The 72,089-nt window shown below is 42.6% G+C and overlaps 1 protein-coding gene across 2 annotated transcripts; it reads left to right on the forward strand.

The window, feature by feature from the left end:
* Window positions 1–11,489: 11,489 nt before the first annotated feature.
* On the forward strand, window positions 11,490–25,261 carry FGF8 (fibroblast growth factor 8). 2 transcript variants are annotated; one of them, XM_075352302.1, is made up of 5 exons: window positions 11,490–12,281; window positions 12,371–12,407; window positions 14,905–15,085; window positions 21,085–21,191; window positions 24,134–25,261. In XM_075352302.1, the coding sequence occupies exons 1-5, from the start codon at window positions 12,250–12,252 to the stop codon at window positions 24,410–24,412; spliced, it is 636 nt and encodes a 211-aa protein (XP_075208417.1). In that variant the 5' UTR covers window positions 11,490–12,249; the 3' UTR covers window positions 24,413–25,261. The 2 variants fall into 2 exon arrangements, with proteins under 2 accessions (XP_075208417.1, XP_075208418.1); XM_075352303.1 differs by having other exon boundaries at window positions 14,938–15,085.
* Window positions 25,262–72,089: the final 46,828 nt, after the last annotated feature.

Raw genomic sequence — 72,089 nt, forward strand, 5'->3', positions numbered from 1 at the left:
AACCGTTTGTACTCAACAAGATTAACTCATTATGTGACAAATACTTTGTGTCTACTTTGTGTGGAAACCTTCAGAAAACAGTTCTAGCAAGAGAAAGTAAGTGGGTGTTTCTTTTGGAAACTAGGATCCCTTTTGGCTGTAATAATAGAATGGACCTTGCCGTCCAATATTAATATCTGTCCGATGTATAGAATGGTAATAACTAAGATAATATTCTTTTTTAAGAATAATTTGTATTATGTCATCTTTGATGCTGCAGTACTTTTTAGTCATACTTATGAGTATATGTATGTGTAATTTATTCATTTGTTTTTATTGATTTCAGTAAGTGTTATATGTATACTAATTTGTTCAGGCTACATTTCTTTGTATGTCAGATTTGCAAAACTGGTGCTAGTTTAACTTGGGCTCTTTTAATCAAATTCATCTGTTTCAGCTCACTAGTGGTTTTCTGGGCTGGGCTAACTAACTATATAGAAGCCCTTTTCACAGTAGTATTCCAGTTTTGGCTTGGGACTGTGAAGAAGGCGGCTGTGTCCGCCGAAACGCGTAGTTCATACTGCGTATACCTTGCATATAACTATCTGTCAAGAGCTCTGGAATTTTTATTCTTATATAATAAAGTCGTAACGAGAAAAGAAAATTTACACTCTTTTATTGCCCTTTGGAGTCGTCTTACCTTGCTGGATCTGCTCTCATTTTGTTCTATATGTGGCGGAGGTCTCCCACTCCGGGGGTGGGGAGGACTGAGACACCGGGGCTTGAGCTCAGACAGGTGAGCTGGGCTACAACCTTTTATTCTGAGATATATATATATATATATATATATATATATATATATATATATATATATACACAGTATATACACTATATAGTTACATAGTTACTTAGGTTGAAAAAAGGACCTAGGTCCATCTAGTTCAACCTTCCTCCACACATATATATATATATATATATATATATATATATATATATATATCTATATATATATATATTGCAATAATTATATCATGTCAAAACAATTTCCCTATACATTACTAGATTGCCTACATGTAAAAAATAATTCCCTAACAGTGTTCCCCAACTCCAGTCCTCAAGAACCACTAACAGTGCATGTTTTTAGGGTTTTCTTAGCATTTCACAGTTGTTGGAATCATCACCTGGCCAGGTAATTAAATTATCACATGGGCAATACTAAGAAGACCCTAAAATCATGCACTGTTGGGGGCTCTTGAGGACTGGAGTTGGAGAACACTGTTCTGAATAGTTACAAAGGGATCTGTCATTAGATTTTTTTTTTTATTTTTTTTTATAGAAGCTGCAGACATAAATTGTACAGATTTTTTTTTTGAGACCTGATGAGACCTTTGTACTTACTATGAAAATATATGTCAAAATGGCTGTACGGAACTAAAATAAAAGTGAGTATTTTATGAGTGCAGCTATATCTGGACTACTAAAAATGATCATGTTAACATTAGGCAAGAAAACTTTCATGCTGAATTACAACAAGCATGGATTTTCATGGTAAGTACATCAGACTCAACTGGTCTGCAAAATCTATTTACTAATGTATAGAGCTTGTATTGTTAAATCCAGTGACAGAGCCATCTTAAACATTTTGATTAAGATGAAATATGTTCTTAAAAAGTGTTTTAGGTTGGCAAGTGCCTTTAATTTTCCTAATGTCCTTGAAATAGTCCTGGTGAAGAATTCTTGGAAAGACAGTAGCATCAGCAGGCAGCTTGTGCACGGAGGGGCTGGTGAGGAGGGGGCTTGCTGTTACTGTAACAATAGGAGAGTTGTGTGGAGGTCATAGGCTTGCGGTGGGGTGGAGGAGGCTTTGGGCTGTCAGTCAAACATCAGGATGACAGGGGCTGGTTTTCTATCAGTTGAAGATAGCACTGATTGCTAATTCGAGGAAACAAAATGGCAATTGTAATTATGGGCTTGGATAAGATAAAAAGGCAGAAAAGGCAGATGGAGAAAAGGAAGATGCCATAGAGGAAAACAAGGCCAGAGAAGCCGAGATCTTAGATTAAAAGCTTGATAATCTACAGTATATTAACAGCTGCCAATCAAGGGGGCTGCAGGTAAGACGAGTCCTGGGAATGTCTCAGTCCAGCCCGGCATTCTGGGCTCCGCTCTGCACGCCTAGTTGACCTAATACAATTATGGCTTATTTAAAGCAAACTGTTGTAATAAGTTTAATAGCATGTCATTATTACTATACTTACACAGGTCAGTTCCTCTTACCCCTGCGTAAGAGCATAGTAGGTGTGAAGTGCCGGCTACTCTCTCCGAGAAGTGGAAAGACTGAATGTCTCAGCCTGACCTGAATCGCCAAGTCCTTTAGTTATAAGCAAATTCATAAAAGAAACTCACCAAACCGATGTCTCATCAAACCGATGTCTCTCCAAACCGATGTCTCACCGAACTGATGTCTCACCGAATCGATGTCTCACCGAACTGATGTCTCACCGAATCGATGTCTCACCAAACCGATGTCTCACCAAACCGATGTCTCACCAAACCGATGTCTCACCAAACCGATGTCTCACCAAACCGATGTCTCACCAAACCGATGTCTCAGTTGCCTCTTATTTAGTCCTTGGAGATCCTGATAGCCCATTTGAGACAAGAGGGCAACAAATAGCAATGAAGAAATGTAGAAAATCCAGTAACTACGTAAGGGTTAGTTATCTTTTATTCAAATTGTCTCATCTCTCTTGTTAGAGATGTCGTACCGTGTGACACCTCCAAACGACTGTGAACAAGCAAAAATACTCACCTTATCGTTGCTCGTTGACACGTCATTCATTTTCAAAATGTCGGTCCTTCTTCTGTGCTCCGGTTGTTCATTGTTCCCGTGGCAGCACACATCGCTACGTGTGACACCCCGGGAACGATGAACACAGCTTACCTGCGTCCCGCCGGCAATGTGGAAGGAAGGAGGTGGGCGGGATGTTACGTCCCGCTCATCTCCGCTCCTCCGCTACTATTGGCCGGCGCCTGTGTGACGTCGCTGTGACGCCGAACATCCCTCCCCCTTCATGAAGAGCATGTTCGCCGTCCATAGCAAGGTCATCCGGGAGGTAAGTGCGTGTGACGGGGGGGTTAACGACTTTGTGCGCCACGGGCATCTAATTGCCCGTGACGTACGAACGACAGGGGCGGGTACGATCGTTCGTGTGATCGCACGATAGAGCGTATCGTGTGACGCCGGCATAAGCGTGCATGCCCACAATCAGTGTTTGCAGCGTTTTGGATGTAGCGTGTTTTCTCTGTGCCCAATATGCTGCATTGTACAGTAGAAGCATAGTGGATGGGATTTTCCTGAGCAAATACTGACCTGCGGTATGTCTTTCCACTTTGCCACTGTTTTACAAAAGATCAAAGTTTATCAACATAAAACCTTTATTTTGCCCAAAACGTGATGATTATAATTAGAGGACAGAAATAACTATAACACAGAGACAGATTATAACAATTTTCTGAAGGTAACAACAGTCACCAATCGGTACGAAGACCTTTGCTTTGAATGACTTCATCACATCTGCGGCCACAGCACATCACTAGTCTCTCACACTGCTCGGGTGTGATTTTGCTCCACTCTTCTTCCAGTCTCTTCCACAGTTCTTTGACTGTTGTGGGTTTCTTGGCCATAACTTTGCAACCAAGGATTTTTCAGAGGTTTTCTATTTGGTTTAGATCAGGACTCTGGGAGACTATTTCATTGTTTCAATGTTTTCTGTTTCAAGGAACTGCTTTACCCGTTTTGCTGTGTGACGGGAGCGTTGTCCTGCATAAAAATTTCTTTATGATTGAGTGATGAACGCAAGTGAGGAACCACGTGTTGTTGAAGAAGGTTCTGATCCACACTTGCATTCACTCTGTCATGAGACGTCCAACTCCTGCTGCAGAAAACATTCCATAAACCATGACACTTCCTCAACCACCTTTTACTGACTTCTTAACACACTTTGGGTTCAGTCTTTCCCCAATTTGTTGATGAACATATTGTTTCCCATCACACCAAAATAAATTAAATTTGCTTTCATCACTAAAATGAACTGTAGACCACTTTTCCTCTGTCCACACAACATGCTCCTCACCAAAGGTGAGTCTAGCCTTTTGCTTCTTTCTGCTAATGAGAGGTTTGGTCACTGCAGAGAGGTCTTTCAGTCCAAATGCTCTTACACATTGTGACACTGTATAGCGAGACAGATCCTTACCCTGTTCAGTGCTGAACTTGCAAGCAATTCCATCTGCAGTGTTGAAACGATTACCCATGGAGCTTCTCCGCATTAGGGCTCATGCGCACGTAACTGCAGAATATTCTGCAGTGATTTGACAGCACATGTGCGCGTCAAATCGCTGCAGAAGGACTGCATAATGAATGCAGTTATTTTGTTAAAAAAAGCCGATTTCATGTGCTCTGGCTGCAGCCCCCACCATAGACAGAGTGTGAGCTGCATCCAGAATGCAGAAATAATTGACATGCTGTTTTTAGGTACGCACGGATTTGGGTCAAAATTTTACCACCCAAATTGCTGCGTTCAAAAAAGCATTGAGCGCACGTCTCATGCACAATCTTCATAGATTGTGCAGGGGACGCAGGACGCATGAATTTACGCTGCGGTGCAATACACAGTGTAAATGCATGCTATTACGTGACGTGCGCATGAGCCCTTATCCTGTCCTCTCTTGCATTTGTCTTTCGAGGATGACCAGCCTTCTTGGGGGTCTTGAAAGAGTTTGTGATGTTGTAAAGATGCAATATTCTCGAAATCAGAGACTTGGAATAATCAACTTCTTTTGCTATGGCTGATAGGATCATCCCTTTGGCCTTGATCTGAACAACCTGCTGCTGGAGGGTTTCAGTCACTTTGAAATGGCACACCATTTTTGCAAACTGGAAAGTTAGGCTGCCAATTACATAAGATTTGTCAAATAATTAAGGAAATTAGCAATAACGTGCAGGTATCTGAAAGTGTTCTCTAATTTTGATCAGTGTTCTTTTTCATTGATCTCAATACATTTTTATTTGTGATTTGGAATATATTCAATTTATGAAATAAGCTTAAAATACTGCGTGTTTACTCATGTTGGGATATAATCACATAGGACTACAGAAGGACCTTAATTTAGGAAATTGTGTGTTGTTCTCCAATTTTGATCTCCAGTGTATTTCCTGACATCTATCTAGAAAAAGTGACATGGCTAAAAGATGTAAATTGTGGAATCATGTATGTTCCAAGAGAAAGGCACATTTTTGGTTGCTTAAACTCTTGGAGTAAACTGGGCATTAAAAAGTTGCAAATCCTTTGTACACGCCATATTCGAGCAAAAATGTGTAATTTGATTTGAAAGGTGGGTGAGATTGCAGCCGGGTTTACACGCAATGACATCGCTAACGAGATGTCGTTGGGGTCACGGAATTCGTGACGCACATCCGGCCTCGTTAGCGACGTCATTGCGTGTGAAACGTACGAACGACCGCCAACGATTAAAAGTACTCCCCTTATTATTGATCGTTGACACGTCATTCTAATCCCAAATGTCATTGCTGTTGCAGGACGCAGGTTGCTCGTCGTTCCTGCGGCAGCACACATCACTATGTGTGACTCTGCAAGAACAAGAAACAGCACCGTACCTGCGTCCAGTCAGCAACGAGGTGGGCGTGTCTTTCCTTCGGCTGCTCTCCACCCCTCCGCTTCTATTGGCCGCCTGCCGTGTGACGTCGCTGTGACCCCGCACAAAACGCCCCCTTAGAAAGGAGGCGATTCGCCGACCACAGCGACATCGCAGGGAAGGTAAGTCCGTGTGACGGGGCCTAGAGATATTGTACGCCACGAGCAGCGGTTTGCCCGTGACGCACAAACGACAGGGGCGGGTGCTTTCACCAGCGACATCAGTAGCAAGATCACAGCGTGTAAAGTGGCCTTTACATGGAGAGGACATCTGGAGCTATTTAGCCAAATTTAGTAAGAAAGACAGAAAGTGGTGCAAACTCTGGTGGAACGTTTGTGGAAAGCGGCACCTGCTCATAGAGAGGCTGATCCTTGTTGGGAGTGCGTTAATTAATTTGAACTTTTTAGCTTAAAAATTTACATTTTAGTGTACATCAAATCTCTGCTAAAATTTCCAAAATGTTCCTGGTTTAGACCCCATCATCATATGTCCCTGTTTCCAGGACGTGGGGCATCTTTTCTTTCACACATACCAGAGGTGCCCATAACAACATATGGTGATGCTCACATGTCCATGTTTCCAGGACGTGGGGCATCTGTTTTTTTCATGGATACGACATGAACACATTATAACCTCTGGCGATCTTCACATGTCCAAGTTTTCACACAGTGTGTCCTTGTGAACCACACGGAGACATACCCATTTTTTCCAGGCAGCATGGGTCGTGGGGCCAATATAAGTCTATGGTCTGTGTGAAAACATACAGCACACGAAGGGCATAAGTGTGCCATCCGTGTGCCGTCCGTGTGCTGTACATGTTTAACATTGAAAGTATAGGAGAAGCATTGTAATTTCATTCTCGATATTTATACTGGAAAAACATGGATGATACACAAATAACACATGTGTGACCCACATGTCCCACTGATGGCACAAGGATGACACACAGATGACATACAGATGATACATGGATGACACAGTGATAATACATGGATGATACACAGATGACACACTGATGTCTCATCAGTGTGTCATCTGTGTATCATCAGTGTGTCATCCATGTGTCATCTGTGTCATCCATGTATCATGGATTTTGCATGGATAATACATGGATGACACACGGAAGATACACGGATCACACACAAATGGTAAATGGGTGACATGGGTGACACAAATAGCACACTGATAGCACATGGATGACACACTGGTGATACACAGATCATACACTGATGATACACAGATGATACATGGAAAACACACTGATGTGTCATCAGTGTGTCATGCGTGTATCATCAGTGTGTCATCTGTGTCATTCACGTGTCATGTGTGTCATTTGTGTATCATGGTTGACACATGCATGACACATTGATGATACATGGATGGCACTTTGATGGCACATGGATGACACACTGATGACTCACAGATGATACATGGATGACACATGGGTGACTCATGGATGGCATATGGGTGAAACACAGTTGGCACACTGATGGCATATGGATGACACAGAGATGACACACTGATGACACACGGATGATACACAGATGATATATGGATAATACACACTTATGATACATGGATGGCACTTTGATGGCACACAGATGATGCACGGATGGCACATGGATGACACACAGATGGCACACTGATGGCACATGGATGACACAGAGATGACACATGGATGATACGCAGATGATATCTGGATAATACACACAGATGACACACTGATAACACACTGATGATACGTGGATGGCACTTTGATGGGACACAGATGATACAGAGATGGCACATGGATGACACACAGATGACACACAGAATATACATGGATGACACACATCTGCGGTGCGAGTTTCAGTTTCGCAACATGTGAATTTCAGATGTGCAAATTTTCTCCATAGATGCAGAAAACATTTTGGTAAAAATCTCACGTGTTTTTAGTGCGTCTCCGCTGCAGAAAACGCATGTAATCTGGACATAGGTATATAAATAGTCAAAGTTTTGTCAAAGCCAAATATCAGGAAGTGACAAAAACAAACCAGCCTTGTTTAAAACATGACATAGTAACAAGACACAAAAAATGCAGCATCAAAAACACGATAAAAATACACGTAAAAAACGCAAGTAAAAAGACTGCAACATAAAAAACTTACCGATCGCTCATGGTGTGAACAGAGCCTTATGTTTGTCTCACATGCTCACTTCGTTTTTGGGGGTGACTGGCTTAAAAAGAAAATTGAGACCAGTTTTCTACCTGATTTGTGGATAAAAGTGGCCTAGTCTATTGAATGGCTGCATGAAAAAAATGGTTGGTATTGGGATCCTGCCATGTGTGATCTGAGAGCTGTCTGGTTTCTATGCTGTTTAGTGGGCAGGAGAAGCCCTGCAACCAGCAATGGCCAACAACAAAGGGATGCATGAGAATTAGCTGCACTTTATACCATCTTGCCCTGACAATAATGGAGCTGTGATATTCCACACCTGACAGTGTGACTCCAGTGGGCTGTGGGCCGGGCTCACCGGGCCTGCATACAATTAGGGCACATTTCTGATGATGGCTCCGTGTGATTGCGGCTTCTAATGTTTGTCCAGCTCCATTTGAATATGTATAAGAAAGAAACTGCATTTACTGCTCAGTGGTGTCTGGTTTCTAAATTCCCAGCAGGGCGGAGGCCCCAAACACTTCAGCGACAGTCGTGTGGATGGACCTGAGCAGAGCGGCCCAGGTATGTGTATTGGGGAGGGAGGTGGGCTGCTGTCTGGCCCCGCCGTGTCCCCACCGATCTGCATCTCTATGTGCTGGAATGGACAGCCTGAACAAATACTGCAAAATGGCTTTGATTTGCTAAACAAATCACCTTGTCCCTCCAATGCCTGAGAGCAGCTCCTAAGTGTTTACCTAGTGCTAGGTACAATCACCAAACCTCCAAGACCTCTCCTACAGAGATAGAGGGGCTCAGGGGGGTATAGAGAGCTAGATAGATAGAGGGATAGATAGATAGATAGATAGATAGATAGATAGATAGATAGATGGATAGATAGATAGATAATGGATAGATAGACAAATAGATAAATAGATAATGGTTAGATAGATGGATAGATAGATAGATAATAGATACATAGATGGATAGATAAATAGATAATGGATAGATAGATGGATAGATAGATAGATAGATAGATAGTAGATGGATGGATAGATAGATAATAGATACATAGATGGATAGATAAATAGATAATGGATACATAGACAGATAGATAAATAGATAATGGATAGATAGATAGATAGATAGATAGATATATGGATAGATAAATAATGGATAGATAGATAAATAGATAATGGATAGATAGATAATGGATAGATAGATAGATAATAGATAGATGGATAGATAAATAGATAATGGATAGATAGATAATGGATAGATAGATAGATAGATAGATAGATACTGATAGATAGATATAGATAGATAGATAAATAGATAGATAATGGATAGATACTGATAGATAGATAGATAGAAGGATGGATACTGATAGATAGATAGATAGATACTGATAGAAGAATAGAGAGATTTAGATAGCTATGAGACAGATAGATAATTAGATAATAGATACACAGATAGATAATATATGGATAGATAATTAGATAGAAAGGGAGAGATAGGTAGGTGTGATATCTATATATTTATATACATAGGCTTGACAAAGGTTCTTGTGAACCGAAACGTTGCCAGCTACACTATGGACCAATAAAGGTCTCTTTTATATATATATATATATATATATATATATATATATGTATATATATATATGATCAGGTCATACAATAGTAATCTTCCTGATGTGAATCCTTAGATTATTGCTGATGATTTACCCTTAGACCCCCGTACCTGGTTGATTGCCTTTTCGTCCCTGAGCAGAATTACCACAGGGGTGCAGGGTTTTGTGGATCGTGCATCTGATTTTTGCAGTAGGTGATCACATGGGTGCAGGGCATTGAGGGATATATGTGATGATTACAGGGGGTGACCTCAGGGGTGCAGACTTTGGAGGGGATCGTATATCTGATTTTTGCAGGAGGTGATCACAGTGGTGCAGGCTTTGGGGGTTGTAGATCCCATTTTGCAGGAGGTGATGTTAGGGGTGCAGGGCTTTGAGGGTCGTACATCTGATTTTTGTAGGAGGTGATGTCAGGGGTGCAGGGCTTTGGGGATGTTATATCTGATGTTTGCAGGAGGTGATCACCGGGGTGCAGGTTTTGGGGGTCGTATATCTGATTTTTGCAGGAGGTGATCTGAGGGGTTCAGGACTTTGGGGGAGTCGGTCCTATATCTGATTTTTTGCAGAAGGTGATGTCAGGGGTACAGGGCTTTGGGGGTTGTATATTTGATTTTTGGAGGAGGTGATCTCAGGGGTGTAGGGCTTTGGGGAGTCGTGTATTTGATTTTGGTTTGTAGGAGGTGATGTCAGGGGTGTAGGGCTTTGGGGGTCGTATATCTGATTTTTTGCAGGTGGTGATGTCAGGGGTGCAGAGCTTTGGGGGTCGTATATCTGATTTTTTGCAGGTGGTGATGTCAGGTGTGCAGGACTTTGGGGGTCGCATATCTGATTTTTGCAGGAGATTATCTCAGGGGTGCAGGACTTTGGGGTCGTATATCTGATTTTTGCAGGAGATTATCTCAGGGGTGCAGGACTTTAGGGTCGTATATCTGATTTTTGCAGGAGGTGATGTCAGGGGTGCAGGGCTTTTAGAGGGATCGTAGATCTGATTTCTGCAGGAGGTGATCTCAGGGGTACAGGACTTTGGGGTCGTAGATCTGATTTTTGCAGGAGATTATCTCAGGGGTGCAAGACTTTGGGGGTCGTATATCTGATTTTTGCAGGAGGTGATCTCAGGGGTGCAGTGCTTTTAGGGGGGGTCGTATATCAGGAGGTGTTGTCCTACCTGACCTGTCGGCGATCCCTGAGACCTTCCAGTGAGAAGACCACCTCATCCAGTGGATGCTCCTCGCAGTTTTCAGTCCTCGGAGTGCACCCAGCAGCCCCTACCTGTCCTCCTGTCACCCTGCTGAGGGCACATAACAATATACTCTGCTCCTTCCCTGCTACATTAAAAATACATTATCTCTAATGATGGCCCCAGATAAACCCTCAGATAAGTGATGAGGTGCGCTCTTGGATCAAACACAAACCTAATCCAATTAATTGTAATCTTGTTGAGGATTCCCTGTATAAACAATCACACATCTTGTGCCACTTGCAGTTCCAGCAGCTGCAGAATCGCACACAACTTTATGTAGTTACAATGTAACAGTGGGTTGCTGGTACTTGTTGTACTCCAGTATGACAGTCCCATCAGTATCTAGGATTTGCTGGCACTCGTAGTACGTTGCCAGCATTTGATGTTGCAGCGCAATGATCTTGTGATGCTGGCACTTGTAGTCCTTCAACATCTAAGATCTAGATACTTTTAGTTCTTCTGCATGTATCACGTTTGTAGCTGTGCAGACATGTTATAAATGATGGTGGCTGCAGGTGTTGTGGTTCTTGTAGTTCCCACCTCGTTGTATACGTGACTATGTGATATATTACATAATAATCACTTGTGAAATGTTGCAATCCCCAATGCACTTGCTCCTCCAGAAGCTGAATTTGGTCATTGGTGGATTTTAATGACTTCTATAATTGATGTGTATGGCTGAGGGCATCCTGTAACGTTATAGATTTCCGAGGGGCTGGTTCTCCTGGTCCATCCTCCCACATTTAACCCAGGATAGATGAGAAGGGAGTTTGACATTGGAGAGCTCAGGACAAGAGGAGGGACAAGAGCAGAATCCTGCGATCCTTGCACTTAGTGCTCAATGAGACAGCAGCCAACACACACACACACTGACACACGGTCCATCAGGAGCTTCCCAAACCACAACCTCCACAGCCAGGTCCTTCTACCAAGGTCTGATCTGTGCTCCACTCATCAAACACTTCAATCATCTCACACACAAGAGCTGCCTTCAACGTCAGGAGGAAAAAAAAAACATGATCCTCCCAAGAAGCTCCCTTTTCCTCAGTTATTTAGAGTTTGGCTTTAGTTTGCTGAGACCTTCACACTGAGTGGCTGAACCTGACAGCCCAGATCTCCAACATCTACAACTTAGGACGTCCCATCTGCAAGAGGCCACCCTTGAGAAGACTTGGACATTTGTCATCTCATCCAGTAATTCTTGGAACCAAACTTGAGAGTTTCTTCTTAGCAGTAACTTTTTTTTCTTGTTATTGGGGAAGGTTTCTTCTGGGCTTTTTGCAGGATCTTGGACTATTGCTGGTGGCTTTGGAGCTGTTTTCTGGGCTGGGTTCTTCTCCATGTCCCTGGTGAATCTGCAGTGCCTGCCTCGGCTGTGATCCTTTGCTTTTCCCCGAAATCCTGGACAGGGAGATGGGAGGAGGAATCTGCTGGAGCTCCTAGGACTTTGCAGCAGCTCTGCACCTTCTTCTCCTACCACCAGCTGCCTGCACTGAGGACCTCCCAATCCCAAGGAATATCCTCCTATATACAGCCAGGAGCTCACCATGCTCTACATCACATCCATGCTTGGATACTTGTGAGTATACACTGGATTTCTCCTACATTATCTTCCATCTCTCCATAGATTGCATTATCACTTTACTCCATCTCTCTCTATCTCCCCAGGCTGATGCACTTGTTTGTCATCTGTTTACAAGCTCAGGTAAGAATCATCTTCTAATCCTATTATTTATACTATATTGTTATGTAAATAAGTAGCAATCATGTATCAATTATATGAATGCATCACATAAATTGATACATTCAATGTTAGAGACAAAACAATTTGTTTTTACTACCTGCCAATAAATAAATCAAAATTCAGCAATATCCATTAACTGATTGTTGTACGTATACCCTCTTTCCCTTGTAAAGCGCCATGGAATAAATGGCGCTATATTAATAAATAATAATAATAACTAAATAAGTCGCCTCATCAGTCCTTATCTTAATTTTATACTAAATTGTTATGTAAATAAGTAGCATTTATTTACTCATAAATGGATACATATAATGTTAGGGGCAAAGCAATTTCTTTTTACTACCTGCCAGACAACATAGAATAATAATAAATCAAAATGCAGCAATATACATTAACTTAATAAGTCGCCTCATTAGCCCTTAATCTTATTTTCATGTAATAAGTAGCATTTCTTTACAATTTAGTAACAATCGTAGTACTATAAATGGATACATACAATATTAGGGGCACAGTAATTTTTTTTTAATACCTGCCTGATAGCAAAAAATCAAAATGCAGCAGTATATTAACTAAATAAGTCACCTCATCAGCCCTTAATCATATTTTTATAAAAAAAATTGTAAATAAATAGCATTTCTTTACAATTTAGTAACAATCCTACTACTAGAAGGGATACACACAATGTTAAGGGCAAATCAATTTTTTTTACTCCCTGCCTAATAGCATAGAATAATAATAAATCAAAATGCAGCAATATAGATTAGCCAAATAAGTCGCCTCATCAGCCCTTAATCCTATTTTTAGAATAGATTGTTATGTAAATAAGTAGCATTTCTTTACAATTTAGTAACAATCATACTACTAGAAGGGATACATACAATGTTAAGGGCAAATCAATTTTTTTTACTCCCTGCCTGATAGCATAGAATAGTAATAAATCAAAACGCAGCAATATACATTAGCCAAATAAGTCGCCTCATCAGCCCTTAATCCTATATCTACAAAAGATTGTTATGTAAATAAGGAGCATTTCTTTACAATATAGTAAGAATCATAGTACTGGAAGGGATACATACAATGTTAGGGTCAAATCAATTTTTTTTTACTTCCTGCCCGATAACACAGAATAATAATAAATCAAAATGAAGCAATATACATTACTTATATAAGTCGCCTCATCAGCCCTTAATCCTGTTTTTATAATAGATTGTTATGTAAATAAGTAGCATTTCTTTACAATTTAGTAACAATAATAGTACTAGAAGGGATACATACAATGTTAGAGGCAAGACAATTTTTTTTTTACTCCCTGTCTGATAGCATAGAATAATAATAAATCAAAAATGTAGCAATATGCATTAGCCAAATAAGTCGCCTCATCAGCCCTTAATCCTATTTATTAATAATTGGCTGGCAGCGTGTCTCAAGGTCAAAAATTACAAATGAAGTGTCCCAGATACTTTCCTGTAGATTTTAAATACATGTGTTCCTAGGAAAGGCCTGACACCTCTATTAATAGAATTCGGTTTGCAGTTTTTGCAAGAATAAAGGTGGCATCACATGGGGCTTAGGAGCCGTATGCCATTATACACCGTGTCCCCATGCTGCTGGCAGACAATTCTTGACATATTGTCTGTATTAAGTGCACTTAGGAGATAGGAAAATCCAGAAAAAAAGGATTCTCTCCACTTTGTGAGGTATGGAAGTCAAAATCTTTGATTTGATATGGGGATTTCACTAAGAGCTCCCTTGTCACCCATAGAAGTAAAGCCGAATCTCCCTCACATTTGTTCAGTATATGTCTTTATAAATGTCAGAGACAAGAGCAATCCCCTTTCCTTTTTTTTTCCATAGCCAAAGGGAGTATAAATCTCCAGCAGGATGGTTTGCTTAACAATCTGCCAAATTTGTCACAGTAGTCAATGTGGTTTCTTCGCATTATTAAGATAAACACCATGGCTGTCCACTTTTATGAAGATGCTACTGATACCTATATATATATAATGCGTGTATCTATAGGACAGTTATCAGTTCACGTATTAAGAATTTATTGAAATATATGCTTATAGATAGAACTATATATGTGCTACACTATCTACCTTTATTTTATATATATATATATATATATATATATATATATATATATATATATAAATATATATATATATATATATATTTTTTTTTTTCCTCATGTAGCATCATTTGGAATAGTCTTATAAGGTTAGACAAGATAAATGACAAAGTCACTTCTGCAATATATTTATGGTATCTGCTATTTACGTAGTTTTTTTTTAATTTACTATAGTTATATAGAAATGATTACACAGATCGATATATACCTTAAATCTGTTAATGCCCAGCACGTAGAATCCTACAATATAATATCAAGTGCATTCGGGCTTCCTCTAGTTGTCCTAAAATATACAATATAATAGCTTGTTTTATGTATTTCCTAAAGGTAACTGTTCAGTCCCCACCTAATTTTACACAGCATGTGAGGGAGCAGAGCCTGGTGACAGATCAGCTGAGCAGAAGGCTCATCAGGACCTACCAGTTATACAGCCGCACCAGTGGGAAGCATGTGCAAGTACTGGACAACAAGAAAATCAACGCAATGGCCGAGGATGGGGATCCACATGGTAAGAACACTTCTTTTTTTTTGGGGGGGGGGGAATTATAATAATAGGATAATCTTTGATGAAAATCGTCGTGAAAGAGTTACTATTAGTGATGGGCGAATACTAACTCTGTGTTCGGATTATTCGTAACGAATCCCAAAGTACTATTCCGGTATGCATCATGAATGAAGAACCTAATGCAAGTCAATGGGGAAATGGATCATTTTTCTTGCTGTGACGGATACTGGAATAGTACTCGGTATTCGCTAAGCATTATCTAAGCTATTCGCTCATCACTAGTCACTATACATCACCTATATATGACCCATTCATTGGAACTTTGACAGCAACATAGATAGTTTAAGAAATGTTCCTTGAGGCACCGTACGGCTATTTACGGATTTCCCAAACTCTAGAGCAGTGTTTCTCAACTCCAGTCCTCAAGATCCACCAACAGATCATGTTTTGAGGTTTTGCTCAGTATTAGACAGGGAATAATTCAATCACCTGTGCAACATTAAGGAAATCCTGAAAACCTGATTGAGGAAAACTTGAAAACATGATCTGTTGGTGGGTCTTGAGGACTGGAGTTGAGAAACACTGCTCTAGAGAATTAAATGCCACATTCAGTGTTGTTGTCACACTCAGTGTTGTTGTTTCTGTCATATATCTATTATTTTTATAGCCCCATTATAGTACAATAATCATGAACAATACAAGGCACAGACTGGTACAGGAGGAGAGAGGTCCCTACCTGCGAGGGCTCACAGTCTATGACTTTATCCTATGATGATGTCAGTACTAATAATGCGATGAAACTATACAACAACCTCGAATCTACCAGAGATTTTTCCGTTATTGTGAGTCAGCGTCCCATAAAGCCTGCTGGATCTAAATTTGGTTTCTGACTTCAAAGAGATCAAATAACTTCCTTAGGGTCATCCATGTTGGCCATGTAAGTAGAAAATGGGAAAAGCCCAGCTCACCTGTTCCTTGAGTGCTCCGGATAAATAAGTTCCAGTAGTATAGAAAAAATCCAAAGAAATCCAGCACTTCTAAAAAAGGATATCTTTTATTCCAATAAAAATATGTAAAAATACCATAGACTGGTTTACGCGTTTTGAGGCTACATGCGTCTTAGTCATAACTTGGTTAGCCTTTTTTTGAAGTGCTGGTTTTCCAGCAGTATAGAAAAAATCCAAAGATATCCAGCACTTCAAAAAAATGATAGGCTTTATTCCAAAAAAATACCATATTGCGGTTTACACATTTCGAGGCTACATTCCTCTTAGTCATAACCTCGTTATCCTTTTTTGAAGTGCTGGATTTCCAGCAGTATAGAAAAAAATTCAAAGAAATCCAGCACTTCAAAAAAACAATAGACTTTATTCCAATAAAAATATTTAAAAATACCATATTGTGGTTTACACATTTCGAGGCTACATTCCGCTTAGTCATAACCTGGTTATCCTTGTTTGAAGGGATGGATTTCCAGCAGTATAGAAAAAAATCCAAAGAAAACCAGCACTTCAAAAAAGGATAGGCTTTATTCCAATAACAATATTGAAAAACACCATATTGTGGTTTACGCGTTTCGAGGCTACATGCGTCTTAGTCATAACCTGGTTATCCTTGTTTGAAAAGCTGGACTTCCAGCAGTATAGAAAAATCCAAAGAAAACCAGCACTTCAATAAAGGATAGCCTTTATTACAATAAAAATATTGAAAAATACCATATTGCAGTTTTCGCGTTTCGAGGCTACATGCGTCTTAGTCATAACCTGGTTATCCTTGTTTGAAGTGCTGGACTTCCAGCAGTATAGAAAAAATCCAAAGAAAACCAGCACTTCAATAAAGGATAGCCTTTATTACAATAAAAATATTGAAAAATACCATATTGCGGTTTACACGTTTCGAGGACGCGTTTCGAGGCTACATGCCTCTTAGTCATCCTTTTTTTGAAGTGCTGGATTTCTTTGGATTTCTTTTCTATGTTGGGGCCATGTAGGGTTACTCCAGCTCTCCGTATAGAGCATATTGTATTGACAATCCATGCTATAATAATATAGTAAAGAGGGTAATAGTATAAAATGCATAAATGGAAGTGTAAAACCCCAAAAAAATAATAGTATAATATATATAGATATATATGTGCATGTGTATCTATAAATATATATATATATATATATATATATATATAGATATACATATAGATATATATATATAGATATATATATATATATATATATATATATATATTTTTTTTTTTTTTTTATGGCTTTATACCATATGTCCAAACCCGAACTATAGGGTCAGGTGTACAGGCCTGTTCTTTCAGGTGGAAAGAGTCAGGGGAAGGCAGCTGCTAGTTTTAGCCATCCAATTTTATCAATGTGAGTCATAAATATAATGGACAATTAGATTCCAACCTTTGAAGTAGGCTTCGCTTTTTCCTATGTTTTTGCTATCCGTAAATCTACGGATTGTAGGGTTTGCACTTTTTGAAGTATAAAAATCTGTTACATTTATAAGGCTGAACAGAATAAAGGAATTTGGAGATTCCGTACAGAACATAAGCTTGGCTTAAAAAGCATAAAAAGCAAAAAGATGATTTTTTTATTTTTTTTTATCTATAGACAAATTATTACCAAGGGGAACAAAATAGTTCTACAAGGAAAACTCAACGCTAGACGAAGTGGACATAGACAGTCTGGAAGAAAAGTGGGGGTGGGGGGTTAGTCAGACATTTCCCACAGCAAAATTGATTCATAAAATAAAATGTAATTTAGACAAAAAGCAGAACATTTCAATTCAGGGAAGATATTTCAAGATGGGGGTCGGGGGGCGGAAAACAAGGAAACAAAAAAATAAAAATCTCTATGATAAATATATACACAAACACTAAGAGGAGGTTATGAAGTATGATATAAAACAGAAAAAGAACAAGCATTTTCTCAGATGTAAAGGTTTAAGAAAGTTGTAGTCTGTAAACGTTAAAGAGAGGTTCAAGATTGTTCTATATGAATCTCCAGAGAGACCTCTAATGTCTGGAAGAGCCATTAAAACTCTTCTTACTTTCACCTTTTTTAACATTTCCTGAATACTTTCTCCTCTTCTCGGTGCAGTTTTGGGATCAAATGTGTCTCGCTGCATTTTTTCTGCATCTACGTAGCTACTTTCCTTCAAAGTTTCAGCTTGAAACATAATTTTTCTGGGATAAAGCTGTCACTAGTGCAAAAGGGATAAAAATGAATACTCTAAGCTTTCCAAAAATACATCGCGAACAATCTCAAGACCCTCGAAGAAGAAAGAAAGAAAACAAAATTGTTCAATTATTTACAAATCATCCCCTCCCCCTCCAAAAACCCCCAAAAAAATTCTATTGGTTGAAATTCTACATTCTAGATGTTGTTGTGAGTCAATAATATTCTTGTGATAGTTTCTGCTTTGCATTGAATGTGGCTCAAATCCGGTAGGCCACATCTTTAAGGGGCACTCTTACCCATTATATGCCTGGACTGCCTGGACTAAACCCATATATACTTGTATGGGTTTAGTCCAGGCAGTGCAGTTTCCTTTCCTGGAGCAGGGGTATGAAATTAGACCCCAATTAAAAAGAGTAAATTCTATTGGCGGTGGAATACATGGGTCTAAAAAAATGTATATAATAAAAGATAAAAATACAATAACAATATTATAGCTATATCTTCATTATAATACTAATATATAATGTTTTTGCTCATTTTTGTCTGCTATTATATACAGACAAAAAGACTGACTGCATTCCGTAAATGCAGTCTGAACAGGTGCAAAACTGAACATGACATATAATAACAAAAAAAGACAGTTGCACTCAGAAATGCTAAAGCATGCAAACAATGAATGCAAGAATATAGACATGTATTACTGCTTAAGGAAATCTAGGAAAAAGTGAGATATTTAAGATACAAAAATGGCCATTTCAATATCTGCCCAGTAGCCACGTCAAGGCATATATGCCTTGACGTGGCCACTGGGCAGATATTGAAATGGCCATTTTTGTATGCTAAATATTTTTGTATGCTAAATATCTCAATTTTTCCTAGATTTCCTTAAGCAGTAATGCATGTCTATATTCTTGCAAACATTGTTTGCATGCTTTAGCATTTCTGAATGCAACTGTCTTTTTTTGTTGCTATTATATCTAGACACATACTTCCCACCTTACAGTATAACAATATATAAGACAGACGTACATATAAATCAATATCCTGTGAGCCATTTACTGGATCTCTAATTGATTTTCCTCCCGGCTCCTTACGAACGAAAACTGTCTTCGAGCTACCTGTCTATTCTTAATATTGAATGAAGCCTTGGTTGCTAGGATGCTTTTTTTATATATATATATTTTATGCTGTTTCATGGCAGCTTTTCAGTTTTTCATGGGTTGATCTATTTTTCTAAAGTCTAAACATAGTTACCTTATAATAGAAGTAGTAAAAAGGAAAAAAAATAAATAAAATGATACAGTCTACAGTCTGTTCTTGATTCTCTGTGTGGGTAGAGGCAAATGTTAAAGTGATCACAGCTCCGCCGTGCATTGTGGGATTTTATTTTTTTTATTTTTTTTCTGTAAATGGGGAATTTACAGAATTACAAGTATATAAAATATCCAATCGAGACAGTTTTAGTGCCATAATTGCTTGTGCAGTTGGATATTATTCTTAGTCCATAACATCAAAGAGCATGTATGAACAGAGAGACTTTCTTTTTTTTTTCATTATTTTTTTTTCTACTGCATCGACCCAAAATTTGCATAGTCAGTCTGAACCACGATCAATGTCTGGAAGGAAATCAATATGGCTCTACGCACAAGGGTTAGCCAAATGAAAGGGCATTTTCTATCCTTTGGTTCGAAAACTCATTGAGCAGAATATGGAGAAAAGAGCACTTGATGGAGACTGGATATATTAAGTATATAGGTATGATCAAATATGATTGACACCGGAAGTATTCAAGTCCTCCAGGACGATTGACAATGCTTAATTCGCATGGTTGGCTTAGAGAGAAGATTTTGCCTCCTATGGTTTTGGCCTGATCGTATAATAACCAACAACCATAGCATATAGCTATGACTTTATATATATATATATATATATATTGGAGATATCATTCCATATGATCATAGAGGTCAATACATTCATAGTTACATTATTTTGTTCAGTCTTGTACAATTGGAATTAATGGCCTTGCGCCTCAACATAATTTTCAATGTCTTCGTCTTCACCGATAATAGGTGATATAGACTAGATATATTAAGTATATATGTATGATCAAGTATGATTGAAACCAGAAGTATTCAAGAACTCCAGGACGATTGATAATCATTAATTCACCTGGTTGGCTTAGAGATAAGATAATGCCTTCTATGGTTTTGGCCTGATCCTATGATAAATGATAACCAACAACCATAGCAGATATCTATGACTTTAGATATCATTCCATAAGATCATAAAGTTTAAAACTTTCATGGTTACATTATTTTGTTCATTGTCTTGTACAATTGGAGTTACTACCCTACGGGCCTCAACGTAATTCTCAATGTCTTCGTCTTCGCCGATAGTCGGTGATGGAGACTGAATAGATATACAGTATGTATGATTAAATATGATTGAAACCGGAAATATTCAAGTCTCCAGGATGATTAATAAATCTTATTCTGCCTGGTTGGCTTAGAGAGAAGATTTTGCCTTCTATGGTTTTGGCCTGATGCTATGATAACCAACAACCATAGCAGATATCTATGACTTTATATGTATTGAAGATATCATTTCATATGATCATAGAGGTCAATACATTTATTCCTAGTTACATTATTGTGTTCACTGTCTTGTACGATTGGAGTCAATGCCCTACGCGGCTCAACATAATTCTCAATGTCTTTGTCTTCACCGATAGTAGATGGATTTTTTTTGTAATTCCAACTCATTGAGATGGTAAAAAATTAATTTGATATTTCCTTTCCCTTTTCTTCTTTCAAGCCAAATTGATTGTGGAAACAGACACGTTCGGAAGCAGAGTCCGTATAAAAGGAGCCGAGACAGGTTTCTACATCTGCATGAACAAGAAGGGGAAGTTGGTCGGCAAGGTGAGTCAGATTTCACCCCGCACACAAAATGTTGTCATATTCCTTCCACCGGGCTGAAAGGCCTTGGAAATTAATTTAAAGATAAAAGGAGGCCATTGGGGGGGCCAATATTGCAGTCAAGAGGCACAGAGAAGGCGCTGATTAAAAAGACAGGGGGGAAAAATGCACGGTAGTAAGATTGTGAATACAATTTTTGATCAAAAGGCGCAAGAGAATTGGGAAAGGAAAAGAGTAACAAAGATGAGATAAAAGAGTCAAAAGGAATAAAAGCTGAATGGAGAAAAAAGGGGTGTTTCAAATTCCATATATCTTATTTAACAAATAGCCAAATTGCTTTGCTATTATGTACAATTACATGCTACAAGTATTTGGAATGTTAAGACACAAAGTTCAGGCTGCCTCATCACTAAGCCCTGAAATCTTCACATTAGTCATGGTTGTTCTTTAACACCCAGAAACCGTTCCGAGGGGTCCTTTTAAAACTTCACTTTCAAGCCATTATTGGTTCTAAAGATGTCTGCTACAATGAGGATTTTCATTCCTCGTATTCACTGTTATTATGTGGGGTGAGGGGACCCGGCCTGATCAAAGTTAATACGCCCACTGCCTGCGCATACCTGCTTTAGAAATGTTTTTCCCAACCTTTATCCACTTCAGTAATTGACAATGACTTCTTGGCAGTTACAGTGTTACACGGCTGCAGCTCATATGAACAGCCTGTATGTCATTAACCGCCCATCTTCGCCCTGCTTCTTGGGTTTTGAGGTTTATTGAAGAACATTTTGTTTAGAGACGGTCAACAGTTGGTTGAAAGAGAAAACTTCTGACTTCTCTAGAAAATAACCAAATACACTGCATGTAAAGTAAAGAATTGGAAAAACCTGGCTTCTGATTGGCCGCCACACTGACTTGTGATGTCATTAGCGGTTAAATGATGTCAGAGCTTAGAAACTTTAACCAGAAAATTGGACATCATCTGATAGGTGTATTACATATCTTTATTCTGTCATGGCCTATGCGATATTTTACCCCACAAATGAGCTTTTTCAAGCATAGGAACTTTAACATTACCTCCAAAACTAAACGTAAACTGCTTATACAGTCATATAGGGGACTTGGAGTCCACAAAACCATATCTGTAATATTGTTTTTTCTACTTTAGTTTTACACTAAAACTTTTTTATTACATATGTAAATGAGGGGTCTTTGGTGCACCCTTAGCATGGCCAAGTGTTCAGTGCACTGTTCCACCTCTTCGATTAGCATCACCAACCCCTGTCCTTAGACTGATTGATAGTGCTCGCTTGTCCATAGCAAGTGTTGCCTGATTTAAAGCCATAGCCCTGCATATTCACACCAACACTGCAGGAACCCAATGAACGTGTGCATGCAGTGTCAATGCAGGCACTCTCTCATCCCTCTCTCCTGTCTGCAGCGGCCGCTTGCTGCACACAGAACAACACTACAGTGGACAACCGCTGAAGGTATGAGAGAGGGATGAGAGCGTGCGGCACTGACATTGTGTGTTTATGTACTTGCTGGGCTTCTGCAATGTGGATGAGCAGGGACAGGAATTCACTTTAAGAAGCGCTCACTTTGGGCAAGCAAGTACTGTCAATTAATCTAAAGGGAACTGCGGATGATGCTAGCTGAGAAGGTCAGAAGACTGCACTCTGAACCCCTGGCTAGAAATGAGAGGACCCATGGAAGTTTATTTCGGCGGGTTCAGCTTAACTTAGATAAAGTTCGGTTTGAGATCCGAATTTGACCTGAACCCCAATGAAAGTCACTAATTGGGCAGGTCGGGTCTCCGCCCACATGCAGCCATTCATAAAGATATCACTTCCGGGGAAGTGTTTTTCCCTTTTTGATTGGTGCAACCTACATACGATCACGCGGTTTGTTACCCACAGTGCGAACCAATCAAACATTGCAAGCGGCTCGTACTGGGCTGAGCACCGAGTGTACCTGAGCACAGTGATGCTCACGTGAGTCGTTTGCATACGTAAAGCACCTGAACTGTTGGGTTTTTTTTGTAAAGTCTGTATTTGGTACGAGTACTAAATCTCGGGTTCACATATCTCTACCCCTGGCCACACCAAGGCTGCACTAGTGCCCCCTCATTTGCATATGTAATAAAATATTCTTTATGTAAAACTAAAGAAGTGAATTTTTACATAAGCCATCTTTGGGGCTACTTCCCCTATATGACCGTATAAGTGATTTAATTTTAGATTTGATGGTGACAGGTTCCCAGTAAGCTGAAACTCTGAACCCCTAAAATAAAAATCTGTGATGACTTGTGTAATTATTTCAGTGAGATTTGCAAAAATACAGCACCATAATCCATATAAATACATAGTGCGTCAATTAAATAAGTATGAAATGAATATATGTAGATAAAATACTTTAACTAGGTAAGAACAATAAAGCCAATATGGCTGACCATGGTGCAGATGAAAATATCCTTAAGGGGCATTTTCCTGTAAAAGAGTCCCACCCGTTTTATTCTTGAAAACACTAGAAATATTTAGGACCTGTATAATGGACCTATAATTTCTATTCTTCTCATATAAAATAGATAAAAATAAATGGTACAGATATTATTCCTGTTTATTCCATCCAGCACAATAGAAAAAGTAACATTACAGTACATTAAAGATTGATCTTCCCCAATCAATTCTGTGATCTAATTCTCTTTGCTGTGAGTCATACACTAAGTCAGTCAGCCATAAAATATGTCATGTCTAATTAGAGGACAAATTGTATATAAAATAAATATATACGTGCTTCGTGTGACACTGAGCATTACAAATTAGGAGAACACAAGGCCAAGTCTAATGGATAACCGGCGGCTCAAGTCTACACATGGTTTATTCTCATTTTCGACTTCATCATTTTTTTTATTATAGGTATCTTATATTTATTATCTTTTATTTTAGACAAATGGAAGAGGAAAAGATTGCGTCTTCACCGAAATTGTCTTGGAAAATAATTACACAGCATTACAAAATGCCAAGTACGAAGGGTGGTATATGGCCTTCACCCGGAGAGGACGTCCAAGGAAAGGATCCAAAACAAGACAACACCAACGAGAGGTTCATTTTATGAAGAGGATGCCAAAGGGTCACCACACCACTGAAGCTCATAGACGATTTGAATTTATTAATTACCCTTTTAATCGGAGAAGTAAAAGGACTCGATACTCAAGTTCTCGGTAGGAACTGGATCAAAGTCCATTCCGCTTTCTACAGACGTTACATATAGACTACTCTATTCTAATATAAAGTAAAAAGAAAAAAAAAAGACTCCTGAACTAGCTGTTTTATATATAAATATACATATATATTTTTTTGTTTTTACAGATGATTTATTTTTTTATTCTTACAAGACTTTTTAAAAAAAAAAGAAAAAAAAAGAAAAAGAAATGGACGTATTAAAAAAGTGGGCTCTTCCTATAGATCTTAGAAATTTTTTTTATTACTTAGAAAAAATATTTTAGAGGAGGACAAACCTGGGACCAAAAGTGCTACTTACTGATGAAAACACTTAACCAAAAACTCAAGACAGACAAACAAGACTCGTGTAAGAAGACTGAAGAAGGAACTCCGCCTTCTGTGTTTTATGTTATTATTTTTTTTTCTTCGACATCCTTTATGGAATAATTGATTTTAACATATGTTTTCTTGACTATACACAAAAGCTGCTTTTTTTCACCTATCCAGTTTTCTTCATGGAAACCATGAATCCTTATTTTTTTTTTGTACTGTTGTCGTCAATTCTGCAAACGAGGACAAACCATGTATTTGTTTGACATATGGAAAGTGAAAACCTCAAGACTTGCAACTAATGGTGGTAAAACGAAACGCATCCCAGAGGTAGAGATCAGTTGTAAAAAAAAAAAAATAGTGATAAAAGTAATAATGTTATTATTTTTTGAAACACTGTACAAATGTCAGTTGTCTGGCAAGACCTTTGTCCTTTTTTTGAGGATATGTGTAAATATTAATATTAATGATGAAATATTTATTTAAATGTGTATTAAAATTTGTACTAGTATTTTGTTTTTATGTGTTCGTTTTTGCCTCTCATTTTCTATTCTATTAGACTTAAGTTTTGCTTTATATTTAAAACTAGCTGTAGTACCTGGTGTTGTCCGGGATAGTAACTAAGTCTCTCTCTCCCTCTCTCTGTCTCCCCCTCTCTCACAGTTCCTCTCTCCCACTTTCCTAATCTCCCCTTCTCCCTTTCTTACACTCTCCCCCTCTCTGTCTCCCCTTCTTCCTCTCTCCCACTCTCCCTCTCTGTCACTCTCCCTCTCCCCCACTCTCCCTTTCTCCCACTCTCTGTCTCCCCCTCTCCCACCCTTTCTCTCTCCCTCTCTCCCTCCCTTCCCTTCTCCCTCTCTCCCACTCTTCTTCTCTCCTACTCTCCCTCTCTGTCACTCTCCCTCTCTCTTTCTATCTCTCTCCCACTTTCCTAATCTCCCCTTCTCCCTTTCTCCCACTCTCCCCCTCTCTCAGTCTCCCCTTCTTCCTCTCTCCCACTCTCCTTCTCTGTCACTCTCCCTCTCCCCCACTCTCCCTTTCTCCCACTCTCTGTCTCCCCCTCTCCCACCCTCTCTCCCTCTCTTCCCTTCTCCCTCTCTCCCACTATTCTTCTCTCCTACTCTCCCTCTCTGTCACTCTCCCTCTCTCTTTCTATCTCTCTCTCCCACTCACCCTCTCTCTCACTCACTCTCTCTCACTCTCCCATTCGCCCTCTCTCCCACTCCCTCTCTCACCACCGAAATAATACAGTATTAACTGACACAAAAGATTCTTATACTAAAAATGACTTTTGTTGCCTATAGCAACCAATCAGAGCTCCAATTAACGACCTGTAGCAAAATAGAAGCAGAGGTGTGATTGGTTGCTATAGGACACGTAATAAATATCCAGGCTAACTGTCAAAACAGCCAATATATTACCTCACACATTCAAACAATAAGTCAACTTTTTTTGGCGAATAACTGTAAAGCGCGGGGTTAAAGTTTCCCCTTAAAACATAGTCTATGATGTTCACTGTGACTCAAATGGAGTGTCTGTGAAAAATGTTGTGATTTTAAATGCGACGGTGCGGATTCCTTTAGCGGACATACACACACACACACATACATACACACACACATACACACACACACACACACACACACACACACACACACGCTCAACTTTATATATTTGATAAAAGGTAATTCATTTTAGGATCAAACTACAAGACAGAATAAAACATGTAATGATGGTTTAAAAAAAATATCCCAAATTTTAAACATTTTTTGAACTTAGATCAATTAACATAGCATTTACATTTGTTTTTAAAATGGTCTTGACACAATAAACTGATCGCGGCCATCAATGAACACCGTGAGTAGCACCACCACTGGTAAAAAAAGGTATTGCACAATTCTCATTGGAATCCATAGACTGGCTGTGTATTTTTTGGTTATATTGGGTTTTCCAAAAAAAAAAAACCTTCCAACAAAAGGCTCATTTTGTAGCTCTGTACTCTTTTTTTTCTATTCTTCTCCACTAGCTAATACTGTATATGAGTCCTAAACTAAAGGGGTTGTCGGCTTACAAAACCTATACCCCAGCAGGAAATTTATTATAAATAGAGTTATTAAATGTCGTGCTAGGATATAGCATTTGTAAACCAGACAACCCCTTTAATTGCGGCGTTACATTGTACCCCATTATTGGATACGGTTATGGCAATCTGCAGTTTGTTATTACTAATTCTAGGGAGAAAATCTTACTTAATAGTCAATGATGTAAAATGAGAAAGCACTTAAGTCTGACTTGTCAGAAGTTTATATTTGGTTACTTTCTTAGCATCCTAGAATAGCTTTTGAAATTTCAGCCTGATTTATTGGCTTGTGCGCTGGTTATTTTAGCTTACACTAAGGTGACGTGATTCTCCAATTCAGTTGGTCTGACGCTGCAGAATCATAATGTGCTGCTTGAATATATACGTCCTTAATGTGTCGAGAATTCTCCGAAAATGCATAAAAATATTATGGCGTTAACAAGAAATTTCCTAAATTTGATTTCAGGAAACAAAATGGCATTTATGATGTAGTTATTATTTATAGGCTTAACGGTAGACACGGGCGATATTAGTCAAGGAGAATAGAATTCTATCCCAATTTTACAACAGTACAGAATTCTTCAAAATGCGGCTATTTTGTAATTCACTATATGCAATTTCCGCACCATGGAGGCCGTCTGGCTGGCATTTTTCTGAATCATAGAGGGCTGGCAAAAGGTATAAAAAATAAAAATAGTGCTCACGTCAACCTTAATTTTTCTGGCCATCTCAGCTGCAGCTGCTCACTTTCCTATATAGGTCTTTGTCGAATATTTTTACAAGATTAAAGAGGTTGTCTACTACTTTTACACTGATGGCCTATCCTTGAGATAGGTCATCAATGTTTGATCGGCCGAGGTCCGACATTCCACACCCCCGCCGATCAGCTGCTCTCGATCCCAGTGGTCGCAGTCGGAAATGCTCAGTTCCAGCGCTGCTCTGTCTTCTGATAGCGGCCAAGGCTGGGTACCGCACATCCGCCTCCCATTCTAATTAATAGAAGTCGCATGTGCAGAACCTGGCCACGGCCACTATAAGAAGACTGAGCAGCACCGGAACTGAGCATTTCCAGCTGCCTGCTGCCGCCACCGGGACTGAGAACAGCTTATTGGTGGGGGTGTCAGACCCTAGCCGATCAGACATTGATGACCTATGCTAAGGCTAGACCATCAATGTAAACATAGTGGACAACCCTTTTATCTCTGCGCATGTGCATTATAACGTCGTGCTGCTTGCTATGACATAACGATGTTTCTGTGGCCTAACAATGCACATGTGTAGATACATCTCAGGTCAAGTCACAGGCAAAGTCCAGCCCTCATATGCACGACTATGCCTGGGCTGTTTTTATTCATGTGCGCGTAAGGTCACAACATCACTGCGACCTTATGCACTTTCTTTGCCATGACGTTGAGAGAGCATTAGGTCAGAGATGACCCTGTGCTTGCAGGTTAGTCGTGGATGGAAGTCCTGGTCTAGCATGAAGATGCAGCAGGAGGTGGTGGTTGGAAGGTGTGCCGATCGTATGGGGGAGGAAGAGCAGTGAAGGTATTAGTTTTCCGGGGGGGGTTTTATAAGTTACCTTCATTATGCCCTAGAGCAAGGGTGCACAACTCCAGTCCTCAAGGCCCACCAACAGGGCATGTTTTCAGGATTTCCTTAGAAATGCACAGGTGTTGGAATCATCACCTATGCAGGTGATTAAATTATCACCTGTGCAATACTAAGGAAAACTTGAAAACCTGCACTGTTGGTGGCCCTTGGGGATTGGATTTATGCACCTTTGCTCTAGTTTCTCCAGATTTCAGTGCATAATAAGGGACATTCAATTTTCGAGGAATAAATTTGCTGCAAATCAAAATTCCCAGTAAAATTAGCGCAACTTGGGAAATTCTAATTTTGTCGGATCCGCCCATATCTACTTAACGGGTTAGTCCGGTCTAAATACAATGCTGGCAGGGGTCATGGAGTCTTTAAAAATAACTAAATCTGGTAACTCACCTGCTGTCATCATCTGGACCAGCACAGGTTGCTCCATGTTCTGCAGTGGTTCTGCAAATGTTGAGGACATTGGCTGCAGCTGTCAGCTGACTTGAACCATGCGATCAGAAGTAAAGTATTTTAAAGATTATTTCTCTTTAACTTCATCATTACAAATAAATATGGACTTTTCTCTGATTTCTTTAGAGCAGCCCTCTGATAAATATTTAAAGAAGCCCTCCAATTAACTTTTTTCATTAAATCTGTGTTTATGTGCAAGTAGTGTAGTGTAAATCTATATATATAATTGCCTTATTCTGTCTGTCTGTCTGTCTGTCTGGCTCCAAAATTGTGTCCCGGGACATGCCCTTACGGTGACAAACAGCGGATTGGCTGCTGGCCTCGCCATGGCCCCGCCCCCCAGCACAGATTGGCCGCTCGCCTCGCCTCGGCTCCTCCCCCCGCACGGATTGGTCGCTCACCTCGCATCGGGTCCGCCCCCCCTCGCACGGATTGGCCATGTCCTTACGGTGACAAACAGCGGATTGGCTGCTGGGCTCGCCATGGCCCCGCACCCCGCACGGATTGGCCGCTCGGCTTCACGGATTCGCCATGGCCCCGCCCCCCCGCACGGATTGGCCGCTCGCCTCGGCTCCTCCCCCTTGCATGGATTGGCCGCTCTCCTCGCCCAGGCTCCGCCCCCCCACACGGATTGGCCGATCGCCCAGGCTCCGCCCCCCACACGAGGTGAGCGCATCATGGTCCTGCAGCGGCGGAACGAACACACGCACGCACACAGCATCCACATACTCACAACATCCCGTGATATCGCTTGCTTCTCGGCGGCGATACTGTGCAGTGATCTTCCAGGACCTGCCGGAGGATCACATGGCCGGAAGCATGTGGTATCTCCGGATGTTGTGATTGTGTCAGCGCGTGTATGCGATCGGATGTGTGTGAGTGTATGCGATCGGATGTGTGTGAGTGTATGCGATCGGGTGAGTGTATGCGATCGGGTGTGTGTGAGTGTATGCGATCGGGTGAGTGTATGCGATCGGATGTGTGTGAGTGTGTGTGAGTGTATGCGATCGGATCTGTGAGTGTCGGCAGAGGAGCACGGCGTGCAGCACAGCTGCTGGGACCGGCCACCGGTGGGCACAGGGAGAAGTGGTGTGTGTGTGTGAGTGTATGCGATCAGATGTGTGCGTGTTTAATGTCTGATGTGTGACTGTGGAGCACGATGGGGAGTGCGCAGCATGGGAGATGGAGCACGATGGGGGGGTGCGCAGCATGGGGGATGGAGCACGATGGGGGGTGCGCAGCATGGGGGATGGAGCACGATGGGGGGTGCGCAGCATGGGGGATGGAGCACGATGGGGGTGCGCAGCATGGGGGATGGAGCACGATGAGGAGTGCGCAGCATGGGAGATGGAGCACGTTTGGGAGTGCGCAGCATAGGGGATGGAGCACGATGGGGAGTGCGCAGCATGGGGGATGGAACACGATGGGGGGTGCGCAGCATGGGGGATGGAGCACGATGGGGAGTGCGCAGCATGGGAGATGGAGCACGTTTGGAAGTGCGCAGCATAGGGGATAGAGCACGATGGGGAGTGCGCAGCATGGGGGATGGAGCACGATGGGGAGTGCGCAGCATAGGGGATGGAGCACGATGGGGAGTGCACAGCATGGGGGATGGAGCACGATGGGGGGTGCGCAGCATGGGGGATGGAGCACGATGAGGAGTGCGCAGCATGGGGGATGAAGCACGATGGGGAGTGCGCAGCATGGGGGATGGAGCACGATGGGGGGTGCGCAGCATGGGGGATGGAGCACGATGGGGAGTGCGCAGCATGGGGATGGAGCACGATGGGGAGTGCGCAGCATGGGGGATAGAGCACGATGGGGGGTGCGCAGCACGGGGGATGGAGCACGATGGGGAATGCGCAGCATGGGGGATGGAGCACGATGGGGAATGCGCAGCATGGGGGATGGAGCACGATGGGGGATGGAGCACAATGGGGAGTGGGGATGGAGCACGATGGGGGGTGCGCAGCATGGGGGATGGAGCATGATGGGGGGTGCGCAACATGGGGGATGGAGCACGGTGGGGGGTGCACATCTCCCCCCAAAACACACACACACACACACACTGCCACACACGCACAACACACCACACACACACTGGGAACCACAAACACTGCCCTACACAGACACCCACACACACAATGCCGCACACACACAACACCCAACACACAAACACCGCGGCACACACAAATATACGCACATACCGCGCAACACACACATTGCACAAAACATACCTCCTCCCAAAACACACACACACCCACACAAACCGCGCAACACACATACACAATGATACAGACACACAGCGCTCTACAAACAACGCAACACACAAACAACACCGCTCTCACCCCCCGCCACACCCAGACAACACCCAGAACATGTACAGCCCCTACACAAACACTTGCTAACTACAGACAACAACATCTATATATATATATAACAAAAATCATACATTAACTACACAATACGTAAATTCTAGAATACCCGATGCATAGAATCGGGCCACCGTCTAGTGTTAATATATTCACCTAGCATGCTTTCTCTGGGATCCTGCTCCTCTTCTTAGTGATGTCACGGCTCTGCAGTATCTATGGAAACCTACGCCGTTCTGTTCCTCTTCTTAGTGACATCACCGACTATCCAGCTCACTCTATCCTCTATGTGTGAGCCGAAAATCTCTTTTACAGTCAAAAGGGTGCTTTACATGCTGCAACATCGCTAACGATATGTCGTCGGGGTCACAGTGTTTGTGACGCACATCCGGCGTCGTTAGCGACATCGCAGCGTGTGACAGCTAGGAGCGACGATCAACGATCGCAAAAATGGCAAAAATTGTTGATCCAAATCATAATGTCGTCGGTGTTTCAATCCGCAGGTTGCTCGTCATTCCTGCGGCACCACACATCGCTGTGTGTGAAACCGCAGGAACGACGAACATCATCTTACCTGCGTCCATCGGAAAGGAGGAAGGAAGAAGGTGGGCGGCATGTTCCGGCCGCTCATCTCCTCCCAGCCTCTTCTATTGGGTGGCCGTTTTGTGACGCCGCTGTGATGTCGCTGTGACTCCGAACGCACCTCCTCCTTGAAGAAGGGATTGTTCGGCAGCAACGGCAACGTCGCTGAACAGGAATGACGCTGCCGTAGCGATATTGTTCGCTACGGTAGTGATCACCACATGTCGCACAAACGATGGGGGTGGGTGCTATCGCTCGCGATATCGCTAGCGATGTCGCAGTATGTAAAGCACCCTTAAGTCTATGAAGCCTTGTCCTGATGCTCTATAGACTAAAGGCTACTTTACACGCTGCGATATCGGTCCCAATATCACTAGCGTGGGTACCCACCCCCATCTGTTGTGCGACACGGGCAAATCGTTGCCCGTGCCGCACAACATCGCGCAGACCCATCACACATACTTACCTGCCCGGCGACGTCGCTTTGACCGGCGAACTGCCTCCTTTCTAAGGGGGCGGTCTGTGCGGCGTCACAGCGACGTCACCGAGCGGCCGCCCAATAGAAGCGGAGGGGCGGAGATGAGTGGCCGGAACATCCCGCCCACCTCCTTCCTCCCTCATAGCGGCCGGGAGGCAGGTAAGGAGAGCTTCCTCGTTCCTGCGGTGTCACACGGAGCGATGTGTGCTGCCGCAGGAGCGACGAACTACAGCGTTACTGCTGCAGTAACGATAATCGAGAATGGACCCCCATGTCACCGATGAGCGATTTTGCACGTTTTTGCACCGATCCAAAATCGCTCATCGGTGTCACACGCAGCAACATCGCTAATGCGGCCGGATGTGCGTCACAAATTCCGTGACCCCAACGACTCCGCATTAGCGATGTCGCAGCGTGTAAAGCCCCCTTTACATTGTAAGAGCCACTTTTGGGTCATGCAGGACGCAGCGTGACCCGGACAGTCTGAAGAGGGGTGACGTCAATGAGAAGAGGAGCAGAATGGTTTTGGATATCAGAGAAAGTGGTGGTAGGTGAGTATATTAATACCCTAACACTATACTACATGAACAGATACAGAGATTTAATAAAGTGAAGAACATGAATAAACTCAAGAACCAAATGTTAATGCCCAAAGATTAAAAGTTCATAAGATAATGATTCATTATAATAGGACGTTAAATCTGCTACTGGTAAGTTGGAAGGTGGGTGATCTATTACTCAATGACTAGGAGGCAAGAGTTAAAGTCGCCGAATGATGAGTCTATAAGTAAAATCTTTAAATCTCTACTTAACCAATGTACTAAAGCTTCACACACTTTTCTACATATTTGCCACCTGGAACTTCAGGTGTAACATGACATATTTTGAATATCTGGTGCCCAAAAATCTATTTATTAAAGTTCAAGGGTCTTATCATAGAGTTCTCTAAAAAAAAATCCTTTACCAATATGGCAATATATTGGGTAGATCTGAATCTCTCCATAATTATGTTGAGCCACTAGATTAAAAAGGTTGTCAATTACTTTAACATTGATGGCCTATACTTAGGGGTACTTTGCACACTACGACATCGCAAGCCAATGCTTGCGATGCCGAGCACGATAGTCCCCGCCCCCGTCACAGCAGCGATATCTTGTGATTGCTGCCGTAGTGAACATTGTCGCTACGACAGCTTCACATGCACTCACCTGCCCTGCGACGTCGCTCTGGCCGGCAAACCGCCTCCTTACTAAGAGGGCGGGTCGTGCGGCGTCACAGCGATGTCACACGGCAGGCAGCCAATAGAAGCGGAGGGGTGGAGATGAGCGGGACGTAAACATCCCACCCACCTCCGTCCTTCCGCATAGCCGGCGTGAGCCGTGGTGACGCAGGTAGGAGATGTTCCTCGCTCCTGCGGCTTCTCACACGGCGATGTGTGCTGCCACAGGGGAACGAGGAACAACATTGTACCGTCGCTGCAGCGAAATTATAGAAATGTCAGACACTACACCGATGATACGATTACGACGCTTTTGCGCTCGTTAATCGTATCATAAAGGATTTACACACTACGATATCGACAGCGACGCCGGATGTGCGTCACTTTCGATTTGACCCCCCCAACATCGCACCTGCGATATCGTAGTGTGCAAAGTACCCCTTAGGATAGGTCATCAATGTCTAATCAGCCGGGGTCCAACACCCTACATCCCCGCCGATCAGTTGTTCTCAGTCCAGGTGGCGGAAGCAGGCAGCCGGAAATGCTCACTCTGGAGCTGCACAGTCAATTGATAGCGGCCACAGCCGGGCACTGCACATCCGCCTCCTATTGATTTGAATAGAAGGCATGTGTGCCGTGACCGGCCTTGGATGCTATCAGTTGACGGAGAAGCTTCGGAACTGAGCATTTCCAGCCGCCAGCTAATCGGTGGGGGTGCCGGCTGTCAGACCCTGGCCAATCAGACAATGATGACCTATCCTAAAGATAGACCACCAATGTAAAAATAGTGGCCGACCTCTTTACTTCACAACATTGTTCTCTACATGCAGTTTGCTAAAGTTAAAGCACTTTTATATTCTCTTCCCATACACATTGGAAAGATTTTGGTCAGAACTGAAGTGCAATGAAGAAGAGGACATGTAAAGTAATGTAGGAATGACTCCATCATCAACATATTCGAGCATGTGAAAACAAGCTGGTGGACAAGGAGAGCAGATGAGAGCAGGGTTGCCAAGATATTTTTTTCTTCTTTTTTTTTTTTTCTGAAAAGCTTATCCAAAAATCACAGACAGCCAACGTTTGCTATGGACACATTGGAACACCATAATGAATCATAAAGATCATAAGTGATGCATTTCCATAGCTCAGATACTGATGTGAATCTATGAATGCAAAGACAGAATTACCTGTAAAATAATAATAATAATAATAATAATAATAAATGGTACAAGTTCATCCAATTAAAAAAAAAAAGAAATAGTGCATGATTTTTTTTTAGAGACAGTGGAAAAATGTCTACACTTAACTGTACATGAAGTTACGGAACTTTTCCAATCCTGTGGGAGATTGTGAATACAATTTAATTTATGAAATGGAATTGTGATTTAAAACGTTATTCGCAACTGGGCAAGTTATCAGCTCTCCACAACTGGCCGATTGCGGGGGTCCCACTGCTATCCTACAGTTTCTGGATGTCTGTCTGATTTATACTGACTTTTACCAATTCTGAGAGCAGGGCTCTGAAATAGACCGTTCAAATGAAATAGTGGCCATCATGCATGCCACTACTCCATTCTTTGTCTATGGGACTGCTGGAGATAACTAAGTAAAGCATTCCCATAGACAATGTATGTCGTAGTGCGAATGCATGGCCATTACTCATATTTCAGAGCATCATTCTCGGCAAAGTTCCAACAGTAGGATCCCATAAATCAGTAAGTTATCACTTATAATATGGATAGGTGAAAACTTGCCCAGCTTGGAATAACCCTTTAAAGAGAACCTTTTGTAATATAAAGTAAAGACATGGCTGTAATGGTGCTGAAATACTGATTAAATTGATACTTTTGGTGGAACAAAATCCACTTTATTGTTCTTCTTTAATCACCATTTAAAGTTCTGCTATTTAGATTTTGGTGCACAGAGGCCGGACTGTACACTGGATCTTCTCCCTGTCTGTGATTCCCCAACCCTCCATCTGCCTTTGATCTGTGAATGATTTACCTCCACTGTTTGAAATCTCAGAAGTGATCTGTCATTCAAATGTCTTAGTACATATGATCACCACTCCGTCCTTAACACTTAGGCGGGCTTTGCACATTGCGACATCGCAAGCTGATGCTGCGATGTCGCACACGATAGTCCCCGCCCCCGTCGCAGGTACAATATCTTGTGAAAGCTGGCGTAGCGAAAATTATCGCTACGCCAGCTTCACATGCACTCACCTGCCCTGCGACCGTCGCTCTGGCCGGCGAACCGCCTCCTTGTTAAGGGGGCGGGTCGTGCGGCGTCACTGCGACGTCACACGGCAGGCGGCCAATAGGAACGGAGGGGCGGAGATGAGCAGGATGTAAACATCCCGCCCACCTCCTTCCTTCCGCATATCCTACGGAAGCCGCAGTGACGCCGGTAGGAGATGTTCCTCGCTCCTGCGGCTTCACACACAGCGATGTGTGCTGCCGCAGGAGCGAGGAACAACATCGGACCGTCGCGTCAGTGTAATAATGGATTACGCCGACGCTGCACCGATGATACGATTACGACGCTTTTGCGCTCGTTAATCGTATCATCTAGGCTTTACACACTACGATATCGCATGCGATGCCGGATGTGCGTCACTTTCAATTTGACCCCACCGACATCGCACCTGCGATGTCGTAGTGTGCAAAGCCCGCCTTAGTGCATGTGGAGATAACAATATAAATCAGAAAAAAATCCCAGCACGCTCTTTGGATGAACAAAATTTTTGTCTTTTTGATTACCATCTGTCTGGTCTGATCAGAAAAAATCCAGTAATTAAAAAGACAAAAAAAAAATCTTGATCCAAAGTGAGTGTTGGGATTTTTTTTTATTTAATCTGTCATTCAAAGACTAGAGGCATTTGGAGGAACTGGGGAATCACAGACAGGGAGAATATGCCCTAGTGTCCCTAATTAGATAACTTCAAATGTTGATTAAAGAAGAACCACTAAGCGTATTTCTTCACTTAAGGCATCAATTTAATCTGTGTTACCGCGCTATTACAGCTATGTCTTCACTTTACATTACAAAATCGTGCTGACAGGTTCTCTTTAACTTTGAAAGGGGCACAAATGGTAAGTCTCCCTTTATATTCTGTGCAAGTACATCAGTAGCAACTGTTACAATACTTCCAAGAGAGGCTTTATTACCAAAATGTTACATCACTTCTGGTCCCCCCAGTGGGCTCATATTTAAATTTAATGAGTATGTTTTTGGAGTGAAGAAAAAAATACAAACTACATACAGATGTTTACCCTGAGAAGGCTCGAAACCAGACCCAATTATGCAAGGTGTTCAGTGCGATCCACAGGAATAGGATGGAGGTATCTGCACTATCCAAGATGTATTTTTTAACTTCACCCACTTTGGAAAACCCTGTTGACCTATTTCTTAGGTCATAACCACAATGGGAAGAACCACAGATCCATCATATACCATTCATTAATTTCTGTGGCTTTGGCCACCAGCACTTTAAACCAAATTAAAGCATATCATTACCGAGCTGCCGAACACAGGGATGAAACGAATTATATTTGTTATAAAACGCAAACTAATCAGTGGTCTATACGAATTTCACGGGGTTCTCAGAGCCTCGTAGCAGCCATGCGCACAGCGACTACACTAAGGAATTTGCAATAAGAAAAAAAAAAAACTCCTGCACATTTTGCCAGTAAAGTATGAATACTTTTATGAAAAGATTTAAATAGCATACAAAGATTAATGTGACACTTTTTCTTTTTGGTCCACACATTAAAAGTAAGGCTGAGCCGATTGTGGCATGGAAGTGGGCCAAATAATGATCTAGAGGAAAACACACAACCTTAATGTAAGGAACAGAGCTCATTACTTGGCCTCAAAACGTATATTTATATTTTGAGAGTGCAGCGGAATACCAGATCATTTTTCATTTTTTTTTTATTGGAAATAAAACTTAATGTGTAAGATACAAGATGAAGGCGCACAGGTGCTACGGCGAATTTATTTTATAGATGGCAAGACATTTTTCTTACTATTCTTTAAAACTCGAAGAGCTGAGAATGCCAAAAAAAAAGACAAACGGACTCTGATATTATCTGGTACTTATTTAGGCAAGATTGACTGACTGCCGACCATTCTTAGCTGTTTATTAAACTTTGCCGATTTCAACAGTCCTGCACCAATGCTCCATAGGAAAACACAACGTACTACATTCCTCCTGAAAATTTGAAAACAATTCTTTCTTGTTAGACTTTGACCTAAGAAACTGTCTTTTTTTCTTTTTTTAGTATCCAGGAAGAAAAAAAATGGAGTTATATTTTTACTTTTGGAAGACAATTATAGGTATTTTGGACCTGTCTCAGAAACATAAAAAAAATGTCTAAAAAAGGAAATTGTCTGCTGGATTCCAAAATGTGTAAAATCAATTAAAATTGCTGGAAGACATTTGTTTTTTGGAAATGTTCACTTAGAAAAAAAGTTTAGATTTTAAGAAATTTCAATAAATAAATAAATAAATATAAATATATTTGTGTGCGTGTGTATATATATATATATATACATATATATATATATATATATATATATATATATATATATATATATATATATATATATACAGTGTATATATGCTGCTCAAAAAAAATAAAGGGGATACTAAAATACCATTTTGTTGTTTGTGTTCCCTATATATATATATATACACACACACATACACACTGGACCTGTTTATGCTTTATACCCATTTTATTTTGACATATATTTGATATTTTTATTTTTATTTACAAAGAGCTAGGATTGGATATGATAACCAGATCAAGAGTCGGGAGGACATATCTTTATAGTTATCGGCAGCAGCATTCTACCTAAGTTCTGAGTCTTACAGGTGAAACTGAAATACCGTAGATCAGGGGCCCGCGACCCATGGTTCGGGAGCCACATGTGGCTCGCAGGCCCATGAAGTGTGGCTCGCGACTGTCTGCCAGTTGGGTGCATTTGTACCAGGAAAATCAGGTCTCCAGATGTTCACATTTGTGAGTAGCCCCACATCTAAGGGCAGATCTGGATGGTGGTAAGAACCCTTAGATCTGTATACTGCCTCGGTGTGGTGATTTCTGTGGAAAAGCTTTGGCTGTCATTATACTGGGAACTGGGGCTCTGCGTGCCACTACAGTGAGGAGTGGGAGCTAAATGTGGCTCACAACACTCTCTCAAAACTGAATGTGGCTTTCAAAGTCAGAAAGGTTGGGGAACGGAACACTGCTGTAGAGACCTTGGGTGGTGACACCGAATGCTCTGTGTGCAAAAGTCTAGCTAAGACTATGAAAATATATTTTCTAAAACTAGGCCTCCATAGAGACTTTTTGAATTCATACTAATTGATTTTAAAGACTAACTGTACCTGTGACATCCAGATACATGTCAGAAGTCTTGATCGGTAGGAACCCAAGTGCTGAAATCTTCACTGATTGCTAAAATAAAGGAGAAAATACCACTGAGTGCTGCTCCCCTCTGAAACAGAAGGATGACTCCAAAGGCTATTTTTAAGTTCATTTTCAGTCTCCGATGAAGGTACATTCAATTTTGTGTTTCTGCTTCTTTGTTTCAGTGGCTTTTTTGGCTACAGACCCTTACCAATAAAAACGATGGACGTGACTTTGTGATATGTCTAAAAAATTTTAAAAGTTCAGTGACACTTACTATTATCCTTCTGGTTGGTGTCCATCACTCCGCAGCCATTCCCCGTGGTAGATGCAGTAGACAAACTTGTGATACGACGTTCTCTTGTCAAACCAAAGTTGAACATTTATATTCCTTTTCATCGTTATGCTACACTCCCACAATTCTGCTGCTGTTTTTTCTGGGGTATTTTCTCTCGGCCTATCTCTGTTATCTTGCAACTAATCCGCAAGCTGCCGGTCACCTGTGCCTCCATTACGCCACTCCTTTCTCACCACTGGCCACTTCTAGGCCTCAACGGCGGTCTAGTTGGAAGTCTGGACCCAATGGGTTGGGGCTCTGGAACTTTAGGAGGTTACCTCAGGGTTCCCTGACTGGCTCTTATGCCATGCCTCGTCTTCAGTCCACGAACCCTTCTGCAGAACTGGCTTCTCACGAGGCCCATCTCTCTAACCTACCCTCCAGCCATCTGTTACTCCTCCTCCTATCGTACCTAACATCTAGTGTCACGCTGCTCCTACCCGACCACTAGGTGGTGCCATGCTTCACTGGCAACAACAGTAACTCTATTACATACATTAACATTGTACTTGTTACCTAAAAAACATTATTTTGACAACACAGACAATTAACATAAAACAGCAGGGGGTGGACGCTCAACCACCTCTAACAAGTGCAAACAACAGAACTGATTTGGCTGGATGAGAGGGCTCTGACAGGGGGTTTAAGGGCTACAATTTCTCCTTTTGGAGATTGACAATTAGTGTAATAAACTTATAAGCAACGCAGTGCTCTTTGGGGGGGAAGTGATCAGGACCTCTAGTGCCATCTATTGGTAGTAGCAATAGAGCGACACCTGCAGAAAGTCCACAAGCATGCAAAAAATTCTACATTTAGCTTTGGAGAGCAGATTTATTTATGAAATCGATTAGTGGCACTATTTATAGTCCCCAATCTTATTGAGAGCAGAAAGATTTTTTTCTTTACAGTTAAAACTCACAAAAGTACCAATATGATAGGCATGGTATGAAAACTGGGGGACTGCTCTGGCACCACTCATCTCTGGGCGTCAGAAAGGAAATCCTATACAATAAATTTCTTTAGGCATTAGAGAAGTGTTCGGCAGGCCCCATGCCCATGAGATTGTCAGTGGTCTACCATGGATGATCAGAGTATTTAAGGCTTGAGGAGTACATGGAGCTTGGACAGAGCTTATGATTTAATGGGACAGGGTTAAAAACCTGATGAAGAGTAAGATTTAAAAGTCAGGCTGTTTAAGGTATGGAACTGTATGCCTTTGACTCTTGTGGTGTTCTTACATAGACTTTTTACTTCTTTTTACTTCTTGGGTAAAAGAGAAGGTAATTCTTGTCCTCCTGAGAACTTCAGTTCCAACCTCTTTGATGGGCATGAGGCGTTACCCTGTTTTTCCCTTTGCTGATTTTTTACATTTCATCATTGCAAAGAATTTGAAATGCATCAGAGTATATGCCGCTAACTTTTAGCTATGACAAAAAAAAAATTGTGGCTGCCAACGTCATGCAGTTTGTAGGAGTTCCTTGTCTGTAAAACCAAGGTCTGTCGAGATATCTATCTGAGATCTTTCTAAAACCAATTAAAATTGAAAATCTAAGGTATAATTACAGCAAGAACCGTAGAAAAACCCCAACGGAGCTAATCCTTAGCTATTCCATGCAAAATATCGGTGCTACCGAAATATGTGATGACAATTGTCAGAATGCAAGGAAAACTCTGCAATGAAATCAATGTCACACCCAACCAGTGTGAATAAGGCCTTGGAGCCTACTATTTAGATGTTTGTAACTTTTTGATAATTGAAGAGAATTGCTGACCAAATGCTGTCATGATAAGTAGTGGCCCTTTTTTCTTCTGTCGGCTATGGCTGGTTTCAAACATTAGGCTTTTCGCCGGTTTGCCGAATTCGGCGCACGCCAGTACAGTGTATACAGTACAATGGCAGCGCCGCAATTTCCAGGTCACATGCTCCGTTCACATGACAGCATGTGACCGGCGCCTGTCGCGCTGCCATTGTACTGTATACACTGTTATGGAATGCGCCAAATCCGGCAAACCGGCGAAAAGCTGGATGTGTGAAACTAGCCTAACCTATATGTGTAAATAACTATTCCCAAAACAATGACATCATCATATATGATGATGTCATTTTATACCACTGATAGTAAGTACCACTGTTGTTGTATGATCCAAAGGAGTCTATGGACCTCCAGTTACTGGGATCAATAGGTAAAAAGTGCAATTTCTGCACTTTTCCTAAGCAATTAGGTACAAAATATATTTTATATTCGTTAGTGATATATTCCCTGTTCTGCCTTCTCCTATTAAGACCACATTTTATGAAAATTAAGTATATAGTAATGTCATACAAACCCAATGGTAACATCCATAGGACAAAATGATATGTGGTTCAAAACTAGTAATACTTCAACTGTTTTAATATCATTCTGCATATAGGGCATATGATGAGATTCATTTTAGGAGAACTATGCAACAATGGAGCATCTCTTTGGCTTAACACTCTGCAGTGGACGGTGTAAATGCCATGCAGAGTGTTGGACATCTTACCCTCCTGACAATGAGCTACAGGGGGCACCTGAAAGGCTCTCCCTGGGTTTTGTTTCTTTATTGACTGGGGATCTGGCCACATTAGGATTAAGCAGATGAGAACCCCCGGTGTGCAGGATATTTGTGTCATTTGACGATGTGACATTTCAATTCACTAAGAATAACTCTCCTTTTTTTTACTTGGTAAGATGGTGTTGGAAGGAAGGTTCAGAAATAGGATCTTCATGACAAGTAATCAGTTTGCATTATTTGTTAGAGCAAGCAGTATCGGAGACAAGATTGTACAGTCATATCAGACGGAGGAGGATAAAACTGGTGTCAGTGTAAAGCACACTTTACACGCTGCGATATCGGTACCGATATCGCTTGCGAGCGTACCTGCCCCCGTCGGTTGTGCGACATGGGCAAATCGTTGCCCGTGGTGCACAGCATCGCTTACACCCGTCACATGGACTTTCCCTGTGACGTCGCTGTGGCCGGCGAACTGCCTCCTTTCTAAGGGGGGCGGTTCGTGCGGCGTCACAGTGACGTCACACAGCAGCCATCCAATAGAAACGGAGGGGCGGAAATGAGCGGGTGAAATATCCCGCCCACCTCCTTCCTTCCTCATTGCCGGTGGATGCAGGTAAAGAGATGTTCATCGTTCCTGCGGTGTCACACATAGCAATTTGTGGTGCTGCAGGAACGACGAACAACCAGCGGCATGCACCACCAACGATATTATGAAAAGAAGCAACGTGTCAACGATTTTTTACATTTTTGCGATCGTTGATCATCGCTCCTAGGTGTCACACGCTGCATGTCGCTAACGACGCCGGATGTGCATCACAAACACCGTGACCCCGACGATATATCATTAGCGATGTCGCAGCGTGTAAAGCACCCTTAAGGCCATAGATGCATCATGTACGGTTCATCCACATAGGAAAGTGAATACTGTACACAGAATGGACAAATAAAATCAGATCGGTACATATCTAACCGCGGAACAAACAGAGATGAAGCAACACTGGACTCTTCGATTTTTGTGTGCAGTGCCTCCATGGTGTGTGCACAAAGCTATTACAAATGAGGTCAAAAACCGATGCAGCCTTCCCAATGCTGCCAGACGTGATAGATAAATATATAGACAGACAGACAGACAGAAAGACAGATAGATAGATAGATAGATAGATAGATAGATAGATAATAGATACAGTGCCTACAAGTAGTATTCAACCCCCTGCAGATTTAGCAGGTTTGATAAGATGCAAATAAGTTAGAGCCTGCAAACTTCAAACAAGAGCAGGATTTATTAACATGCATAAATCTTACAAACCAACAAGTTATGTTGCTCAGTTAAATTTTAATAAATTTTCAACATAAAAGTGTGGGTCAATTATTATTCAACCCCTAGGTTTAATATTTTGTGGAATAACCCTTGTTTGCAATTACAGCTAATAATCGTCTTTTATAAGACCTGATCAGGCTGGCACAGGTCTCTGAAGTTATCTTGGCCCACTCCTCCATGCAGATCTTCTCCAAGTTATCTAGGTTCTTTGGGTGTCTCATGTGGACTTTAATCTTGAGCTCCTTCCACAAGTTTTCAATTGGGTTAAGGTCAGGAGACTGACTAGGCCACTGCAACACCTTGATTTTTTCCCTCTTGAACCAGGCCTTGGTTTTCTTGGCTGTGTGCTTTGGGTCGTTGTCTTGTTGGAAGATGAAATGACGACCCATCTTAAGATCCTTGATGGAGGAGCGGAGGTTCTTGGCCAAAATCTCCAGGTAGGCCGTGCTATCCATCTTCCCATGGATGCGGACCAGATGGCCAGGCCCCTTGGCTGAGAAACAGCCCCACAACATGATGCTGCCACCACCATGTTTGACTGTAGGGATGGTATTCTTGGGGTCGTATGCAGTGCCATCCAGTCTCCAAACGTCACGTGTGTGGTTGGCACCAAAGATCTCGATCTTGGTCTCATCAGACCAGAGAACCTTGAACCAGTCTGTCTCAGAGTCCTCCAAGTGATCATGAGCAAACTGTAGACGAGCCTTGACATGACGCTTTGAAAGTAAAGGTACCTTACGGGCTCGTCTGGAACGGAGACCATTGCGGTGGAGTACGTTACTTATGGTATCGACTGAAACCAATGTCCCCACTGCCATGAGATCTTCCCGGAGCTCCTTCCTTGTTGTCCTTGGGTTAGCCTTGACTCTTCAGACAAGCCTGGCCTCGGCACGGGTGGAAACTTTCAAAGGCTGTCCAAGCCGTGGAAGGCTAACAGTAGTTCCATAAGCCTTCCACTTCCGGATGATGCTCCCAACAGTGGAGACAGGTAGGCCCAACTCCTTGGAAAGGGTTTTGTACCCCTTGCCAGCCTTGTGACCCTCCACGATCTTGTCTCTGATGGCCTTGGAATGCTCCTTTGTCTTTCCCATGTTAACCAAGTATGAGTGCTGTTCACAAGTTTGGGGAGGGTCTTAATTAGTCAGAAAAGGCTGGAAAAAGAGATAATTAATCCAAACATGTGAATCTCATTGTTATTTGTGCCTGAAATACTTCTTAATACTTTAGGGGAACCAAACAGAATTCTGGTGGTTTGAGGGGTTGAATAATAAATGACCCTCTGAATAAACTTTTCACAATTTTAAAAAAAAAAGAAATAACATTCTTTTTTGCTGCAGTGCATTTCACACTTCCAGGCTGATCTACAGTCCAAATTTCACAATGCCAAGTTAATTCCGAATGTGTAAACCTGCTAAATCTGCAGGGGGTTGAATCTACTTGTAGGCACTGTAGATAGAGGGATAGATAGTTGATAGATAGATAATAGATAAATAATAGATAGATGAATAATAGATAGATAATAGATAAATAGGTGATAGATCAATAGATAATAGACAGATAAATAATAGATAGATAATAGATAGATAGATATTGGGTAGATAGATAGAGAAGATGGATAGATAGATAATAGATAGATAATGGGTAGATAGATAGAAAATGGGTAGATAGATACAGAAGATGGATAGATAGATAGATAGATATAGATAGATATACTACAGACAGATAGATAATGGGTAGATAGATAGATACAGAAGATGGATAGATATGTCGCGGGCGGAGGAGGGGACGCTGCGCTCTCCCACTGCTCGGGTCCGGCCGCTGGTGCTGCTGCTCGGTGGTGGCTCGAGCGGTGGGCCGGATCCCGGGGACTCGAGCGGCGCTCCTCGCCCGTGAGTGAAAAGGGGGTTTGGATTGATTGTGGGGATTTATTGTCCGTGACGCCACCCATGGCTGTGGTGATAATGGTGACACCACCGCTGCTCTGGATGGGGATCCCGGGAGCGGTGACAGGGAGCAGCTTTGTTGTTAGTTCTCCCCTCCGTGGGTAGGGGGTTGGTTGTCCCGGGGCCCGGTGATGGGGTAGGGATGGATGGCAGGCGGGTTACGGGGCCTGGCGAGGTGCAGGGTCGCAGGGGCAGCGCTGTGCCGCACGGCACGGTGGTACTCACGCAGCCCAAGGATGAAGACACAGTTCTCGGTAATATACTCGGCTGGATGGACGGGTCCCACAGACGGCTGCGGTGTTGTTTCTCCCGGCAGGTTGATGGTGACTGCCTTTCCCTGCACCTAAGTACGGTTGATGGTTCCGATGGGTTCCCACCGGTAACCCGCTCCCCAGCTTGGATATGGGCTGGAGGAGCCCCTCTTTGCCCGCAGGCTCTGGCCCTGAGAAACGGTTGCCTTGGCGGTGGCGGTGTCTCCCTCTGTTGGTTGGACTGTTGCCTTCTGTCGGGACTTGACTGTTTGGAAACCCAGGAGGTCCCCTTCACTAACGGATTCGGCAAATTCACGGCGACTCCCAGCCTTGCCGGGGTCCGAAAAGCCCCTGCCAGATGGTGCAGGCTTCTCTTTGTGTACCGGTCCGGTACCGCCGGGCCACCGCCCATCCACGGTCCTTACGGTAAGTCGGATAGGCCACTCCTGCAGATGGTCACCACCGTCTGCCAACCTTGCTGATCTATCCGGGCCACACACCCGGACCAACTTCAGGCTGCTCTTTTACCACTTTCCTCCTTCTACTTCAACCTTCACAACTAATCTGCCTGGTTTTCCCGCCTCCAGGACTGTGAACTCCTTGGTGGGCGGGACCAACCGCCTGGCCCACCCCCTGGTGTGATCATCAGCCCCTGGAGGAAGGCAACAAGGGTTTTGTGTCTGACTTCGGTGTGCCTGCTGGGAGTGTGGGGTGTGCTGGTGTTGTGCTCTGTGGCCCCTGGCTTGTCCAGGGCGCCACAGATAGATAGATAGATAGAAAACAGGGTTACCCTGTTTTCCAAAAATAAGCCCTAGTCACGGTTCAATTAATAGACCTAAAAACAAATTTCTCTAAAAACAATTTTTATTTATAAACGTTAAAAATGGTTAAATCAAGCCATATCTCACATATATAGCTATATCGGTCAGTGAGCACACACCAGGTCGTGCAGAGCTGAATAAACTCTGCTAGGGATATTAGTCTAAAATGGTGAGGGATAGCCCGAGGTGATTTTGCTTAGTGGTTTCAGGGATAACAATAAGATATCAAGGTAAGGGCCAGGGTACAAATCCCTAATCTCACTCCTTCCTGGCCGCGGAGGTTAATACACCATAAGGTTTTGGGCGCCTCCGCTCAACGTCGGCTATCCCTAATAAGCCCTATATCTGACTGTGTGCCATTAATTGACCCAAAGCCCATAGGGGTATAGATTAGTGCCGAAGTCAGAGTGGTTCAGTCACACAATGTGCATAGTCAGTACACTAATTAGTATTAAGTGTTATTGTTGGTCATATGAAAAATTTCCAATCTGAATATTTATACACACACTCCCCTTTGGAAATATATGAAAAAGAGGGGGGGTTCTACAGGTAGCTATTCAGGACTGCTACTCAGTACAATCAACCAACAAATTATTTGTGGACCCGAAGTTAATTAAGTCCCAGTTGGGTAAACTTATCTTGCTGGAGAGTGAACTCCCAGAAGAATCCCGACGCGTTTCCCCCACTTTGTATGGGGTTCATCAGGGGATGTTACCACACTGTGAAAATTCACCAATTCCAGGTCACCTTATAGTTTTTAGTGTCCTGTAAACAGATCCCTTTAAGGTATTGAAGAAAGTGATAGTCCTCCTGTCCTGTGACAAAGGGGACTCCAGCAACCCACCCTGTCAGTATGGGGCTGAATAGGATCTGCCTAGTCACGGTTCAATAATGAAGCGTGCATGGAGCTAAAAAAGTTAAAGATACTGCAGGACACTTCATTATAGGAAGCAGACACCCTCAAAAGAAAGAAGACAGAAGACCCCGCGATCATACTCACTAGACGCCGAGCAGGAGGACCTGCAGCAGATCATACACACAAAACACACACCAGATCCCACCCACATCAGATCGCTCACACTCACCACATCTGGCAATACCGATTTTTGCTGGTGGGCAGAGAAGACTGCTCAGACTCAATGCGGTGGATGACATAGAGGACCTGTAGTGGAACACATCGATGTGTTCCACCGCCGGGTCCTCCGTCCGTTCCACCACACGGCATCCCATCTTTCTCTGTTGGCCAGAAGCAATTGGTATTGCCGGATGTGGTGTGTGTATGCGATCTCATGTGTGATTTTGTGATCTGACGTTTGTTTGAGATCTGATGTGTGTGTGTGTGTGTGTGTGTGTTTGTGTGTGTGTATATGAGTGTGTGTGCATGATCCGATGTCTGTGAGTGTATTGGCCAGAAGCAGGGGATGCAGCATTGTGCTTACCTGCTGGGAGCGCCCGCTAAAGATCACAGAAGGGGGAGGGTGGTCTTGTTTTGGTAAGGGTAAACTGATCCCCAACCATGTTTCTCCAAGAATAAGACCTACCCCGAAAATAAGCCCTTGTGCTTTTTTTGGGGGGGCAAAGAAAGTATGACAGTGTCTTATTTTTGTAAAAACATGATAGATAGATAGATAGATAGATAGATAGATAGATAGGTAGGTAGATAGATAGGTAAGTAGGTAGGTAGGTAGGTAAGTAGGTAGGTAGGTAGGTAGGTAGGTAGGTAGGTAGGTAGGTAGGTAGGTAGGTAGGTAGGTAGGTAGGTAGGTAGGTAGGTAGGTAGGTAGGTAGGTAGGTAGATAGATAGATAGATAGATAGATAGGCAGGCGGCACAGTGGATCAGTGGCTAGAACTTGCAGTGCTGGGGTCCTGGGTTCAAATCCCACCAAAGACAACATCTGCAAGGAGTTTGTATGTTCTCCCCGTGTTTGCGTTGGTTTCTTCCAGGTTCTCTGCTTTCTTCTCACACTACAAAAACATACTGATAGGGATATTAGATTGTGAGCCCCAATGGGGACAGTGATGATGGTGTCTGTAACATGCTGTGGAAATAATAGCTCTATATAAGTGAATAGATAGATAGATAGATAGATAGATTGATAGATAGATATAGAGAAGAGTCCGTCGATCTGATGCAATCAAACTTTTGAAAATTCTCTCGACCCAACAAATTTGAGCAATTTGCGGTTCGCCATTTTACACATTACAGAAGATTACATCTGTCAAAGAAGGCTCACATGACAGCGGTAGAGAGAGTGAGAAGAGCTTGCAGCAACACAGCAGTGATTGATCACACGGTCATATAATGTAGTTTCAGCTTCTGCATTAGAATAAGGCTGTGTGCACACGTTGCGTTTTTTACCGCGGAAACGCTGCGTTTTGAACCGCAGCGTTTCAGTGGCAAATTGCATGCGTTCAGCTTTCCCAGCAAAGTGTATGGGAAAGCTGAAAAATCAGTGCACACGCTGCGTTTCTTTCCGCAGCGTTTTGGATGCCAAAAATCGGTGCGGAAAGAAAAGCAGCATGTCACTTCTTTTGTGCGGTGTGGCTGCGTTCTCTCCCCCATTGAAATCAATGATGCGGGTCAGAACGCAGCTACACCGCATGGACCTGCTTTTTTGTTGCGGTCCGCGGGCTTTGTCGGCACGCCAGAACGCAGGCATTTACCTGGAAGTGAGGTCAAGAGGTTTCCTGTTGACCTCACTTCCTGGCAAAGCCCCCGGTGTCGCCAAAGTGCCCGCCCCGACCCCCGACCCCCCTCCCGAAAATCCAACATGGCCGCGCGCACAGCAGCGCACCGGCCGCCCTGCTCCTATGATTTCTGTCGCATGTGCAATAACACATGCGACAGAAAACTGTTCCCCAGGCCCTGCCCGTTCACCCCAATTCCCCCCAGTGTCATACATACCTGTCCGGTCGCAGCGCTGATCCCCCGCGGCCCCCTCCTCCTTCACAGCAGACGCCGGCCGGTCACATGTGCAGAGCAGCTGACAGCCAGCACAGTGTTCAGTGTGAGCTGTGCTGGCTGCTCGGCAGTCTGCAGCTGTGACCCGGGGAGAGTGGGTGCAGATTTTTGCACCCACTCTCCTCAAATGGAGGGTCTGCCCTCCTAGAAAATGGGGGATACGTTCCCTGAACGTGCCCCCATATTCTAGAAGGTCCAGAGGCGACGTGGGACATCCAAATGGATTTCTGCGGACCCATTATTTTTATTAAATTGGAGAACAAGGGAATGATTTGGGGAGTGTTTTTTCTAATAAAAATTTTTTTGTTGTCTTTTTTTGCTTTTGTTTACTGTCAATTAGTTATGTCGGGTGTCTGATAGACGCCGTGACATCACTAATTGCTGGGCTTGATGCCAGGTGACATTACACATCTGGTATCAACCCCATTTATTACCCCGTTAGCCAACGCACCAGGGCGCGGGATGAGTTGGGGCGAAGCGCCAGGATTGGCGCATCTAATGGATGCGCCACTTCTGGGGCGGCTGTGGCCTGCTATTTTTAGGCTGGGAAGAGTCCAATAACCATGGCTCTTCCCACCCTGAAAATACCAGACCTCAGCTGTCAGCTTCACCTTGGCTGGTGATCTAATTTGGGGGGACCCCATGTTGTTTTTTTTTTATTATTTTTATTTATAAATAAAAAAAAAAAACCTGGGGAGCCCTCCAAATTGATCACCAGACAAGATGAAGCTGCCAGCTGTGGTTTGCAGGCCTCAGCTGTCTGCTTTACCCTGACTGGCTATCAAAAATAGGGGGGACTCCACGCCATTTTTTTTTTTTGTTTTTGTGATTAAAAACTAGGCTAGGCACCCTTTAGTGCCACATGAAAGGTACTAAAGGTGCCAGCTTAGAATATGCAGGGGGGGGTGGGACGTTGTATATATATTTGACCTCCATTGACGCTTTTTAGGCTGGATGCCCACAATCGGGGTTTGCAGCGTTTTGGGCGCAGATTGTTTTCCCTGCGTCCATGACGCTGCGTTGTGCAGTAGAAGCACAGTGGAAGGATTTTTAGAAATCTCATGCCCACTGTGCTTCTCTTCTCCGCAGCATAAACCGACCGGTGGCGCAGCTTCCCGAGCCTCAGCATGTCAATTTATGCTGCGTAGATGAGTGTATTCTGCAGGTAGCATAGAGCTCCATATAGCCTTAGGCCCCTTTCACACGTCAGTGATTCTGGTACGTTTGTGCTTTTTTTTTTAAACGTACCAGAATCACTGACATACGCAGACCCATTATAATGAATGGGTCTGCTCACACGTCAGTGATTTGTCACTGCACGTGTCTCCGTGCAGCGTACCCGCGTGTGCGTGATTGCCGCATGGAGACATGTCCATTTTTTTCTGGCATCACTGATGTTCCACGGACCACGCAGTGGTGTGGTCCGTGAAACATGTGCCAGAAAAAAACGTGCTTTTAAAATAAAAATCATTTTAACTCACCCGGCGTCCAGCGATGTCCTCTGCAGCCCGTTCTCCCTGCTGCTTCTGAGCCGGCTCATTATTGTCGCGCATATTCATGATGTGCGACACAGCCGACCTGGAAGCAGCTGCTGCGGGGGTCAAGGCCGGCCGGATCCTGCACCGCGGGAGCGATCAGCACCATGGAGAGCGGGAGCGGGCACAGGTGAGTTAATCTCTAAGTGCAATCACGGGCCACGGAGAACGGAGCCCGTATTGCACTTAGACAACCCATGTGTGCCGTGATTCACGGCACACGGAGGGACATGTGCGTGTTTTACACGCCAGTGAAAAACGTCAGTGTTTTTCACTGACGTGTGAAACGGGCCTAAAAGTGAGAATATTGTTGCTACAGCAACATTTTGGGTGAAGTAGCTGTGGATTCAAAATGCTTAATATACTCCTGAATAAAATCCTTGAGGGGTGCAGATTCCAAAATGGGGTCACTTGTGGGGGTTTTCTGACATATAGGTACCCAAGGGGCTCTGCTAATGTGACATGGTGCGCAAAGTTTATTTCAACTTTTCCAAAATTCAAATGGTGCTCCTTCCATTCCAAGCCCTCCCATTTATCCAAACAGAATGTGGGGAAGGAAATGACATCACAGGTTTTTTTTTCCAAAGGTCTGTGTTCAACCAACTTTATTAACACTGACAAGTCTTAAAAAACGCACCTAAAAAAACGCATGGAAAACGCATGAAAAACGCATGAAAAACGCATGAAAAACGCATGAAAAACGCATGCATTTTCGATGCGTTGTTTCTCAAAAAGCATTGTTTACTATTCTCCCCTCTGCCAGAGGGTGCGTTTTTTTCCGCGCGGAAAAAAAAGCAACGTGTGCACATACCCTAACTTTTTTTTCATGCAGAAGAAAGAAGACAACCATATTTTTTAAAGAAAAAAATCTAACCTCAGTGTCTGCCAGAGAAAGTGTGTGTGTCACAAGAAAATGTACTGAGTTTTTGCACTTCTTCTACAGGCATTTTTGAGAAGAAGGGAATTAGAAGTGATTTTTTTGCATATCTGTTGAAGTAGTTAAATTTAACATCTGTACATGCCACACCAACGTTGTGGCTAATTCTTTGTGGGAAGGGAGAATGATTCAATCAAAAGTCCCAACCTCCAACCCCCCAGCCCCCTAATCAACAAAAAAAATCAAGACATTTAACTGTAACTGTCAGCTTTGCAAAGTTTGCATAACAAACCCCAATTTTTTTGCAAACCTGTTTTAATAGTTACATTTGATATCCTGTAACATACTATGGGATGTTGACACTGTTGGCTTTTTGGACATGCGTTGACAAGCAAAAGGGTAACAATGTTTAGAATTTTTGACTTTCAGGCTCCATATCTCACCAACCATTAATGATGGGTGAATCCCTCAATGTTCGGGTTCGGGAGACTTGCCCGAACGTTTTGTACAGTTCGAGTTCGGGTTCTGAGATAACGCAAACTTGCGTCCGAACCCCGAACTTGGACTTTGCAGTTATGTGATGAGTTCGGGGGGGTCTGTAAAATAAACAATATAGTTAATAATAAACATTATGATTATACTTACAGGTCCCACGACGCGTCCTGCAGACTCTGTCTCTCGGCTGCTTCTAGCTTCCGGTGGTATTCACTGCACTGCTCATCAGTCGGCAGTCTTCGGCTGTGTTCGCAGTGACGTCAGGGTTCACCCGAGTCCATAAGCAATGGACTCGATTAAACTTTGACTGTCACTGTGTGAGTCTTGCATCAGTATCACCCAGCATGGCCCACACTTTCCACAAAATATGGCGGGAGCCCACGCATTTTTTTTTTAATTATTTTTTTAAATAATTAAAAAAAAAATAATGGGCTTCCCTGTATTTTGATTGCCAGCCAAGGTAAAGCCAGACAGATGGGGGTGGCAGCCCATAGTCAGCCGCTTTATCTGCGCTGAGAAGCAAAAATACCGTGGAGCACTAAGTCATTTTTTTAAATTATTTATTTATTTTTACACTACTATATGAGTGAGGGACACAACAGCCAATTTCAGACGCTGTCACGCAGAATGAGCATCTGTGATTGGCTGTTGGAGTAACCTGGAATCTGCCCATATATTCTGGATGCTAGAATGTATGGGCTGATTTCAGGTTACTCCAGCATCCAATCACAGATGCCCACTCTGTGACAGTGTGATGCCCTGGCAAAACCAGGTAGTCACAAATAGGCCCCCGCACAACACCGTTCCTTCATTAGGAAACACACAGCCAACCATTAAACCCTAGTCACCCCCTTAGGGACAGATAGACACACCAGTGGGCGTGGCCAGGCGGTTGGTGCACGCCCACCCAGGGGTCTAGACAGCCCAGGGCGGGAAAACAAGCAGATCAGTTCAGATTAAGTTTGGAGTTCAGTTTGGAGAGGAGTGTGGGCTGGAGCTCCAGCAGTCAAGTCCAAGTTGACAGGTACCAGGGTAGGAATTTTGGTGCCACTGGCTAGGAGGCAGACAGTGGTCTCTGTCAGCAGGAGACGGGAAAACGGCTCGGTGGAACCAAGGTAGACCGGGCCAGGGTTGTAGCCCGCCTGTACCAACACGGGGAACCGACTCGGAAACTGTAGCACAAAGGCGGGTACTCGGACCCTGAAGCTAGAAGCCAGAATCGACTGGAGCTGGTTAATTAACCTATTGAGGCCAGGACTAGAGGTCCTGTCCCACCCAAAGTCCCTCATAGAAGATAACAGCCCACAGATTAGGGATAAGAGTTCACCGTCAAGGCCCATAGATCCCACGGGCCAGCATCTGCGGGCACGGCTCCTTAGGCCACATCCAGCCGGGAGCAGAATCTTACGTTTCACACTGGGAAGTCATTTCTACTTAAAGCAGTGCAGGAAAAGGATAGAGACCACCAGCCGGGTGGGGGACCAGAATGCAACCAGCCATGGCACCGGCCACCATCGCCTTGGTTTACCAGAGACTTGTGTGTGTTTCTAACTGTGAGTACACCAGCACCCCCTGCGGTCGCCATTCCCTGCACTCACCAACCGGGTCCCGGGGCCACCATCCCTGTTCACAGAGGGGTTAACAACTCGCTGCACAACATCTCCCCCGGGTGCCCCGCCACAGCAGCGGTGGTGTCCTACCTCACCACACACCGTGGGTGGCGTCACGAACTCAATACGGCCCAGCCTGTAAATATACGTCCCCCCATTTATTAGGCGTGTCCGCGAGACCCCCGGGTCCGTAGACCCTTGAGCCACCACCCCTGAAGGTCCGGACTCAAGCAACGGCGGCTGCTGGCACGGGGGCGGCACAACAGCGTCTGTAATTGTCTATTACTTTAACAGTAAAATAAAACAACAACAGAGAAAAAAATATTTTATTAGAAATAAAACAGAAGACATTTAGGACTCCATCTTTATTACCCCCAAAAAAACCTCCGATGTAGTCCAAAGGTGGGCGAGCATCTTCAGCTCTGTTACATCTGTGCGAGAAATCAAAAACAGGTCTGCTCACACAGACTCAGCTGAGAACTGTCAGAGACTTCACCCGAGTGCACAGCTGAGGTTTGTGTATGACTCCTGCGACTCTCGCATCGGTATCTGTATCACCTGATACAGCGCACACTCTCCTGACAGGAAGCGCTTCAGCTACATGGAAATACATGCAGCCGACCCGCTCCTGTAAGGAGAGTGTGCGCCGTGCCAGGTTCGCACAGTGACAGTCAAAGTTAATCAAGTCCATGGCTCATAGACTCAGGTGAACCCTGACGTCACCGCGAACATGGCCGAAAAAAGCTGAAAACTGCCGAGTGACAAGCAGTTGAGTGAATGCCATCGGATGTTAATGATCGGACACAGAAGCAGAAGCGGCCGGTGGACAGAGTCCGCAGGACACATCACGGTAAGTATAATCATAATGTTTTTTACCAATGCGCTTTTTTTTTAACAGCCCCTGGACCTGAACTGTAACACAAGCTTCCCAGGAACACTCGTGTTTCGGACCGTGTCCACAAACACTGTTTTCGGTACGGACCCCAAACTTTACAGTTGACTTTGCCCATCACAACTTACCATCCACTAAACCTTTGAGTGTGAGACTACCTTTATTTGATAGACAATCATCTTGGCTATCTCATACAAAAATTAGAATTGCAACTATTTAGCAAATGATTAATTATGCAAATTCTTGTCATTGTTACTGCTTTGCTCCGGTTATAAATGACTTAGTGGCTAAATGTAGAACTGGTGGAGGAAGGTTGAACTAGATGGACCTAGGTCTTTTTTCAACCTAAGTAACTATGTAACTATGTAGCTCCTAAAAATCTAAACTTTAATTTTTATTATATTGTTAATATTGTTGTTGGCTTTCAACCCTGCCTGAATCTTTCTAGATCAGATGCAACCCTGTTTTGACCGAAATCTGATGCCAGTTCTCTTCTACCCATTCCCAATGTTTGTGCATACTGGTCGGCTCACTTGGGTATGTATACAGCTTTTTTTTCAGCTCCACCCACAAGCGTTTCATTATTTTGCGGTATGGGGACTGTGGGGCCAATCCAGCACCTCTACTTCATTGTCATTGAACCATTTCTTCACGAATTTCGGCATATGCTTCGGGTCATTGTCCTACTGCAACACTCTGTTGTCCTTTTCCTACCCAGAGTACTCGAGTGTACGAAGTAACTAGTCCTGTAGGATACTCACATATCGCTCATCATTGAGATCACAATCAAGGATATTTAAGCATCTAATGCCCTTGGCTTTGAAACAACTGAAACAACACGATATCATCAAGCTTCCTCCACCGAAATTGACAGATCCTTCAATTTCAGACTTTCAGGCTTTAAGTGCTGGAATCCTGGGTTCAAATCCCACCATGAACAATGTCTGCAAGGAGTTTATATGTTCTTCCAGTGTTTCTGTGGGTTCCATTAGGCTCTTCAGTTTCCTCCCACACTCCAAAGACATACTGAGAGGGAATTTAGATTGTGATCCCAAATGGGGACAGTAATGATCACATCTGGAAAGTGCTGTAGATTTAATAGCACTATATAAGTCAGTAGAATCATTTCTTGATCTGTTAGCTCCTTCTTCCTTGTTTCTTCCGGACCCATTTGCACCCATCAGAGCCTAGTCTATTGACTTCCATTTCATTGCTCCAAATTACCCATTTCCAATCTTCTACTGACCACTTTTTGTACTTTTTTGTAAACTCAAGCCAACACTCCTTATGATGATATTGAGGCTTCTGCTCTTTTTTCTGTACCACCATTCCAGACTTGCATAACGTGCTTACATAAACATCTGTGCTCTCACTATTATGAAGCATACAAGCCGGCCCAACTGGCGTGTTTGTTGCAAAAGAACTGGTAGACCTTTTAATGAGCCGACTTGTTGACTCCGATATTTTGTCTGGATGACCACCTCTTGGCTTTTAAATGGATGAATGGACTTCATTTAGTATTCTTCTAACTGTCATGGCACTCACATGATGCTGTTTGGCAGTCTTCTTGGCTGAGAGACCACTAGCGATGAACTGGATGATGCTGTTTCTCTTTTCTTGGGAAATCTCCCTCATAGCTGCTCCTCGATTCAAACCAGTGACCTTTCGCTTGGGAAACACTTCACTGCGCTATTGCGGAATGTGAGAACAGGTTGTAATTTGCAGTATACAGTAAGAAAACGTTTTGCCACCACCAGGAGCAAAGCAGTAACAATGCAGTGACATGACAAGAATCTACTTAACTAATGATATGCTAATTAATTGCAAGTCAAAGTTATGTATGAGATAGCCAAGATGATGGTCTATAAAATAATGGTAGCCTCACATTTGAAGCAGTAGCGGATGGTGAAAAAAATCAAAAGTTCAAAACATTGTTACCCTTTTGCTTGTCAGTATATGACTAGAATTTCTTCTGAGCCACAATCAGCATCAGCAGAACAACCACTAACAACAGCTGTCTGGATTATGGTATTACCAAATGCATGTCTAAACTGGCCTCCATTGCCTCCGCTAAGCATATTGATGGGGTGGAAGTGAAAGACATTATGGACTACATGATACATATTTTGTCTCAGCCATAGCAAAATGATATTACCTTTGACAGTGACATTTTTGGATTCCCACCTCTAAATTTGACCTGACTCAAAATGCCACCATCACCCTGTTTGCCACTGCCAGTGCCCCTACCACCATGGCTGACAAAACCACCAACACAGCTAGGTATTTGAATTATGGCCACCATCACCTTCAATCCCATCTTATCAGAGTACAAATGTTGACTGTTCATCCCATCCATTAAATAAACTGAAAAAGTTATTGTTATAAAATATATTCCGTAGACCCTGGAAAGCTATGGCTAAGGGAATAGAAAAGACAGAGGTGTCATTGATGGAAATGACAGTCAATGTTCTGCGTAGTCTTCTTCCGCCATCATAAATCTTTAATACTCCAGTGGCTAAGAAAGATATTTCTCAACAATAACTTCTTTCAGTTGATTTATGGGCAGCATGATGGCTCAATGGTTGGCACTGATGCTTTGCAGTGCTGGGGTCCTGACTATAATCCTACCAATGACAATATCTGCAAGGAGTTTGTATGTTCTTTGTATGTTATAATGGATTTTCTACAAATATTGATAGGGAACATAGCCCTTTAGGCTTTGCAAAAATAGAATATGGAAACCCAATGGAACTGAATGCTGCATATGTTGGAAGATCTGTATCAAGCATTGTATCACGCAGCAGCAAAACTGGAGAATAAGGTATCTAGATATAAGCCATTGGCAGCAGATGAGGAATGTTGCCTACTGAAGACTTTCAGTAGGTACAATTGTCAGAATGGACAACTGTGGCATAAAAAATGTCCTCCCCCTCATATTTATATTGGAAAAACCTTCACAAGGATGCCACAAGGGATTGAGTAAAAACAGCAACTTTCATTTTTATCGCCAATATTGGGTAATCTTAAGAATAATGTCACATGTAGAGGAGGAGCAGAAGCTGGTGAGTTACCAGGCACAAGCAGGAAATGAAGCTGACAGTCACTGTGAAATTGATGGCTTACATGACCGCATTGCAATAGGGTTTGTAAAGTCAGCAGAAAAATGATTGATTGCTCTCAGTGAGAGAAATAAAATTACAATTTTGTAGTTGTGATACCTTTTAATGGCTAACTAAAATAAAAATAAAATATGATGTTATAAAGCAAGCTTTCGAGATCTCAGGTCTCTTCCTCAGGCATGGTATGACAAAATATCTGAAGAAACACAAATATATACACAAAACAGGGCAGAGCGATGCATAGTAAAAGGACATTTAAATAAACAAACACTGAGCTTGAAAAAGTGAATCCTTAATTAGCTTTGATTAGTCGTGTGAGTTTTATTGTCCCAATATTCATGTAGGATCAGAGGCCTGGTGCCCTTGTAGTCTCTGGAGCTGACCTCTCAGATTTTGTAATGAGTCATAAACCCTTCTGAGAGATTGAGTCCTGTGTCCACAGAGTTAAACATTGTGATGAATTTGTATTCCCAGACCCTGCAATGGCTCTGTGATCTGAAATTGCCTTTTAATATGACAACTTTCATGTGGTTTATGCTGTGTCCTGGAGCACAGAAATGTTTGGCCACAGGTAAATGGATTTTTTTGTCTGTAATTGTGTGCCGGTGAGGTCTCATCCTTGCTCTCAGTCTCTGTCCTGTTTCTCAAACATAGAGGTCCCCAATAGGACATATAGTGCACAGGATTAGGTACACCACGTTGGAAGAGGAGCATGTGAATGTCCCAGGAATCTTATAGTCCTTCTGTGTGTTAGGGATCTGTATCCGGTCTTTTGGTCTCTACATGGAAAAAAGGAGAAATTCCAGCAACTTCAGGAGAAAGTAGAATTTTCTTAAAAAACAGGTTCTTTATTGATCATAAAAATATTAATATTCCATCCAAGCAAGACAAAAATTAGAGAGGCAAGACAGAGGAGCTGTTTCCTACGCATTTCAACCTGAATAGGTCTTAATCATGGAATTTCTCCTTTTTTCCATGTGTTCTCACCCAGGTCAGGGTGTTTCCGTGCACCGGAGGTAAGATTTGGGAGTGAAGAGGGGAGAGCTGAAGTTTCTTCGTTTTTGATATTGGTCTCTACATGAGCGCAGGTTTTGCAGCTCTTTACATTGCAAGGATAAGTTCCTCTTGGTGTGTCTGAGGGCATAGAACTTCGGATCATGATGCTCCTTAAATTAGGAGGTTGCCTGTAGCACAGCAATGGAGGATCTTTGAATATTGTTTTTAACCGGTCATCCTTGTGTAGAATGTGGTGAAGTTTCTTGGCCGTACTTCTCAGTACCTCAAGCTGTGGGTTGTAGGTCACCACCAGAGGTACTCGACTATTTTCCTCTTTTTGTTTGTATTCAAGCAGTTCACTTCTAGGGGTCCTTGTGGCTCTAATGATCTGATCATCAATGGAGGTGGGGTGGTAGCCTTGGTTTAAAAATGTGTTTTTAAGATGGGTTAAGTGTTCATCCCTGTCTGCTGACCTGGAACAGATACGATTATATCTGAGGGCCTGGCTGTAGACAATGGACTTTTTAATGTGTTTGGGATGGAAACTGTCCCATCTGAGGTATGTGGGACGGTCAATAGGCTTCCGATACACTGATGTCTGGATTGAGCCATTTTGATTTTTTATGGTGGTATCCAAGAAGTTGATTTCTGTTTTTGAGTGGTCCAATGTCAAGTTTATGGTTGGATGAAATGCATTTAATTTTTCATGAAATTTTAGAAGTTCTTAGTCAGATTCAGTCCAGTTCATTAAGATGTCATTGATAAAACGGAAATAGGCCAATGGTTTGAGGTTGCAGGATGCTAAAAAGTCATTTTCCAGTTTAGCCATGAAAAGGTTGGCATACTGTGGTGCCATTTTGCTTCCCATAGCAGTTCCTGTGCGTTGTAGATATACCTCCTTGCCAAAAGAGAAAACGCTGTGTGTGAGGTTGAATCTGGTGAGTCTTAATACAGACTCAGAAGGGATCCCATTAACTTCAAGAAACATTTGGCAGGCGGTTAGTCCAGAGTACAAGGATTCCATATCCATGGTGGCTAGGATGGTACTCTCGGGTAGAGGACCTATTGTAAATAGCTTTTTTAAAAGGTCAGTGGTCTCCTGTATATAGCTGGCGGTCTTCCTTACCAGTGGCTTAAGGACATTTTCTACCCACCCAGAGATTTTTTCAGTGAGCATTCCCACCCCTGAGATGATCGGCCTCCCTGGGTTACCTGGTTTATGAATCGCTCTGCCCTGTTTTGTGTATATATTTGTGTTTGTTCAGATATTTTGTCATATTATGCCTGAGGAAGAGACCTGAGATGTCTCGAAAGCTTGCTTTATAACATCATATTTTATTTTTATTTTAGTTTGCCATTAAAAGGTATCACAACTACAAAATTATAATTTTGTTTCTTTCACTGAGAGCAATCATTTTTCAACTTGCTAACACAGTACCAAAACCTTTTTCTTTTAACTAAAGTCAGCAGAGCATGGCAAGCTGCATAGTCCCAGAAAAAATAAAAAAACTCACCAAGATGTTCATGCTGCTGCCCTCCCATATATGAACCACCTGAAAGACTATCGGTCACAAACGGATAAGCGCATTGAAAAAGAAAATATTTTTCAGTGGTTCCATGGAATAAAAAAATCTTTTTTATTGAATAGCAATCCATAAAATAAACAATCAGTGTGGGGAAAAACCCTGTTGACCTGTTTCGACCATGAGGTTTTAGTCGTTAAGGCCTCATGGTTGAAATTGGTCAACAGGGTTTGTCCCCAAGCTTTTGTTTTTATTCCACGGCAAGCTGCATGCTCGATTGCTTGCGGTTAGAGATGAGCGAACCTGTGGAAGTTCAGTTCGGTGGGTTCAGTCGGACTTTTAATAAAGTTTGCTTTGGGATCTGGACTTGACCTGAACCCCTATGGAAGTCACCAATTGAGCAGTTCGGGTTTCTGCCCACATACAGCCAGCCGTAAACAGATAGCTTCGAGCGGTGGGAGAGGTTTTTCCATTTTTTTGGGGGGTGTACACTACATCCGATCTCGCTGTTTTTACCCCTAATGAAAACCATTCAACCACTGCAAGCGGCTCACACTGGGCTGAACAGCAAGTGTCCCCAAGCACAGCTATGCTTGCACAGGTGGTTTGCATACGTAAACCACCAAAACTGCAAACCCAAACTATTTTTTGTTATAAAGTCTGTGTTCGGTACGAACACTGAACACCGAACTTCAGGTTCCCTCATCTCTACTCGTGGCATCATTGGCATATTGTTAGTATCAAGCACATGGATCACTATTGGATAGTGAAACTTTTAGAACTTTGCTATAAAAGAAATATGGAGGATTTTTTCAGCTTCCAAAAGGGAATCAAAGCTATTCTGTATTTACAGGATAACCTATGTTCCTCACTTGTTGAGGCTTTTGCTGAGCAGACCACGTGCTGACCACAAGACCCTTCTCTTTAGAGCCAATGCTCCCCTGTCTGAGCCAGTGTAATGGCTACAAGTAGCAGAGGCAGCAGCAACAAATACAGTATATATGATATGATCGACCAGATGTTTTATGTGCAGCTGTGCCAACCAGACACACATCAGCAAACTTGGCTGTGCTGCCTGAATAGCCAGGGTCAGTCAATGGCTGGATTGTCTCCTTTCTCCAGAAGATACCCTGAGCCCTGACCCCATGGGCTTCTGGATCTGCAGTTAGGACTACTATGAAAAACTGTTTAAGTTCGCCATAGGCATACTGACTTTTCCAGACTCCAATCTACTGTCAGATAGCGTAGCCAGCACGGCAGGTGATTTTGATACACAGAAGGGACAAGAGTGTTATCCGGAAGTGTGAAAACCTTACATTTGTCAACATACGTCAGGCATGGATCTCTGCAGATTTAAATTAACCTATTGCAGATGCCAATAACTAGATCAGCCATACCATCTGCCTGCCTATCCAATATGTTTTATACTTTTCTGCTGCCAAAGCCTCCACACAGCTGCTCATCTCCTGCCTGTCCATCATGTTATATCTTGACTGTACAGATGCTACCTCTGCCAGTATTGGTGCTACACAGCTGGATATCTCCTCATTAAAGATAAGCAAACCTTTGCAGGTTCGGTTCGCTGGCAGCAATCGAACCGAACCTCCATTGGTTCGAACTTGGCCCGAGCCTGGTTTGAAACTACTGATTGGCAGTTTGAGTCTCCGCCCACATGAAGCCTGCCATAAGCAGATCAGTTCCGTTTTTTTTTTCCCCGAAAATTTTTTTGTTGTACACTACATCGTATCACGCTGTTGTTACCCCCGGTGAGAGCCATGCAAACACTGCAATAGGCTCGCACAGGGCTGAGCACCAAGCATACCTGACCATAGCATTGCTCATGCGTGTGAAGTTTGAACATAAAGCGTCCAAACTCCGAACCCGAACTGTGGTTCTTTTGGTGTTTGGTTCGAAAATCGAATCTCGAGTTCACACATCTCTACTTCTCATCAAATTCTAAAGTAAGCGGTTGATGCCACGACCACTGTCTATAGACAGCCACACATCTCCTGACTTTCCAATATGTTCTATAGTTTAAAGGCTGCTTTACACGTAAGTGTAGTGAAAGCACTCGCCCCGTCGTTTGTGCGTCACGGGCAAATCGCTGCCAGTGGCGTACAAAATCGCTAGTACCTGTCACACATACTTACCTTCCTAGCGACGTCGCTGTGGCCGGCGAACAGCCTTTTTTCTAAGGGGTGGTTCGTGCAGTGTCACAGCGACGTCACACAGCAGCCGTCCAATAGAAGCGGAGGGGCGGAGAGCAGCCGCATGAAAGTCACACCCACCTCGTTGCTGGAGGACGCAGGTATGCTGTTGTTCGTCGTTCCTGGGGTGTCACACGTAGCGATGTGTGCTGCCTCAGAAACGACGAACAACCTGCATCCTGCACCAGCATTTGGGAAATGGACGACATGTCAACAATCAACGAATTGGTGAGTATTTTGCATCGTTAGCGGTCGCTCGTACGTGTCACATGCAACAATGTCGCTAACGAGGCCGGATGTGCGTCACAAATTCCGTGACCCCAACAACATCTCGTTAGCGATGTCGTTGCATGTAAAGCCCCCTTTACTGTACTGCTGGGAACCCTAGTCTGCAAAGGATAAATAAACCACACGATACAGCTCCCAAACAAGGGATGATTATTGCATGGCTTTTTAAGACGTTTATTTTTTATTTCCATTGCTGCTCTAAAAAAAGGAGAATTTTTGGATGGCTTTTACATTTTCCAAACAGCAAACTTGTTTCAAATCACAAAAAACTACTACATTTTTGCATGGCTTGTTAAAAAAAATTGCCTCTTTATTTTCCAAATAGCACACCTGTTGCTGATCCCCAAAAAGGGACAATTTCATCGCTTGTTCATTTTTCAAACAACAAAATTACTGCTGCTAACAAAAATGGATTATTTTTGGAAGACGTGTTAACAAAATATTGCTTCTATTTTTTCAAAACAAAAATCCTATTGCTACTCCCCAAAAAGGGATAATTGGTGAACCATCACTTGTCAAAAAGCCAGGTATACTGCCTGTATGTACATATCAGCACAGCAGGCATCTGCCACCCATTTAATTTGCAGTGAATGCATTAGCTGCAGATCAAGTTTTTGGGAAAAATTTGGTGAACCGGAAGAAGTTTTGCTCAACTCTAATTTTTCCTTAAAATCAAATTAGTACATAATTATAAAATGTATGTCTAGACACAAGTCTGATACTTATGTCTGGCAGCACCTTTATTCTGACAGAAGGTGGGATTTTCCTTGAAACTGCTTCCAATCAAGCAATGATCGATCCGATTGTCTATATTGATCAATCCGTAAATATTTAGTCCTTTAACACCTTTATTTTATAAATGCAGACTAGATATAATGTCGTTACAATTATTAATGCTATAATTGATTGATCTTTAAGATTCCATAAAACTATATCTAATGCACTTTTAGTTTTAAAGTCTAATACAGTATGTGTCCTCAGTCGTTTCTACACGTTGTTTTTTCTCAAAAGTTCATGTTTATTCTAAATGTGCTGAATTGACAACACTTAATATTCTTGGTGTTCCTTATAAACCGCAGAATTTGTAACTATTCAGTCTCACTTGGCCATTCATTTCACTTCACCATTTCTATGTGCTCATTGCAACTAAATTCGCCATGTGTCTACTGGATTGATTCACAGCTTGAATACTAACAAAGATAATATTTTACCAATCTGAGAAGAATCTATTGTGATTCCTTTCATTGGTAGCATAAAATAGTCTACCCAACTGTTTTCAGGCCAGTGGTGTAGTGATGTTACAGATGTACTACTTGATATCTACACCGTGTACAGAATTATTAGGCAACTTGTATTTTAGAGGATTTTTTTTATTATTGATCAACAACTATGTTCTCAATCAACCCAAAAGACTCATAAATATCAAAGCTTAATATTTTTGGCAGTTGGAGTGGTTTTTTTTTAGATTTGGCTATCTTAGGAGGATATCTGCTTGTGTAGTTAACTATTACTATGCAGAATTATTAGGCAACTTAATAAAAAACAAATATATTTCCATCTCACTTTATTTTCATCAGGTAAACCAATATATGACATGCAGAAACAAAACCCCAAAAAATTAATGACCGATATAGCCACCTTTCTTTATGATGACACTCAGAAGCCTACCATCCAAAGATTCTGTCAGTTGCTTGGTCTGTTTACAATCAACATTGCGTGCAGCAGCCAGCACAGCCTCCAGACACTGTTCCGAGAGGTGTACTGTTTTCCCTTCCTGTAGATCTCACATTTTATGAAGGACCACAGGTTCTCTATGGGGTTCAGATCAGGTGAACAAGGGGGCCATGTCATTATTTTTTCATCTTTTATACCTTTACTGGCCAACCACGCTGTGGAGTAGTTGGATGCATGTGATGGAGCATTGTCCTGCATGAAAATCATGTTTTTCTTGAACGATACTGACTTCTTCCTGTACAACTGCTTGAAGAAATTTATATAGCTTCCCAATGCTGGTTCTCCATGTTGGGCCCTGGTCCTGCTCAAGGCCTAGGTATATATATAATATATAATAAAAATAATAATATTTATTCATTTATATAGCGCTGTTAATTCCACAGCACTTTACATACATTGGCAACTCTGTCCCTATTGGGGCTCACAATCTAGGTTCCCTGTAAATATGTTAGGAAACCGGAGAAGCCAGAGGAAACCCACGCAAACACGGGGAGAACATAGAAACTCCTTGCAGATGGTGTCCTTAGTGGGATTTGAACCCATGACTCCAGCACTGCAAGAGTGCAGTGCTAATCACTGAGCCACCGTGCCGCCCAGGTGCGATTGTTTCCGCTGTACTCCTGATAACAATGGATCCCTTACTCTTCATGCATACAAAAAAGGAACCACCTTTAGGGACTAGGGCCTAGGTGCGATTGTTTCAGCTCTACTCTCGATAACAATGGTTCCCCTAAAGCGGGCTTTACACACAGCGATATTGCAAGCGATATCACTAGCGAGCGTACCCACTCCCGTCGGTTGTGCGTCACGGGCAAATCGCTGCCCGTGGCGCACAACATCGCTAACACCCGTCACACTACTTACCTGCCAAGCGACGTCGCTGTGGCTGGCGAACCGCCTCCTTTCTAAGGGGGCAGTATGTGCGGTGTCACAGCGGTGTCACTAAGCGGCCGCCCAAAAGAAGCGGAGGGGCGGAGATGAGCGGGACGAACATCCCGCCCACCTCCTTCCTTCCCCATTGCGAGCGGCTGCAAGTACGGTGATGTTCCTCGTTCCTGCGGTGTCACACGTAGCAATGTCTGCTGCCGCAGGAACGACAAACAACCTGCGTCCTGTAACAACAACGATAATCAGGATAGGAACGACTGACGAGAAACGATATGGTGAGTATTTTTGATCGTTAACAGTCGTTCCTGCGGTGTCACACGCAGCGACGTCGCTAACGAGGCCGGATGTGTGTCACGAATTCCGTAACCCCAACGGCATCTCATTAGCGATGTCATTGCGTGTAAAGCCCGCTTTACTCTTCATGCATACAAGAAAGCCTAAACTTGTCAGACACAAAGCCGAGGTGCCTACATGCTGGTGTGTGTGTGTCTCTCTCGATTGTTCAAGGAAGTCTCTTTGCCTCGTAAAATGTGGGTAAGGGAACTGCCATTATTCCAATAGGTAGTGGTCCCATAGGTAGATATGTCTTAACCCTTTCAGTTCCAATCACTGGCCGGCACAGACAGAAAAGGGCCCTTGAGCAAAAACAATATGTGGGCCCTTTGTAGCCCAAGAACTCATAAAAGTGCAAAATTACACCTGCTTGGAGATGGTAATGGGCCCCTTGACCTCTTGGGCCCCTTTGCGGCCACACAGGTTACACCAATGATATGTCCGCCCCTGGATCCAATGTCTGACCTCGTCCAACATTAGATTTTCCTGTTCTGATGTGATTGCACTTGTTCTAATTAGTAATGTCTTTAGCCAGCAGGTTGTACCCTGTCTCTTGGCAGGCCATGTGTTTTGGAAAATCAGAAACAAATTGGATTTGAAGGGGTTTGATATGAGATGGGAATAGCCCATTAAATAGTCTAAACAATGATCTCTGGAGTTTGTATGTTCTCACCATGTTTGCATGGGTTTCCTCCAGGTACTTACTCTCACACTCCTAAAACATACTGATAGGGAATTTAGATTGTGAGTCCCAATGGGGAAAGAGATGCCAATGTATGTAAAGCGCTGTGGAATTAATGGCGCTATATATGTGAATAAATATTTTATTATGATATCTTGTCTTCTGCATTTGATGGAATAGTCTAATGCCAACTGTAGGTTGTGTCCTAAGTTGGCCATAAAAATGTTTGCTGCTTATTTTGCCAACAGCTCTTTCCCGACTCTCAAATTTGGCTTGGTTGACCATTCATGTGTATTGAATGTGGAGAGAGGAGAAAGTAGATGCCAGACATATCCGGGGGTGGGTTATCTCCTGAAGAACAAACCGGCATACAGATAGATAGTTGGTCAATATTGCCGACATACACAGGTTTGGCCATATATACTGTTTATGGGGCTTCATGACTGGAACCTCAACATTTTTACACCACCAAGGCTGGAAATATATAATAGCTCCCAAATTGTCTACAGGAATATCAACTCTTCATGATGGACATTCACTGACCCCATGAACTTTCTGCACTATCTTCCCTAACAATCCAACCAGTATATCTATGTTCTTACAATTTATTATTTGTCTGTGGAAGAGAAAGCGCACATAGGGTCTTACCAGGTATAAGATTTCACAAGTATGGTGCCAAAAACACACTCACCTCTTGAAGTTGTGTCAGGCACAACTCCTTGATGCACATATATCAAAAAGTGGTCAGCAGCAGACTCGAAGCGAGAGATAAAACAATATGGATAAAAGAAATCCGGGTTTAATGCTGCGCTAGAAACCACATGAATCCAGGAATATGTGATGATATCCTTTTTCTTTATTTCTGCAGGTCTACGCGTTTCAAAGACATATCTGTCTTCTTCATCAGGACAAAAGAACAGTATCTGTTCTTTTGTCCTGATGAAGAAGACGGATATGTCTTTGAAACACGTAGACCTGCAGAAATAAAGAAAAAGGATTTCATCACATACTCCTGGATTCATGTCATTTCTAGCACAGCATTAAACCCGGATTTCTTTCATCCATATTGTTTGATCTTACAATTTATTACACCTAGCTATTTCTCTTACTAGTAATTCTACTATTTATAGTAATTCTACTATTAATGCAATAAAATTACTATAAAATCCAGCAATTAAGGAACATTTTTTTTCTAGCTTTGCCCAGAGTGTTTGCACTTAGGATCATGAATCTAAATATCCAACAAATGAAGCAGAAGACTTTGCTTCGCATTTCGTTACTCAAAGCCAGTGCATGTGGAGTAGTTCACACCTTATGAGGCTCTTAGTTGTGTAACCAGTAAATGAAGTATAATTTGCCTTTGAATTGCTTTCTAGAAGGACTGTAGCACACATGTTTGCTAGATAGCAGCTGCTAATTGGTACTAAATGAAACCTGTTTGTGCATAACATCAAACTACCTATGGGCCTAAGAGGAAGTGCGATGGTCGAAAGAAATATACAGTAGTAGAGGAAATGCACAGATGGCACATGGAAATAAAGTTGGAGAAGAATGAAACTACCCACTGTATAACAATATGACAGAGCAGGTGTAATAATGATTGTGAAGGTGAGAAAGAAACTAAGAGAATCAGGGTCTATAACACACTCATAGAACACAACAACAATATAATAGAACAACAATGGAACACAACCTTGTGCAGTGGCTTTTGCACAAAACCATCTTGTGCCCATTTCACTAGAAAACAGACGCTAATGCATTTTTCATGCAAGCTGCGCTCGCTGGTGCATTAAGCATAATGAGCTGCGCTCAGCGGGTAAAGTTGCATTATGACGAGCTAACAATTGTTTAACCTGTGCTGCACCAGAGGGCTTATTATCAGTGCTCAGGTGTCAACTAATTTGTACTATTCCTTTTAAATGGTAAAAGGATAAATGATCAAATTCCTGCCCCTATTGGAGAAGTCATAGGGAATGTATGTATTCTTCATCCATGGATGAATGTAGCATTGTGTGCTATGTATATCATGGATCATCTTCTGCAGGGCTGAGTGTATCCACTCCATCAGTTCCCATTAAAAGTAATTTCCATCTCATTCCCCTGTATTCAAGGCTGGGCAAAGTTGTTTATACATCTAGAATAGCAGTCTGATGGATTGATGTTCAGCGACAGCGATTTCTCCCTACCCTTCTATCCATGTGCACACTAGGTTTGGCCATGCATGCATCAGTTTTCAATAGGGAGTAAGCTGCTGCTAGAACCTATGGCAGTGGCTTCTCCAATGGATACAAAAGGATTTGGTAGAGATGAACGGATCTATCTGTGGACGTTCAAGTTGAATTTCCGCAATTTCCCACAGATTCAAACACTTTGAGATTCCATTTATGCTTTGCAAAAAGAGAGAGAACTAACATAATTTTGCGTTGCTGCACAGGCTTCCACCTAATGTCATGTGACGTCCTACAGCTTTGACATCTTATGGATTAACATACCTTGTACAGTGATGGGCAGTACCTGGGCCATCAAAGATCAGCGGTTCCCGGTGGAGCACAGTTTGTATGGAGGAGTCATTTTCCATCTCCAGAGTCACTCGGTAAGTCTCTCTGTGCTGTAGAGTGTAAATTCTTATGGCCAGTGGGGTCTTCGTTCTCTTTCTCAATTTTCTGTAGCGTGTAAGCTCTTATGGTCAGTGGGGTTCCCTATCTCCTATAGAGTAAGAGCTCTTAAGTCCCACGAGGTTCTATCGCTGTTCTGCACAGTGTAAGCTCTTATGGCCAGCTGGGTTCTCTCGCTTTCTCTCGCTCCTGTAAAGTGTAAGCTCTTATGGTCAGTGTGGACCTCTATCTCCTGTAGAGTCTAAGATGTTATGATCAGTGGGGTCCGCTATTTCCTGTAGAGTGCAAGCTCTCAAGTCCCACAAGGTTCTATTTCTCTTCTGCAGAGTGTAAGTTCCTATGGTCAGCGGGGTCCTCTCTATCTCCTTTAGAGTGTAAGCTCTTATAATTAGAGGTCTCTTCTCTCACTCCTTTAGAGTGTAAGTTCCTATCACGCATGAGGTTGTCTCTCTTCTGTAGAGTGTAAGCTCTTACGGTCAGCAGTGCTCACTCTATCTTTTTCTCTACTGTAGAGTGTAAGGACTTATAATTAGTGGGGTCCTCTCTCCCCCTCTCTCATTTCCCTCACATATATGTTCCAAGCAATTCTAAGCTTTCCACTATTACGATTTGAGCAAATGTAATCAAATTTTAGGTGAAAATTCAACAAATTCAAATTTCAAAAGATCCTTTAATATCTTGGATTTGGCAATGAAATTCAAAATCCATGTTTCCAAGTTGGGAGTTTCATAAACTCAAAAGATAGTTGGTCTATCCCACCAAAATCAGCAAAGTTAATTAACCTTGCTTATGGGCCCTTTATAATCGGTGGAGCTATCCAGACAAAATATTTTTGTAACGCTCGCCAGTGTTGGGGTAAGCAGTAGTAGAAGTGGACCTACTGGACAACAGGGGTGGACCTAAACTTACCCTGATGTGGGAGGGGCTTAACGAATTGACCACCAGGGTGGAGGCCAGGTACCACTCTTAGGACAGTGTACAAGACTGAGGCAGCTGAACCAAGGACAGGGAATGCAGGTACAGACACAAAGTGCAGGTGGGTACAGGCTCTGGTGCAGGCAGGTGCAACCAGGATTGCTGAGGCAGACAGGATAGCTGGAGCAGACTGGTACAGTGGGCACGACAGGGTCAGAACGGTATGGGAAAGTGGACACAGGTTTAGGTAACCATAAAGGAGTACGGGACCTGACTAGCAAATGAGTAAACTGAATAATTATAGGCATTGTGCAGGCACCTTCCCTAGTGGGAGTATGTCTTAAGTCCCTAGTGCCCCTCAGCCATAGAAAAGCAGGGCAGGCGCATGCACTCTAAGTGCATTCCCGGAGAACCTGTGCAGCATTCACAGGCCTTGGGAGGTGGAGGCAGAAGAGCACATGGACGGCCATGGGAGTGCAGGGGAGAACGTAGGAGTGAGTCGGTGTCCCTGTTGGGGAACTACCTATGGTAAACCAGGCTGAAAATTATACAATCATATACATAAAAAATTAACTAATACAATACGATACAAGTAAAATATATCTTTGTACCGTGTTAGCCAGTAGAGATAAAAAAATTGTTTAAAAGAACTGAGAGTCCTCAGTGGTTGATACCTTTTAATGGCTAACTGAAAAGATGGTAATAATTGAAAGCTTTCGAGACTACTCAGGTCTCGTCATCAGGCATGGTATAACACAAAATCTGAAGTCACATATTTATACACAACAGGACTTAGAATAGTGCAGTAAAAAAAAACAAAAAAAAACAAGTTATATAAAACAGAACTATCTCTATGGCAGGGGGGCAAACTGTTGTGGCCATAAATTTTGCTGCAGTGCAGTGTGAAAGTTTTATTGTCCTCTGATAAGGGTCTGGTCCAGGGCTGTGACACGCTCGGATGGTCAGAGGAGCACATCTTTTAACTAAAAATTGTTTTAAAGAACTGAGAGTCCTCAGTGGTTGATACCTTTTAATGGCTAACTGAAAAGATGGTAATAATTGCAAGCTTTCGAGACTACTCAGGTCTTTTCATCAGGCATGGTAGTAATACAATACGGTGATTTGTTAATACCACCATACACTGACCAGATATTACAGTGCACAGATAAAAACATTTGCCATCAATATAAAGATAGTGTTCTTAGGTAGTACACAACAAACATTAAGGTACATATTTAGAACCCACTTGATTTTTAACACTAGAAGGGTAACCACTCAATCAGGTAATAAACCATCAGGGATCACTCCTAATGGCTTGAAGACAACATTTGTAGACCAGATAGTCACAATCATGGTGTCATTTTCAGTCTCTGCTGTATAACTACTCTGATACTGGGTAGGACATTTGCACCCGCTTTCATTACCAGGTGTCTGGCATTACATGGCTTTTCTCACTAAACTTTGCTACTATGTGTAAAGTTGTATACCTGATAGTTCTTCACACTTAGCTCTTGCTCGTAGGCTGTTGACATTGAGGGGTGTAAAAATTGTGGTTTCTTTCTCCACAGAATCACTTGTGTTTGGTAGTAAGTGGAGGTCTGGGATGTGATTGATTCACTAAGTTTCAGCTAGTTTTGATGTTTGAAGTTTTTTTTCTAAGTGAATAGTGATTTTATTGTAGAGGGTGTGATGGTGGTTAATGGGAATAGTCGCACTAATTGAACTTCCAATGCCATGTAAATGAGGCAATGAGCCCAGGAAGTTCTTTCATCTTCCCCTTCAACTTTAATGGTAAAAGATTAACCTGAGAGGTGAAGACTGATGGAACTTTGAAAGAAAAATGAACCCAGGATCAAACAACATTTCTATTAAGTTGTGAGCACCCTACTTGCCCTGGTTGTCCCAAAATTGCAACTTTTCATTTATCCATAGCATAAATGTCTGGTTACTGGGGGGCTCCACTGGTGAGAATGGAGGTCCTGGGCTCTTATTTGGATAGAGCAACTGTTTCACGTATTCATTGTCACTGCAATTAATGAAGATCTCCATCAATCCCAAATACAGTGAATGTTGTAGCAGTAGGAATGCACAAACACGTCTCCAGTTAAGCATTGGCACAGGACCCCCGTTTTGTGTTCGATATTGGTCCTTGAAAGTGTGGTTTCCTGTGGATAGGGGTCTCAAAAAATGGGTAAAATTGGACTTTGCTTGTAAAACCAATCAACTCTTCAATTTACTTACTGCCTGAAGACTAAAGGCTG

This window comes from Anomaloglossus baeobatrachus, chromosome 5, assembly GCF_048569485.1.
Source record: "Anomaloglossus baeobatrachus isolate aAnoBae1 chromosome 5, aAnoBae1.hap1, whole genome shotgun sequence".
In the NCBI taxonomy this organism is placed as follows: Eukaryota; Metazoa; Chordata; class Amphibia; order Anura; family Aromobatidae; genus Anomaloglossus; species Anomaloglossus baeobatrachus.

Excerpts from the sequence above, each read along its gene's own strand:
- FGF8 (XM_075352302.1), top strand. The coding sequence starts at position 12,250 with ATGCTCTACATCACATCCATGCTTGGATACTT. Across the intron at positions 12,408-14,904 it reads TCATCTGTTTACAAGCTCAG|GTAACTGTTCAGTCCCCACC; the intron begins GTAAGAATCATC and ends TATTTCCTAAAG. Across the intron at positions 21,192-24,133 it reads AGGGGAAGTTGGTCGGCAAG|ACAAATGGAAGAGGAAAAGA; the intron begins GTGAGTCAGATT and ends CTTTTATTTTAG.